A 70135-nucleotide genomic window follows, 5' to 3' on the forward strand; every position below is an offset into this window, starting at 1 on the left:
GGCAAAGGGAAGCAGGATGTGCCATGCACTCTGTGTCAACCTTGTGTCCATCATCTTGGCACCTGGGCACAAGCAGGGAGTGTAAATGGTGGTCCCCAGTAGAGGGCACAGCGATGCTCACCACATGCATCCCATCCCCAGTATTGCCCACCACATCCCAGGTCCAGCTGAGCCCCACACTAGCACAGTCACACTGGCACAGCCACTGTCCCCATGTGCCCCAGTCCCATGTGCCCCAGCCCCATGGGAAGATCCCAACACAAGGATGCCACACTCCAGATCTGCCAGCCTCCCAGCTCAGACTTGTTCTCTCCTCAGTGCCATTTCTGCATGGGGCTGGATCATGCCCACTCCAGCCCTTTTGTGCACGGCTCTCACTGCTGGGAACTGCATTCTTTGTCGGAAAGAAGGTCTTGGTTAAATTTTTTCAGCAGAGCCCAGCTTGTCTGTCATTTGTTTAGCACTGCATTCCCCTTGGAGTCTTACTCAAGTGTCTCTGAATTTTGCCCGGGAAGAGTCTTGGCTCTGGAATATTGCAGAGCAAAAAAAGAGATGAGTTAAAGGGACAGCATGATCCCGTCAGAGCAAACACAACACTCCAACCTCCATCCCAGTAACTGCAAAGGCCGTGCAGGTCCACCAGGGCCATCGCCTCCCACCCCAGCCCCTCGCTGGCTCAAGTGTCTGCCTGTGCTCCTGCCTGGTGGTGCCAGGAGGCCAAGTGCCAGCCCCAGCAGGCTGACTGACCTCCCACCAGATACTTCCCACATGGCCTCAGCGCTCCTCCATCCCCAGCCCATGCTGCCTTTATCTTCCCTGTCCATGAGGTCCCAGTGCCAGGGCTGCCAGTCCCTGCCTGTCGTGCTCACAGTGATCTTATTTCTACCCTGCTGATGCTCATGGTACCTTGGGGTCCCCTGTCTTCCATCTCCCTTCTCCTTTGCTGTCTCCATTCACTAACCTTGCCTTGGGCCCGCACCTCTGAGTCTGTCCCTGCCATCCCCTGCCAAGTCCATTCTGTCCCCAGGATCTTCATCTTCTGTTGTCCATGAACATGGTCTGTTTGTCCCTGCCATGGTCCCTGCCCCACAATCAGTACCCAGCACCCTCCCTGCCATGGTGCCTGCCCCTAATAAAACCCCTACAGAAGCACACTTGACAGCACTGGCAAGGGCTCCTCGAGATGTGTCTGCCCTGCCAGCAGCAGGGAGAAGGGAGCCCAGCTTCTCCCTGCCCTTCCTCCCCACGCAGAGCAGCTCCTCTCCTGCCCAGCCCAGGCTCTGTGGGCAAGTCCGAGCGTGAGACGAGTTTCCTGCTGTTGTGTCTCCCGTCCCCATGTAAGTCACACTGGGCAGGGCAGGTCTGAGCTGGCCTCCTTTCCCCCGGTTTCCTCCCTTAGACTGCAGGTAAAAGGCAGGATCCTGTGGGGAGAGTTCATGGCTGTCCTGAGAGCTGACAACTCCTGTTCTGAGGACACAGATACCTCCTTTCAATGGTGCCTGCTTGCGGAGACGGTCTCCAGGGCTGGACCATCTCTCAGCAGCGGCTGGAGGCTGGCTGGAGGTGCACTCACAAGCAGGAGACCACTGGACCCTAACAAAAGCAGGAAATGGGTGTAATTCTCCTTGCAGAGGAGGTATGAATAGCAGATCCCCTAGAGGAGGTGAGGCCAGCTTAGAAAGCAGCAGGGACATGGTACATTTGGCTGATTCCTTGCAAAGCTGTGCTTCCAGAGAACTTCCCTCTTCCTGCACCTCTCAAGCCTCTCCTTCCTCTGGGCCAGCTCTGCCAGACCCTCAGCAGCCCCTGCACTGGCAGGACATGAATCCACCTGTGTCCTGGCCAGGGCATGGCTAAAGGCCAGCGCAAGAGGTAAGAGAAACCTCAGGGGTGCCTGATCCTAGACCTGCACCCTGCCAGGTCCGGGAGTGTCGGGGCGGGGAGGCAGTGAATGGGGCCAGAGGACCCCCACAACTCGCGCATAGCATGGCTCACTCCTTCCTAGCCAGGAGCCCCTGTGCTGAGTCCCATGAACATTAATTTGAGTCTGTAGAGGAATAAACAGAGTGCCAGGAGCAGAGGACAGGCAGGAGGCCACCACAACCCAAGTCCCTGGAATGGGCATGGTGCTGGGAATAGCGGGAGCTGCCCCTTGGGGGTTGCTCACAGCCCTGGGGATGCTGAGCATCCCTGCAGGCTCTCGAGAGTCTGATAATCCCTGAGAAGCTCCTCTCAAGTCTGAATCCCAAGATCAGCTTGGGCTTTGAACACCAAGTTAGATTTGCCACACCAGCTGCCAGTAGAGTTTCATTTTTTTTGGTGCTCTGCTCTTTCTACTTGAAGAAATCTCCAGTGCTGCAGAGGATGGGTGGAGATTGGAGAAGCCTTCCTGTTCTCTGCAGAAGTCTGCCTGAACCCTCAAGCAAGAGATTGATTAATCATTGCTTGAATAATTGCAGGGCACTGCAGACAATCTGTTCCCAACGGCCTGTGAAGGGAAGGGATGAGGTGGACAATTGGGTCCCTGCGAAGCCAGGGGAGGTCACTCACCCCAGCCCATTCACACTTCGGCCTCAGAGTTGCTCCCAGAAACTGTGTTAAATAGTTTCTTTTTGAAGAAGAGATCTAATCTCTTCACAAAAGCTTGAGCAATGCTGTGAGCCCATCATCTCCCTGAGAAAAGCTCTTCCAGCCTTCAAATGCTTTCACCACTAGGACACTGGCTTTCAATTCAAGGCTGAATCTGCCTCTCTTTGGCTCCAGTCCTACTCTTTTTACACCTTTCTGGGGGATTTAGCAGTTCTCCACTATCTTTTCCACGTGGGAGGACATACGCCAGGTCCTCAGATCACCTGACAACATACTTTTTTCAATGAGCATCACATCATTAGGCCTGTGGTCAGGTCTGCGGTGCTCCTTCAAGCTCTCCTGCTATTTCCGTGCCTTGCCCCAAGTGTGGGTGCCAGACACAGCACCCAGCACTCAGCTATTTACTGCTGCCCTTCCAGACACCTGCAGCAGGGAGCACTGAGTTCATTTTGAGGTAACTGCTGACTCTGATCCCTAATTCCTCTTCTATGGTCAAATCTGCATGGCTGGATGAGGCAGACACTCCTGGGAGGGCGTCAAATGAGCTTTCTTGTTTGCTGGCTAGAAGCCAGCATTCATATCTGCACCCTGTATCAGCATGCCTAGAGTCATTGCTTTCCAAGATCTAGCCTGCAGGCTTAATATGCAAACTTCATTTCCAGGTATATTTCTGTGTTTATCTGCATTCAAGTGCACCCTGACCATTTAAACAGGTGATTCAGCATGAAACCATCCGCGTTCCTTTCTATCTCATCACTCTCGGTGTCATTTTCCAGCTTTACCAGCAAAGATTTCATATCTTCATCTACATCATTGATAAAAATGTTTAATAGCAGTGGACAAAGAACGAGTCCCTGAGGGGAGGTAGGTAGAAATAGCGCTACTTACCGTTATCCACCCATTAGCAACTACCTCTGAGATCTGCTGGGGAAGCAGTTTTAATCCATCTAATATGTGCCCTGTTAATTCCTTATAATGCAAGTTTTAATCAAAATGTCAGGTGGAAGTAAGTCAAATGCCTCGGAGAGATCTGAGTGTACTATATCAACACAATTGCCTTTCTCAACCAGACCGGTAATCCTGTCAGAAAAAGACAACAGGTTTGTGTGAGAAGCCCCGCCATCCATGCCACCATGCTGGCTGTGGCTCCTGGTTTTGGAGATCTCACGTCACCGTTTGTTTCTTGATGCCGGGATTCACATTTGGACTGAAAACCCACTAGACACCAGCAAAACCCCCTGAGCAATACCTTCACCCCCTTCTCCTTGCTCGTGCCCATGTTTCTTCCTCATTTGCAGTGATATTTTGGGGAAGGCCCTCTCTGAGGAAAGGGATGAGTTTTTGAGGCCAGATGAGGAGGTCTGTGGTCCCCAGTCCCAAGGGCCCAGCCCAGGAGGAGCTTCCAGTGTGGCACTTGGGGAGCCCATGCAGCCCAGAGATGCAAAGTGGGCTGAGTGCCGTGGGACGACGAGAGCTCAGGGGCTTTCCCGGCTTGCGGGATCTTTCATCCTCCATCACCATAAAGCCAGGCCAGGTCTGCATTTGCGGCAGCCCACAGAAGCTGCCTCTGTTGTCTTATTTTTGTTATTTTTGAGAGGATATTTTAGCGCTGAGCACATTCCCTCCTGTTGCCATGGCAGCCGTGACAGGGGTTATATACCGTGAGAAAAATACCAAAATTAATGAGTGAGTGAAAGTGCAGCCGAGAGAAAAACAAGGTTAAAAAAAGAGTTAAAACAGTAATAAAACCAATCCCCCAATAATTTGGCAGCAAGCATCCCACAGGCAAGACCGGCAACAACCATCGGAGCAGTTCAGCCCCTCCATCAATTCCGGCGTGGGGGTTGGCCACCTGCATCCCGTGGCCAGCGCGTCTCCCGGCTGCGCTCACCCGCGTGGCACAGTCCAAGGGATGCGCCTGTCCCGCAGCATCCCGCTCACGCTCTGGATCAGGCTGAAACCACCCAGCCCCTTCCCCCGCAAACCTGCAGCCCTTCATTACTCGGTAAGCATACGGAGGAGAAGTTCTTTAATGTGCTCATTTCCTTGCATTTAGGTTTTGAGGATCTTTTTGTTTTTAATTGTAGAAACAAGCGAATTGTCAGAACATCTGTGTTATTAGCATTTGCTGCCCAAATCCGTGCTGCTGCTTCTCCTGTGGAGCCCAGAGCTGATGAGAGAGAGAACAGAAGAGCCTTTGAACTCCTTGCAGCAGACGGCAGCCAGGTTGCTGCGTGTGTCTGTTGGGGAGGGGGTATTTATTCTCTTGTAAGGTTCATTTGCTCTCCGTGTTTTCCTTTCTTCTCACTTTCCCGGAGATTTAGCTGGATGCTCTTCCCTCACAGGCTTTGTTCTTCTGACAAGGCCCCACCGGCACCATGAAGCATCTGTCTCTGCATGACGCCAGAGCATCCCGGCACCGGGTACCCACTGCGTGGGGCGAGCCAGTACCTCCAGCAGCATCTCCGGGGCTGTGTCACTGCCAGAACCGGGGACAGGCAGGTGGGGAGGATCTGGAGGGTCTCATGAAATAACTCTGTGGCCAAAGCTGTGGTTTGATGGATTCCCATCGCTTAGACTGGCCCTGCCTTCGGGAAATTGAAAACACAAAGTAAGGACTGGTGACTTACAACACCCAAGCAAAGGAAGAACAGGGAATGGCAATGGCAGTGTCAGGCTGTCCGTGCTGTCAGAGGGAAAGGAGCAGTCCAGGAGAAGCCTGGCCACTTTCAAAGGAATCGGGCAGAGGAGGAAGGTACAGGCAGACAAATTACTCCTGGAGTTCCAGGCCACCACAGCCTCCTGCCAGCCATCAGGTGCTGCTGGCGCTGCAGAGGACTTTGCCAGGCTGGAGAGACGTGGCTCCTGAGGCTCTGTTCACACTGTATCCACAGTGTAAAACTTGACAAACCCTGCAACTCCTTCCCCTGCCCTTCCATGGTGGGCTTTGACCTTCCCTAGGCTCTCACTTCATATCTGCTAAAATGGCCTCATGAGAATTGACACCCAGGGAAACAAAATAAAATAAAATAAAATAAAATAAAATAAAATAAAATAAATAAAAAAATAAAATAAATAAAATAAAATAAAATAAAATAAAATAAAATAAAATAAACAAACAACATACAGATGTGGAAAAGCTGACATCTCTGCAGGAGCAGAAATGGCCCTTCTACAGCAATGTCTTGGAGGAGAGGAGGATTTTCCATGCAGAGGGGCTGACTCTCCAGCCCCTTTCTCCTGCCTAGGAGGAAGAAGCCCTGCCAGGGGATAAGCTTTCTTGTTACGAGGGAAAAACAGGGTGATTTGGGCTGAGCTGGAGCCAGGGCTCCTCCGAGCAGGCCAACACAGCCTCTAGATGGTGCAGTCATCGCAGCCGAGCTGAGCATGTGTGCAGCGCAGGGAGCTGCGCAACAGGTTGGCATAGCTCAGCGGGAAGCGATGCTCCCATCCTCACGCTGCGGCGAAGCAGAAAGGACTTCCCAGCATCCTGGCGAGAAATCTGCACTGCAACCGGCCGAGAAGGGCGGGTGCTGCTTTGTTGAAGGACCCTGCAGCCCTGTGGGGTGCGCGGTCCTTGCAGGGTGCTGAGAGCAACCCCAGCGTCTCCGTCTGAGAGCGCTGAGGCCTTTCGCAGGGCCAGGCTGCAGATCCAGGCGGCTGGCAGGGAGCACTGGCTTTTCTCACAGGAACACAGAGGGCAGTGGAGACACTGAGGGAAGGGGACCCCCTGGAGCATGCTGTCCCCAGACCCCCTGGGACTTTCGCTCGCTCATCCGAGGCCCCATGGGGGAACAGCAGGCAAATGAGGACCCAGCAGAGGTGACACAGCTTGTGATGGCACCGCAAGGGCAGCCGGGAGCTCACAGGTGCTCTCTGCTCCCACGTCCCGACACCCTGCAATGAAAAGCATGATTCACCAAGGTGTAATGGGAGGGGACAGTTGCTTTACCTCACCCAGGCAGGGCTGCAGGAGCCATTGCTTCCAGTCTGCCGGGAGTCCTGCTCGGCTGGGGGGATCGGAGGAGGGGCTGGCACAGCACCCTGGTGGGCTCGCTCCTATGGGGAGGGGTCCTTAGCAAAGCGGGGTGCCCTGCCAGCCGGCCCCCCTTTCCCCGTGTAGTGGGGCTGCAGGGATGTGAAGCGCCGGGTGGAAAAACAAATGAGTAAATAAATTCGAGCGCCGGGAGGGGAGCGAAAGGGAAGACCCGTCCCACGCGTGTGCGGGTGAGAAGTGGAGAGGTCCCCGGAGGGAGGAGGTCCCGGGGGGCTGCGAGGATCCCCCCCACCTTCTCCACCGCCACGGGGCTTAGCGCGGTGCCTGCAGCCCGGAGCCAGGCGGGCTCTGCCCGGCAGCCGATGCCCGCCGGTCCTGGCCCGGCTGGGCTCGAGATCTGATAAGGAGCCGGAGCTCCACCTCCCCGTGGTGGCGGCGAGAGGCGGAGGCAGCGGGGAGGTGGGGGGGGAAGGGGCCGTGCCTGCGCTGCGCTTCCCTTGCACATCCTCACACACACCGAGGGACGGAGGCGGGCACGGACGGAGCTGCCCACCGGGGCTGCCGCCAGCCCTGTCGCCGCCGCTCCGCCGGAGGAGCCGCAGCCCCGGCCCGGAGAAGGGGGGCGGTTCCCACGGGACATTTTTTTCCTTGTCTCCCATCCTTTTTTCTTTTTTTTTTCTTTTTTTTTTCTTTTCTTTTTTTTTTTTTTTTAAATTTGCTTTTCATCCGTGGATAACGATCGAGAGGAGCCGGGAGGGCGGGAGGAGCCCGGTCCCGGCGGGGAGGAGGCGATGCAGACGCCGCTGGATCAGCGCGCAGGGGGCCAGCACGGAGCGCAGCGCCGTCCGCATCCAAGTAAGAGCTGCGCTAGGACCGGGAGCCCCCGCACCGCGGCCGCACAGAGCTGCGGTGCGGTGCGGAGCGGGGCGGGATACCCCGGGCGGGAGCGCGGGGAATCCCGCTCCGCGCTTCTCCGTGCCGGGCTGCGCGGGGCTCCGTGGGCAGCGGCGGCGGGCGGCTCCCGGTTACCGGTCCCGCCGGCGCTGCCACTTGTTGTGCGCGGAGCGGGGCGAGCCCGGCGCGGGCAGGGTGGGTCGGTGGCGTGGGGTGGCTCTGGGTGTGTGACTGGGTCGGGGTGAGCCCGTTTGTTTTTTATTTTTTTGTCCCGTCGGGGGTGGCTCTGGGTGTGTGCGCCCGGGGTGTGAGCGCAGCTCGGGGTGCGCTGGTGCGTGGGAGCGAGAGAAGTTGCGGATGGGAACCGGCTGGGAGCCGGGGCGAGCGCTGGGTGCTGGAGCGGGGCTGTGCGGGTGTATGTGTGTGCGGGAGGAGCGGGGTGAAGGGGTCTAGCAGGTGACTCCGTGGCGAGGTGTCCCTGCGTGGGTGTGCGTGTGGCAGCGGGGTGTGGGTTCCAGGAGCGATGCGGGATGCGGGTGTGTGCGGGGAGCGGGGTATCTCTCGGTACGTGTATTACCGAGGGATGTGTGTGCTAGTGAGTGTGTCAGCGGGCTGTGCGTGCATCCACCTCAGAAAAATCCCTGTTTCCCCGCCTTTACGCCAAGCTGAGTGTGAAGCCGGTGCCGGGAGAGCGGCTCCGGTGATTTTTCCACGGGTGTCTGCGTGTCTGTGCATGTACGTCTGTGTGTGTGCGGGGCTGGCAGGACGCGCCCCGGTCATCTCCCGGGGCTCGCCGGAGAGCGGCGGAGCGGGGCGCTCCGTGCCCGGAGCTTCAGCCCGGGCAGCCGCGCCGGGGGCCGGGGAGCCGCGGCCGCAGCGGCCGGGGAAAGGAGCCCGGCTCCAGCCTCCCTCCAGCCGGCGGGGTCGGGGGGAAACGGGAGCCGCGGCTTTCCCCGGCACCCTGCGAGATAGAGGGTCCCCTATCCCCCTTCCTAAAGCCCCCCGGCCCCTCCAGGCTGCGGTCCTGGAGAAGAGCCGTTCCCGCTGCTGCTGGTTCCCTGCGGCCCTGCCGAGGTGTTTCAGGCCCGCGACATTTTTGCTTTCCCCCAGAACTCCCCTTCAGGCTGGGATGACGAGCAGGATGGTGGCCGTGGGGGGGGACAGGATCCCACTGGATCCCGGTGAGGCTGTGGGGGACCCCCGGGGTGGAAGGATCGGAGCTGCCGCCCTGGGAAGGCTCTGACAGGTCTCTGCCTCACTGGCTACTGGACTTGGAAAGGATGTGGAGAAGGAGGCAGGAGGAGGGGAGGGCCCGGGGATTCGCCCTCTTTTCATCACTATGCAGCTCCTAAGAGATGATTTTGGGGTAAAGCTGTTCACAAGTGAGTGGGGTTCCTCGTTGTGGGGTGCTCCGGCTCAGGGTGCTTGGGCCCAGCCTGGATAAATGCTGAGCAGCCGCAGCAGCAGCCAGAGCTGGAGAAACTGTGGGACGTGCCACTAAATGCCCAGGATTCAGCCCATCTGTACCTTCCGATGCAGGACTGAACATCAGTGGCCTTTTTTTGGACAATATGGTCCTTGATCTCAGCCCCTTTCGTGGAGCGGAGCCGTGATGAGCATTTGCTGCTTGCTCGGATGTTGCTCCAGCTCTGAGCGTCAGAGCAGAGCTTGGGGGGGTGGGGGGGTGGGAGATTAGTACTTGTGTGCTCAGTGCAGGCTTTGGATAGACTTGTAAGCATGGCTTGGAGCCACGCAATCAGCCGTTGGGAGCAATAAGAGGGTGGACTTTGGTGCCCGTTCCCGGAGCGGTGCTGCCTTCTGTGGAACGGGGCCAAGGGGCTGTGGGAATCACAGGGAACACAGGCTTGTTCAAGCAGTTGCTTAAATTCTCAGTGCTTTATAACCTCTCTCTCATTAGGGCTTGTTTTCTTTTCGGGAGGGATGGCTGAATTCTGTAGGATTTTGCATGCCACTGTCCTCTGAGAGCTTCCCAGTCATGCATTAAGCAGCGTGACTAACGCCTCTCTCATGTGGTTCAGTCTCTCTCACACTCTCCCCGTAGGGAGAATTGTGTGTGTGGAAGAATAGTTGTTTTGGGAGGGGTTTTTATTTTTAAGTACTCTGTGCTCTGCCAGCAGGTCGGAAAAAGGTGCCTGGCACCAGAGAAGAAAGTGTGGGATGGTCCTTAGATCCCATGGGAAAATAGCCTAATGCCTTGGACTGGCCCCTGGGAAGCCTCTGTCTCCTGCACAGACGTGCTTTTCCCCGGTTGTGGAGGCTTCTGCCTCCTCCTCTTCCTCACACCAAGCTTGGGGCCCTCACATCTGCGCTGTGTCATTCGCACCCTTAGGCACCAAGCAGGATTCCTTACCCCGGTGAACCCGGGGCCCCTCACACCCTCTGGCGGTCCCTTTTGGGGTGACGGTCCCATTCGGCCCCAGCCCCCCTCTTCCTTCAGCCTCCCTGCTTTGGAGGGTTCCTTCACCTGTGGGAACAGGGCTTGGGTTCAGGCTCCAACCTCTTTCTTGGAGTAGAAAGCATGGGTGCTGGGCACCCTTGGGTGACTCCCTTCCTCATTCAGGCTGGCAGAGAGCTCCTGGTGTTTCCAGCGCCTGGGTCCCTCCCTCCTGGCTCAGTCAGGGCTGCATGAGGCATCACCCTGTGTTGGGACTTTTACCTTTACCTGTGATCTTCCACCTCACCCCAAGGCTTAGTCAGGACGGTGCTACGTCATTGGCAGCTGGGGCCCAGCCTAGTGCAAACAGGCTTGTGCAAACAGCCCAGTGACGGATGCAGGTGCCTCTCCTGGATGGGGCATCCTCCGGGAGCACCTTCCCAGCGGCTGGGGCTGCCCATCTTCCCCTTCTCCCCCTTCTCGCTGCACAGCCATTTCCAAAGGGCACACAGGGCAACAGAGTGATGAAGCTCAGTGTGGGTTCAGATACCCCATGAAGGCAGATGGACGTGTTGGGGGGCCTGGGGCAAGCACACATGCGTGCTGTGGGCAGACACGCACGTGACCCAGCCAGGGTGTGCACACACACAAGTACCTCTGCATGGGGTGACATCATACGAATGCACAGCCGGTGACGACAGGGGCATGCACACATGCTCCCCCTGCGCAGGCACGCGCGTTGCTTGGTGCACGCACACATGCGCTCGGTGCAGGGATGCAAACTCGTGTCTGGTGCACAGGGTGTCCCAGGGCAGGCATGGATGTGCTCCTCACAGTGCGTGCATGCGTGTGGCACATCTGCACACCCTGCTAGTGCACAAGTGTGCATGTGCATGCTTTGTCCTACAGACACACAGATGTGCTCTGGGCAGGTGCACACACACACCCAAACACCCATAGTGCACAGACAGATACATGCATAGTCACTGCAGATGCATGCGTGTGTGTGTACACGCATTGCTGGATTTTGCCTGTATTGATGCAGAGACGTATTGTGTTTCTGCTCAGCTTCTTACCCTCTCCATCCTCAGCCCTGTGCAGGAGTCTTGTTTGCCTCCTCTTGTCCTCCCAGGTTCATACGTCTCAGAGGCATCCACACACAGCGCTGGTCTGGACAGTTATGGATGCCCTCAGCAAGGTGGCAATACCTCTTTTCTGCATGAAGAACGTCTGCAGGAGAAGGGAGCAGGGTCAGGCTAGGGCCTGCGTCAGGACCATGGTTTCATCTCCAGAAACAGATATTTTCACCTGTGGAGGGAGAGCTCCTCTCTTCCATGCCACGGATGAAGCAGTTGTTCATGGGGAAGCGGATGGGTGGAGGGACTGGAAGCTGCTGGCTTGTGGAAAGTATCTGAGTGGGCAGTGCAGGATGCTCCACTTGTTGAGGATCTGTACGATGCTGGGATCTGCACAGGGAATCAGGCAATTGCTATGTGTGACACCACAGTGGGGAGATGGTGGAGGAACGTTCACCCATCCCACAGGCCGGGTACAGACTATGGAGAGAGCAAATGATGGGAGTGGGGAGAGAGGGTTGCTGCTGTGGGGCTATGGCAGATTCTTGTGGCTGTTGATTTTAGGGCATCCAACCACCCAACTTGGCTTTCCGGGTGCCAGTGAGCTGGGCTGCACCCCTTCACGGCTCAGCAGAAGCTGTGTGGGTGTACCTGGACCATGGAGAAGGAAGGTGCGTTCCCAGAACGGAAAGCGGCGGACGAGAAGACTGGTGGCCAGGCACAGCACCAGGCAGAGGCTTGGTGACAGGGCATGTGGCTTTGTACAGAAGGGGACAGTCTCTCTGGGGCTGGCAATGCGCCTGGCACTGCCTCTGCAGTGTGTGCATACTGGGAGGAGGTTTCCAGTGGCTGGGTGCCTGTGGTGCAGCGTGTGCAGTGTGTGTCTCTGCAATGCAGGGGGGCAGCACTGCTGTCACTGCCTCTGCAGCGGGCGGAATGGACATTGGGACAGTGTGGGGCTGTCCCTGTGGTGCAGGGTGGGCACCCAGTGCAGGCGTGCAGTGTCCCAGTCTGGAGTGGGAGGGAACAGAAAGGAAGAGTGTGTCTGCAGTGAGGGAAGGGAACAGTATTTGCTGGCACAGGGTGTGGGGTTGCCTAGTGACTGTGCAGCAGAGGGGAGATGCTGTGCCTGCCATTGCAGTGTGCTGGGGCTGTGCAGTGCTACTGCTCCTCGGGGACACACGGGGTCTGCCTATGGGGTCTGTCTGCACAGCAGTGCAGGGTGGGCAGTGAGTCTGTGTCCTGCTTTTTCTGCCAGGGGTGCACGGGGATGCCAGTGCCCTGCATGCAGTGCAGGATGGATGATGCATGGGGCTCCTGCATCCCTGAAGTGCCGGGTGGGTGGTGTCTTTGTATCTGGCAGTGTGAGGCTGGCAGTGCCGCCTGTGTCGGCAGCGCAGGGAGGGCACTGCCCTGTGTCTCTGCAGTGATGGATTGGAGTTAGCTCTGTATCCTGGTAATGCCCCATGTCAGTGCAGTGCTGGATGGGTGGCAGCCCTGCATCCCTGCATCGCCCCGTGTCCCTGCAGTGCTGGATGGGTAGCAGCCCACCATCTCTGCAGAGCAGGCAGAGCCCCTGCCCCACTTTTGGTGCTCCTGGCTCTGGAGGGCTGATGGATGTGGGCAGTGCCGCTGTGTCCCCACCATGCGTGGCAGGCAGTGTCCCTGCAGTGCGTGGCGCACAATGCTCCTGTGTTTCTGTGGTGAGAAGCTGCCTCTGCGCCTGGCCGGCTCCCATCGGGTTGCTGGCAGCAGGCTGCGTGCAGTCTACCCTGTTAGTGTGCCTCGTTGGGTCTAATTACAGTTTGCGTGGTGACGAAGAGGGTGGACAGTGGCAGGAGTGGTAGTGCAAGTGACAGGAAGCCGGGACTGAGGTTTCAGTGACAGAGTTGCTCACTCAAGCAGGGCGTTGCAGGAACTTTGCAAGCCGGAACTGGCCCTCCCGGGCACTTGCTTGCCGAGGCTGCCAGGAGACTGTGGCAGGGGTCAGCTCTGGCCGGCAAGCCCCTGAACGCTCTTCCCTTTGGGGGGCTGCTTTAGGACCATGTGCAGTCCTGCATGGCACCCAAAGGGATACGCCAGGAAAGTGGGTTGGGGAGGAGAGGTCCTGGGGACTGGGGGCTGTCTGACCTCTCGTGTCTGTGTCTCCTTGCAGCTCCCCTGCAGCGCAGGATGAAACTGCTGGCATCCTGCCTGGGCCTGTGGCTCCTCTTCCAGCTCCCTGCCCTGGTCTCTGGGACACGTGTGGTCTACAAAGTGCAGGAGGAACAACCTCCCAACACCCTCATAGGGAGCCTGGCCTCTGACTATGGCTTCCCAGACGTGGGGCACCTCTACAAGCTAGAAGTGGGGGCCCCATACCTACGTGTGGATGGTAAGACTGGGGACATCTACACCACAGAGACCTCCATCGACCGGGAGAGCCTGCGTGAATGCCAGTACCTGCTGCCTGGAGAGCCCTGCTTTCTGGAGTTCGAAGTGTCCATCACTGACCTGATCTTGAACAGCAGCCCACGCCTGCTCGAGGGGCAGATAGAGGTGCTCGATATCAATGACAACACCCCCAACTTTGCCTCACCTGTTCTCACCCTCTCCATCCCTGAAAACACTAACATCGGGACGCTCTTCCCCATCCCCCTAGCCATGGACAGGGACTCAGGCCCCAACGGCGTTGCCTCATACGAGCTGACGGCTGGTCCGGAGGCGCAGGAACTCTTTGGGCTGCAGGTGGCAGAGGATCAGGATGAGAAGCAGCCACAGCTGATCGTCATGGGGAACCTGGACCGGGAGCAGTGGGACTCCTACGATCTGACCATTAAGGTGCAGGATGGAGGCAACCCCCCACGGGCGAGCAGCGCCCTGCTTCGCATCACCATCCTGGACATGAACGACAACGCGCCCAAGTTTGAGAAGGCCCTGTATGAGGCAGAGCTCTCTGAAAACAGCCCCGTGGGGCACTCTGTCCTCCAGGTGAGTGCAGGGGCTTTCTTCTCCTCCCCAACTCCCCTCCTGCCTGGCTGCAGCAGGGACAACCGGGGAAGCATTTATATGGCCGCTTGCTGCCATGGTTCCTCAAGGGATGAGGGAGCCTAGAAGGGCTACAAGCCAGAGGAACCCACAGTGTCACCTGGGGCCAATGGGCAGGCAGGTCCCTGGGATGTCACATCTGCTAAAATGAGGTTGAAAAGGATGTGCAGGGAGGTGCAGCCAGAGCGGGGGCTGCAGGACACAACAGGGGGGCAGCAGCAGGGCTGGGTGGGTAGGTGGGAGCAAGGCTGCAGGTTACAGGAGGGCTGGGATCCGAGGTCCACAGGGAGGCTGGCTTCATGCCAGAGCGGTCTCAATGCTGCCCGCAGACAAGACATAGACCCTTTCATAAGTTGCATTCCCTTGGCCGCTCTGTGGAAACTCAGGCTTGCACAGGAGATGGGGGGCAGGCAGCACCCCTGCTGCCCATCTCGGGGAACTCCCCATGACTCCGGGGGGCCCTCGCTGTCTGCAGGAGCCTGGGGCTCTGCTCTGTCTCAGGCAGCAGTGCAAACCAGCCCGGGGAGCCCGAGGGGTTGGATCTCGGTGGATTCGGCTTAGAGGGGGCATTGAGATGATAGTAGCCGACATCTGTTTATCTGCAGCTGCCATCTTAATAAGCGGAGCACGGCCAGCTCTCATCTGCTTGCTAATTCTGATGTGAATTTTTTTAAGAATTCATTTTTCACTGTTAAGAGAATGGAAGTTGGAAGCAGATAAGGGAGCCGCGCGGCCAGGAGGAGAATGGGCTGAGACGCCGCTGCTGCCATTGCTCAGCTTTTATCTTTCAGGGGGAAAATGACTTCCACCTTTTTTGTGAGTGGAGGTAAAAGGTGGAATTTACATTTAACAACTTTCGTTCTCCATCCAAATCTGCTGAGCAAGATAACAGCAGAGCAGCAAATGGTGCAGAGAAGAGGCTGCTCGGAGAGCCGATTAGGGAGGCAAATGTTAGACAAACCTCATCTTCTTTAGAAAGCAAATAATAGGTGTAGAGGCAGGTTTATGCGAATGCAGAGCTCCTGGCAGGCAGGCAGGGATGGCTGGTGCCATGCAAAGCTTGGGCAGCCCCGGTCCCCACTTGGCTGCATCCCTGAATGCTGGAATGGAGCTGCTGCAGCTCCGCACATCCTCACCTTCCTCCTCATCCTCACCTCAGCCTGGCAGTTGCTTGAGCCCCTCTTGGGGAGGGTTTTGCAGAGTGGGCATGGCCAGAGACGTCTCTCCCCGCAGCTGCCTGGGTTGCAGCGGCATGGATTCCCAGAGGATTCCCTACATGCCAGAGCTGGCCGGGAAGGGAGCACGGCCAACCAGCCCAGCCGGTTTTGCTGGAAGAACAAGGAAAAGCCTCCATGCCGGAGGGCCTCTTCCAGCTGCTCTGCCGGTCCCAGGCTCTTTGCCCCATAGTCGTTGGCCCCAGAAGAGGTAATCCTGGCTTTTCCCCCCAGAGGAGGCTGTGGTGGGCAGAGTGGCAGTTTGCAGAGAGGCTTATGCCGCCTTGCCCTCCTGCTCATCGTTTATACCTCCACCCTGCAGGTGAAAGCCAACGACTCGGACCAGGGCGCCAATGCCGAGATCGACTACTCCTTCCACCAAGCCTCAGACATGGTGCGTCGGCTGCTGCGCCTGGACCGTGCTACAGGGCTCATCACTGTGCAGGGCCCCATTGACCGCGAGGACGTCAACATCCTTAAGTTCTCTGTCATGGCCAAAGACAAGGGGGCCAACCCCAAAAGCGCCCGCACCCAGGTGGTGGTCACCATCAAGGACATGAATGACAATGCACCCTCCATAGAGATCCGAGGTATTGGGCTCGTCACCCACCAGGATGGCATGGCAAACATCTCGGAGGACGTACCAGTAGAGACAGCAGTGGCTTTGGTGCAGGTGTCTGACCGAGATGAGGGTGAAAATGCCGTGGTGACCTGTGTGGTGGCTGGTGACGTCCCGTTCCAGCTGCGGCAGGCTAGTGAAACAGGGAGTGACAGCAAGAAGAAATATTTCCTGCAGACCACCACGCCGCTGGACTATGAATCGGTGAAGGATTACACTATTGAGATTGTGGCGGTGGATTCAGGGAACCCACCCCTTTCCAGTACCAACTCTTTGAAGGTGCAGGTGATGGATGTGAATGACAACGCGCCTGTCTTTAGTCAGAGCTTCACCGAGGTGGCCTTCCCTGAGAACAATGAGCCAGACGACCTGGTGATGGAGGTGAGCGCCAGTGATGCTGACAGCGGCTCCAATGCCAAACTGGTTTACTCCCTAGTGACAGACCCCTCTTCCAAGGGCTCCTTCACCATTGACCCTGACTCCGGGGAGATCCGGGTGAAGGCGGTGCTGGACCGAGAGCAGCGGGAGCGCTATGAGTTCTTGGTGGTGGCAGCAGACAAGGGCAGCCCCAGCCTTAAGGGCACAGCATCTGTGGCCATCAATGTCATGGACAGGAATGACAACGACCCCAAGTTCATGCTGAGCGGCTACAACTTCTCAGTGATGGAGAACATGCCGCCCCTCAGCCCTGTGGGCATGGTGACAGTGATTGATGCTGACAAAGGAGAAAATGCCCGCATCCAGCTGTCGGTGGAGCAAGACAATGGGGATTTTGTCATCCAGAATGGCACTGGCACCATCCTCTCCAGCATCTCTTTTGACCGGGAGCAGCAGAGCACGTACACCTTCCGACTCAAGGCAGTGGACGGCGGGGATCCTCCCAGGTCTGCCTACGTGGGGGTGACCATCAATGTCTTGGATGAGAATGATAACGCACCCTTCATCACATCGCCCTCCAATGCCACCTACAAACACATCCTGCCCCACACCAGCCCTGGCCAGCAGGTGAGCAAAGTCAAGGCAGAGGACATTGACTCTGGCGTTAACGCGGAGTTGACCTACAGCATCACAGGAGGCAACCCCTTTGAGCTCTTCCAGATCTCCCCGCACAGTGGAGACATCACCCTGGAGAAGGAGATCCTGCGCAAGCACCATGGCCTGCACCGCTTGGTAGTGCGCGTCAACGATAAGGGCAAGCCCTCGCGGCACGGCACGGCGCTGGTCCACTTCTATGTCAATGAGACACTGGCCAACCGCACACTGCTGGACACACTGGTGGGGCACAGCCTGGACACACCACTCGACATAGACATCGCTGGAGACCCCGAATATGAGCGCAGCAAGCAACGAAGCAACATCCTCTTCGGGGTCATCGCCGGCATCGTGGCTGTCACCCTGGTCATTGTGCTGGTTGTCTTGGTGCGCTACTGCCGGCAGCGGGAGGCCAAGAGTGGCTACCAGGCAGGCAAGAAGGAGACCAAGGACCTGTACGCACCCAAGCAGGCCAGCAAGGGTAGCAAGAGCAAGAGCAAGGTGAAGAAGAGCAAGTCCCCGAAGCCTCCCAAGCCCACAGAGGATGAGGAGGAGACAGGGCTGCAGAAATCGCTCAAGTTCAACCTCATGAATGACTCTGTCAGTGACAGCCCCCGAATCCACCTGCCCCTCAACTACCCTCCAGGCAGCCCGGACCTGGGTCGCCACTACCGCTCCAACTCGCCACTGCCTTCTATCCAGCTGCAGCCTCAGTCACCCTCTGCCTCCAAGAAGCACCAAGTGGTGCAGGACCTGCCGGCCACCAACACCTTTGTTGGCACCGGGGACAACAACTCGACGGGCTCCGAGCAGTACTCGGACTACAGCTACCGCACCAATCCCCAGAAATACACCAACAAGCAGGTAGGAGAGCTCATCCTGAGGCCGGCAGCGGCCCCTCCCCTGAACCGGGGAGCCATCTGGACAGAGGTGTGGGAGTGAGCATGGACTGGCCCCCAGCCCTGCATGCACAGTCTTGGGGGATGGCGGAGAACTACCCCGGAGCCGAACCACGGAGCCTGGTTGTAGGGCAGGGAGGGGATGGGGATGGCGGGAGGGGGAGGCCAAAAACTGTCAGAACCCTTGTCAGACCACCCGGGGCTGGGTCCTGGCAGCACTGCCTGGGTGACGGTGACGTGAAGGGTGCTGCATGCGTGTGCCTCTGCATGTGGAGCTCCGAGGAGGGAATCCCACCCACCCCGGGCCCTCTATAGGGACCGGCTCTAAGAGCACCGAGGAGGGCAATGCCCATCCTCCCATCCATCCCTCTGCTTGGGCTGACTCGTGGGGAAGACAGACCGGTCCTGCTCCTGACACAGCTCTGGGCAGCCGGTTTCCAGCCCTGCCCCTCTCTGGGGAGCAGCAAGGAAGGCGCTAGCCTTGCTGTTGCCAGCCCGGCTCTGCTGGTGTGGCTGAACCTTTCACCATCCATACGCAAAGCCGCCCAAAAGGGAGTTTTGCACCAGCTGTGGCTGCCCGGGCAGGTGGGGCTGGGTGGAGGAACAAAGCTCTGCCTTTTTCCCAGGCTCAGGCTCTGGTTTCCCCCAGGCTTGGGCCCTCTGCCATAGCTGGCGCGGAGAAAACCAGGCTTCCCTTAGCGTGAGCATCAGGCCCGGAGCTACGGCTCTGCAGGAGCCGTGCTGCAGCCGTGCAGAGGGGCAGAGCGGATCCCGGGGGCTCGGGTCTGGCCGTGTGCTGGGTTTGGAGCTGGGTCTCATGCTCGGAGCTGGAGGTGCGGGACACCGGGGTCTCTGCTGTGTGCTGCGGTTGGGTCACTGCTCTTGGTCTAGCCAGTGGTTTCTGCTGCGTGCGGGGCAGGGCGGAGGTAGGTCTTGGCTGCGGATGGGGAAAGGCTGCTTGCTGGTATGCACTGGAGCTTAGAGCTGTCCCAGGAGGTCATGGGATGAGCCCAGAGCTTGCAGGACCTTTTTTCCTTGGGCTGTCTGGCCAGTTAGCTTGCATCACATTTCTGCTTTGGCGCCTGTCGCGTCTATCCTTAACTAGCTAGGGAGGGAGTAGGGGGATGAGTGCCTGTGGCTTTGCCTTCTTCCTGGGGCCCTGTGGGTGAGGACCACCCACTCCTCCACCATGCTGTACCCTCTGTGCCCTATGGAGATCCCTGCTCCCTTCTTTGTACCCCAGTGAGTGGCAGGCTGGGCTCCTGCCATGGGGCTGAGCTCAGCTGCCCTGTTGGATTTGACTTCAATAAAGTTTTCTATTTTTGACCGGTTGTGCTTTATTTTCCCTGCCGCCCCTGAAGATGGCCTTGCTCCCAGCAATTTCCCAGGCATATTTTCCATGTCCTCAGCCACTGGAGCACCCAGGCCCCGCAGCACCCAGTAGCAATGCTCACGTGGGCCAGCCATCTCCACAAGCCCTCCAACTGTGCCCCAGCATGGCCAGTCCAGAGGCCTCATGGTACTAACTCCCCCTCCCCAGACTGACATCTCCCATCTCCAGTCACTGCTAGGCCCTCTAAGGAGATGGCCTCCCCAAGGACACAGTTCGCAACACATGCATGTACATACACACGCATATGTACGTGTGGACTCCGAGGCAGTCTGAGCCATGGACCAGTCATCCCAGCTTTCTTCCACCCCAACGTCACCCTGCAGAGCTTCTCCTACTTCATCTCCATGTCCTTTTGAGACCCACCCATGTCCCAGAGCCAGCACATAGAGGAGCAGATCCCTGCCACGCGGTGTCTGGCTAGCATGACCCAAATCCTGCCGGCGAGGGCTGGAAGACACCTGCCTCTCAACTGCCACAGTGCTGGAATCAGGACACACGTGGTTGCAGATAGAACCTTGGTGCGTCAGCAGCGCCGGGGGGGAAGGAAGCACCCAAAGCAAGGTGCTCCCCCCACCCCGGGATGCAATGGGCATCCTTGCAGCGAAGGAGAGGTCCTCCCAGGCTGGTTTACTGGTAGTGGCGGGGCTGTGGGAGGGCGCTGGAGCCAGGCAGCCACGCTCCCCATAAAGATGGCTCTGCCCCTGCCGGCGGGCAGGTCTGGGGTGATGCTGCTGCCATGGGGCTTGCTCAAGGTCTTGTCTCCAGCAGGTTGGAGAGAAGATCGATCTGGTAGGCAGGTGCAGTGCAGCACTCCAACCATCCTACACCCTCCTCCCTCCAGCCAAGCATCACATCTTGGGGACCTCCTCTTTTTCAAATTGGGGCAGACATCCCTGCGCCCGTCACGCCAGCTTCGCCTCTTCCCTGGGGGCTCCAGCCAGCCACACCAGGCTGCTGGAGAAGAGGAGCTCTGGCGCTGGGAGAGATTAGATCATCCAGGGAAACCAGTGGTTCTGGCTTCGGTGGTTTCAGCCCTGTGCCAACCTTGGCTCTCACAGCCTCCTCGTTTGTTTTGCTAACAGCATAAGGTTTTATCTTGAACCATCCAGGAAGTGTCTGGGCCTCCTAGGCAGGCAGGGCTGGGACCTGCGGGGAGATGCGGTGGCTGCAAAGGAGGAAAGGAGACACCAGCAACCACCTCAATAACTAGTGCCTGCAGGGCTGGGCAGGGCAGTCTAGGGGCTTGGCTCAGTGTTGCTATCTGCTTCCCTTTGGGAAAGTTCAGAGAGGAGTTTCCCTTCCTTCCTTGTCCTCAGTAGCTCTTTGATGAACCTGGGGTGACAACACAACCTCTCAGATGCTGGCGTGGGCAGCATCTCTTTCTTCTGCCCGTCTCCCAGGCTCTATCCTTTGGGGCTTTTTTATACTGGGATGGGGGTTCTATGCTACATCCTTTCCTGGCTGCACAAACTCCAGACGGCCCTGAGTCCTTACAGCAACCCCCCCACCATCCGAGAAGCTGTCTGGAGTGGTGTTAACTCCAGCATGCCGCTGCGAGCTCAGCAAAGGTGCCTGCACCTGCCTGCAGGCTCAGGAGCATGGCACAGTATTAATTACTCTCTGCGGGGTGGGAATAAGAGGAATATTGTAGCTGTAAAGGGCAGAAATGAAGTTGTCGTCTTTTAGAATTTAGCTTAGAGTCTCCATAAATTGCAGGCTTAGGTGTTGGCAGATGTCTGGGAAAGTCTCCTACTGTCCTGGGTCAGTGGATTTTTCTCAAGGCCGTTCACATGGAATGAGCTGATAAATGGATCCAGCAACGAGTTGCAGATGGAGCTGAGGGTTCATGGCGGACCTGCCCTGTTTTTTCCCCAGTTTCGGAAAGACACTGAGCTCGGAGCAACTCCCAGGCACTGCAAATCAGCCCCTGCTTCTGGGATCAATTGCACTTGGTTCAGATTTGGCTCTGGCATGCAGAGACCAAATGAGAGAGCGTGTTGGTGAGGTCCTGGGGGCAGCAGTGAGGGGCCTGAACCCCAGCTGTGCTGGGAAGAGTGGCTGGGCTCTGCAAAACACCTATGAATGCACAGTGGCTTGTGAGCATCAATGTGGGGCTTGTAGGAGCTGGGGGAGTACAAGAGCAGGTGAGTGGGTTGTAAAACATGTTGGCTTCTGGGAAGCTGGTGAGGTTGCTAGAGCCCCACGAGCAAGGCAGGAATGTGCAGTGGCTCCGGGCAGGTATGTGCTGGGGGGACTTTGGTTTATGGCAGGGAGGGGTGCCTGTGCCTTGAGAGCACTGCGGGGCATTTGGGACCTCAAGATGAAGAGCTTCAGCCACGGGAGATGAACAATCCTGTTGGTACAGCCTGGCCTGTACAGCCAGAGATGTTGTGAGTGTGCGTGGGCTGTGCTGCAGAGGGAGGTGACAGCGGGGTGTACTCAGCCTGCGTGCCGTGCGTGGGAGGTGACAGTGGGGTGCTCACAGCCTGTACCCCATGCAGGGGTGGCGCAGAGGTGTGCATTGTCTCTGTGACACATGTACAGGCTGTGCGACAGGGCTAGGCAATGCGGGAGAAGGTGGCAAGGGGAGGGGTACAGCCCCTGTCCTTGGAGGAGGTGGCGCAGAGAGGGGTACAACCCCTGTCCTCGGAGGAGGTGGCAGCAGGATTGTGCAGACTGTGTTGCAGCGGGAGGAGGCAACAAAGGACTTACACAACTGGTACCACATGGAGAGGCGGCACAGGGTTATGTGCAAGCTGTACTGTGGAGTAGTGGCAGTGGATGCACACAACCTGTATGTGATGGGAGGGGACAGTGGGGTGTACATAGCGTGCAGCCTTGGCAGGTGATAACTCCTCTGTGAGCAGCATGTCTGCAAAGAGCAGCAACACTTGCTGTCCCTATCCCATTGAGAAGAGCATCGGGTCTCTCCTGCCTGACAGTCCTTGGCACCCCAGCACTTGGGAACTCATCCTTTGCCTCCTTGAAGGCTTGCCCAGCCTGTGCTACCTGCCTGGGGCTCCTCACATGGGGGGCGCTGCCTGGGTGGCTTGTAGGTCTGGCCAGTTCCTCTCTTCCCATCCTGCTGAGACAGATGCTGCTCATTCCTCCCTGCCCTCCTCTTCCTCTCGCTTCTCAGACCCCCAGGCCTGATGCCCATGGAGCCAATGTTGATCTGTGAACACGGGCTTCTCTAGCTTGGATCTGAGAGACTTCTCCTTTTTTTTCCCCTCGCTCTCCCCTCTTTCACAATTGTATCTGCTTGTCTCCATCCTTCTCTCCTGGTCTCTCCTGCTCTGCTCAGGCAGTGACCTCCCCCTTTTCTGTCACTTCCCCCTCCCCATCAGCCTCTCCGGACCGGCTGTCTGCTGGCCCCAGTACAGAGGGATGCTGAGCCCTCCGCAGCGCAGGGCTGATTCCCTGGCTGGCTCAGACAGCCGAGCTCTGGATCCCCTGTGCGATGAAAGCTCTGGCTGTGTGGGCAGCCGCCGGGTCCAAGCCATGCTGATTGATATTCCCAGCACTGCTCTGCCCGCTCGGCCGGGCTCTCAGCTGCAGTGCTGTTCCCTGCGCTCACAGACCAGCCTGGAGCGGGGCCCAGCCCTGCAGCCTGCTTCATCAGGCACCCAAATCCTGGGGTAGAACCCGATTCTGTGGTGGGGTGTGTACCCCAGGCACTTTGTGGTCCCTCCACCCCAAGAGCAGCCAGGAGGCTGTGGGTGGGGTGAAGGGCGGAGGGTGGGATGCAGCTGAAGGGAGTGGAGGGTGGGGTGCTGCTGGGTGAGGACAAAGCTGGGACGTTCTGGGACGGGATGGAGAGGAGGCTGGGGTAATGAGAGGGTGTGTGATGTAGGCCAGGGTGGGGTGTTGTGGGGGAGAGTGAGGGCTAAAGGATGTGTGGAGCAAAGGAACAGAGAGCGGCTCTGTCCCTGGGAACTGTGTCAGCTCAAGGTGGGGAGGGCAGCCCTGGGAGGGCAGCAGCGGAAAGGCGGATGCCGTGTGCTTGTGTCCCCGGAGCTGGTGTCTACCCAGGACCTCCAGTGTGAATTGTGTGCCAGAGCCGTGCAGCTGTGCATGGGCTGACTCATGTGGGGCTGTGCTGGGGAGGGTCGCAAAGACCAGGAGCTCCCCTGCGTGGTTTGTGGGGTCTTGGACAATCAGTCCCTGCAGTACCCTGCCAAACCTCTCTCTTGCAGGCATATTCTTTTGAACGCTGCCCCTGGAGCTGAGCCCTGTGCCAAGCCCAAAGCACCTTTCTCCTGCTCCACCCCCACACATACCTCTCATGTGAGAGCACCTGTCAGTGAAACCCCAGGTATGGCCCATCTCCATGGGAGAGCTGTGCTCCTACCTACTGCCCTGCAAGCCAGCCCAGCCACACTGCAGCTACACAACCCAGGCTCTGGCCTTGGGAGAAACCAAAACGGTCGATGGTTATCACTCCAAAAGGGACTCTTACCACAGTCCCCTGCTCCTTCCATGCCCGAGGAAGCATAGTCTGCTTGGCTGAGGCAGAGGATTGAACATGGGTGAGGAGGAGCCTGGGTGCAGCAGCACAGGCCACCTCTGGCACCTTGGTCTCCCTCTTCTTGTGACCTCTGACACTGGCTGCAGCATCCATTAATCCAACCTGGATGAAGCTCGGTCTCAGTGTCACTAGGAGCCAGGGTCACCTGTGACTCAGATGCACTCAGCCTCTCCCCAGTGGGTCTCCTGTTGACCTTGTCTTCTCTCTGACTTTCTGGACTTTTCTGGAGGTCTCAGTCTGCATGCTTGAGGACCTGCTTTCCATATCCCACCAATAGGATAGGCTTGTTTTCCTCGTGGGGTTCCCAATTCAACCCTGTGGTTGAGAGAACAAGAGGAAGAGGAGGTCAGACAAAGGAACAGAAAGAAAACAACTCCCTGAGATCCCTTAAAAATATCTCCTAGTTGTTTTGCATCAATGTCTTCACATGGTGTAAGTTGTTTACTGCCTCAGTCCTTCAGATGGTCAAAGGAAAGAGTGGGTGGAAGAGCAGGTTTGTGGCAATGACCTGCTAGGAGGGCAGGAGAACATTATCTCATCATTTCCATCCATTTTGGCATTCAGTCATGCCTTGTGGGTCCTGTCCAAAGATCCCTAATGATGCTCCTGCCCCAGAAGGTAAACATCCTTCTGAGTACCTCTTCATTTGCAAAATACCCACCTCCTAATCTACTATCTAAACACGGCAGGGCTGGGCAGCTGGCCGTCGTTTTGGGAGGGTAGCAATTTGCCACCTCTCACTTGGAACTGATCCTTCTCCCTAGCAAAGTTGTGGGGGCAGAGTGCCCTGATTCTGCTCCTCTGAGCCATCTCTAAAAGCCCAAGCGACCTGAAAGCCTGGAGCTATTTAGCTCTCATGTGGCCTGGTTTTCACATGCTCCAGAACTCCCCGACGCTCTTGAGCAGCTGCAAAGCTGCTGCCAGGGCGACTCTGACAGATCCTGTCCCTGCTGTGGGGGGAACTTCTTGTCTGAACTCGGGACTGAGATCGTGCTCTAAATGTCTTGCTAATGTAATGTCTGATGTTCCTCTTACGCTAATCTGTTAATCTTTCTGCTTCTTCATCAAAAGCACTCAAGCTCAGAAGAAAGCAAAATCAGTATTTCAGATGTTTGAAGAGCCCTTCGTTATTATTCAGGCTGGATGAGACCTTTCAGGGTGTTGTGATTCAAGGCCCTGAGAGTGCCTGGAGGAGTTTGGGCTGGCTTTTCTAAGGATTTTGAGTAGCTCACAATTTATTAGGGGCTATCAGGATGTCTTGCCCAGAGAAGAGAGCTCAGAAACCTTCTCTAATGTCCAGGAAATTTTGCTTGAGCCACAATCTGTCCTCAGCTTGTCCACACCACGGGTCCTGTGCCAGTAAGAGTGGTAATGCCAGACCAGTGCAGGTACAATAAGTGGCCTTAACAACCCTTACAAGATCACTTGTCTTTCCTGTTTGATCTCTCCAAATGAAGGCTTGTCTTACCCAGTATCATTATACCTCGTTAGGTGCAGGTTGCTCGCAGACCATTGAAGTGAGGGCTGCCGGTGTCTAGAGTGTGTTGGTGCACAGACTTACAGAATAGACACAGTCCCTTGACCAAGCAGGAAAGGCTTCTGCCCTTTGCCTATGGAAACAGAGGTGGTTAGAAAACAGGGATGCAATCAGGGGAAAATTTTCAACTTTTAAAAAAAAAATATCAGCCAGAATTGATTTTTTTTTTTTTCTCTTTTGGCTCAAGTCCATCAACGGACATAGGTGTATAAATATATATAGAGAGAGTAATAATTTCTAGAGTTGCATTTCTGACTGACCTTTTTGAATTCAGCTTCATAATTAATACTTGGCTTGAATTCTGAAGTGAAAGTTACGTTTGCAAGAGCATCATTTTTTCGTTTCTACGTGTCAGCAAGGATATCCCCCCTGCCCTAACGCTGAGATAAGAATCTCACTTGAAAAAGGATCTGATTTCAACAAATTGACATTTTCTCCATGCAAAGTGTTCTGTTGAAGCATTCCTGCTTATGTCTCTTTTTTTAGAGTCCTGAGTCTATGACTTGGGACCCCCTGCTCCCCCCAGAGCTTTCAATACTGTCTGTCAGCTCCACTGGGTGCAACTGGGAGTCAGATTAGCTCATTATTTTCCCAGCATTATTTTCCCACTCTACAGCTGTTGGATTCCTTGAGGGCTTTATTCAAGTGTTAGTCCCCGTCCTGGAACCTTTTTCTCCCTGGGATCTTCAGATGGTTTTAATGTGATTATGAGACCTCCTTCTGTGTCCTGAACAATTTCCGCTCCATACCAGCTATCTACAAAATGGCTCTATTATCAGCTTGAAGGTGATAGACATTTCAGGACACCACGGTCAGTCCAATTTAGACATTATTCCATGAAGATTATGACCCCTTTAGATTTTATGATTCACCCTTCAGATGATTTATTTCCATATTTTCCTTTCCAGTGTTCATTTCAACCAAAGAAAAGCCAAATTGCACACCCTTGATTGGCGCAGAGCTCTGATAGGCTGCAAGGTTAGGCAATCTCTGTCCTGAGGCTGTCTAAATGGGTTTCTAATTGCATTAGATCTCGCTATGAGTTAGATAAATTCGATCTGACCAGGCAGGTTGGCACCGAGCTTTGGCGGCTTCTTTGAGCATCATGCAAATTTCAGGAGGCTTCAGGGCACCTGTGTGGAGTCAGCCCACATTTTACCCAGATTTATTCATTAAATAGTGCCTCGGGATCTGATGTCCATTTTAGGATGGCTGTTCTGCTATCATTATTTCAGCGGAACTTATAGCACCTCTTTTCTGACTGCAAGGTCAGCACTTGCTAGTTATCAGCCACAGAAGCCATGTGAAGAGCCACTTAGAAGAGTGAGCAGTTGCTTTTCAGCTAATACCTGGTGTTGGGAGGTGTGATTCACATGGATTCCTGTATGTCTTTCCTCCAATTATGGATTCCTTCTGTAGCTTCATTTGTCAACAGTGAAAGACCTAAAGGGTTGTTGGGAACAACCCTCATTCCAGACACTGGCATGGGGATGGACACAGGGATTTGTGGGCAGAGCACAGCCGTCAAACAAGACCTCATGAGCCAGATGGACCAGAACTGTCAGCCCTGTTGCTGATGTGTCTTGTGCAACCACAGTAGCTGTGACAGGGGTGACCCCAGGAAGCTGTCAGACTGGTAGATCAGAAAATTGGACCTTTAAGTCTGTTAGTAGTCCTGTCCAGAATTGTCAGTGCTGACTGGGAGACATCATCTTCAATGACAAAATTTTGGGAAGGCCCGAACTTTTTTTTTGAATGCAGGGGGTGTCTTACAGGTGTGCATAGACCACAGCTTTGCTTAGAGCTGTGTCCATCTGTCTCCCTCCCTTGTTTGTGCTGGCTGGAGCTCCAGTCAGGCAGTTGTCCTGCCTGGTTGCTCCATCCTTTCTTGTCCAAAGCAGACAGACACTAAGGCACCTGTTCTCTTGCTCTGCACCAGCTCTTTCCTCAATTCCTTTACATTGTGCTAAAAGGGAGCAATCCAGTGCTGCTGGGAACCGCAGCTCTGGTGTGGTTTGGTTCACTTTACAAAGTGATAGTTAGGCCTTGTGGCTCTGAAACTCTGGACCTGGAGATGCTGTGACAGGGCAGGGAGGAACTTGTGGGGCAGACAGGATCCCCAGACCATTAAGGGGACCAGAGGGGCACGGGAGGGAGAAGCGCAGTCCTTGAGGAGCAGAAGGTTACCAGAGGTGGCAGGAGGTTGACACAAAGCCAGGGCAGCACCTGCCTTTGCTGCTTATATGCAGACACTCTCCCTCATCATGCTGCTCTGCCTGCTGCCATGTAGCATTGTGAGCTCTTCACATCACATGCAGGTATGGCAGCCCTGGGTGTGAGCGGGAGTGTAGCAGTAGTGGGGGATGCTCTTGGGGGATTTCTTCTCCAAAATTCAATGCAGCAGCTGGACAGTGTGCTGCTGGGATAGCACAGGAAAGGATGGGAAGGGCTATCTGCTCTGACTCCATCCTCACTCTGAAACACTAGCAGAAGCACACGCTGTTGCTCAGACAAGCTGTAAAATGGTTGACTGTTCATGGCCACGAGCTGAGCTTGTGTCCTGTTTCCTAGAGCTCTAGTGTTGCCCGGGATGGTTCTTGATATTTCAGGTCCAGCTTTCCTCGAGGTTTGCCCTGGTTTCCATGGGCATAATATTGCCCTCAGTCTCCTGCTCTGAAGCCTGTGTTGCATTGCGCTGGAACTGTGCTCCTCTCCAGACGTGACACTAGCAAATAAAATAATTCCCACATGTAGCAAAGCCTCCATACACGAAAAGCTGGATCTGTGTAGTTTGGGGCATGGTTCCTCGGCTTATTGGGTTTTTTTAGTAACCAGGGATGTTGCATAGCTCCAGGTTGGTTTGTAAACGAGAGGGGTTCATGAATTAATCTGAAGTTGACTAACTCATGTGCTACAATGGCTCCCTTGTCACTTATTTTTATATTCTGGGCATTGGGTCTGACATTGCCTTTCACTTGCAGCCCTGTGAGTTGCTGCATTGTGGTGGCTGTTGGGGAAGCAAGCTCCTTTGGCAGCTGGCTGAAAGGCCGTTGAGGTTCCTGGCATGTGGGGAGGAGCAGGAGCAACCGGAGGCTGCCGGAGGAGCCCATTAGCCACAGGTCCTGCTTTCGGATCAGCAGCAAGGTAGTTAAAAATTTTGATATTTCCAACATTCCAGCATTAACCGGCACTTGCAGGGGGAGCACAGCAGCTCACCTCTGCAGGAGCTGTTGCACCACACCATTCCTGTTGGCAGGAAAAGGGTGCCCAGGGCAAATTTTAAGATTACCTTTGTGGATCAGCACAATTCCTGGTCTGTCAGATAGGACTGCATCTCCTGCTGCTTGGTCCATGCTGTCTGCGCAGGAGGTGATGCTGTGCATTTAGGGGGAGCCAGTGCGACACCCCACAGCCCTGTTCCCTCGTAGCACTGCTCTCATTTTGGCTGAGTTTGTTTTCCCTGGGTTTAGCAAGGAGAATCAGCTTGGTGCAGGTTCCAATGAGAGCTGGGGATGTTTGTAATGAAGGGAAGAGGCAGGAGGGAGCAGAGTGGGGCTGAGGAGGGACGGGGTTCCCTTAGTCCCCCTCCAGCATCCATGGGTGGGGACCCTCATGGTAGAGGGCATCAGGACAGAGGAGCCCCTTGGCAGGGACTGGTGTTGGGGGGTTTTGGGGTGTGCAGGCAGGACCAGGCAGGCTGGGAAAGGCTGTCAGGGGGAACCCAAGAAAATTTCTTATAAAAATAAGTCCCAGCTACTGTCAGATAAGCCCAAAAACTGGAATCATTGGTGTGACCCTGGCTTCCTTGTTGCAGATAGGCTGTGGCAGAGCTGGAACCAGCTTAGAGAAGGTCAGCATAGCTGGCCCGACCTGCCTGGCATCTGCAGGAGGATGGGATGCACAGACCCGCCTGCTGCAGCTCGCAGAGGACACAGCGGAGCAAGATGCAGTACAGATCTGTGAAATTGGAAAGGGGTAGAGCAAGGAGCAATTACTCATGTTTTCTCATAACCCTGCAGGTAGGAGAAGTTCAAGGAAAAATTACCAGGCAGCAGATGTAAAACCAAAGGGAAGTGCTTTCCACACAGCACATGGGCAGAGAGTTCGTTGCTGCAGGATGCCATGGAGGCCAAAAGCAAGTGTGGACTCAAAAAGGCATGAGAGCACTTCACAGAGGATGGAGGTCATTAAACCTATGAGCTGCAAATGATTCCTTGATCAGGAAAAAAATCCTGAGCTGCAGCACAACAGAAACCCGCAGGATTTACCAGGGGATGAATATCATCATCAGAGCATCCGCTGATGCCAGAGGCAGCCATCGGTGCTGGTGCTTCCTGCGGAAACTGGGGGACGAGGGCTCGTTTTGCTCCTCAGATGTACAGGCAGGCACAGGCAGCTCTGCCCATCAGGAATATAAGAGCGAGCACTGGGGAGCCCTTGAAAGGAGTTTTTTCAAAGAGCCACAATTCCTCAGCTAACAAAATAGATGGCTTTGCCTCAAATCCCTTTCTATCACAGTGGCAAAGTGGAGACAGCAGTTAGAAACCGAAAAACAATAAATACTGGGGGGAAAAAATGGGAAAAGGGAGGGAGTATATAGCAATTAGTAGAAATGAGTAGTTACAGAATGTAGAAAATTGACAAGGAAAGCAAAAAACATTTGGGGAAAATCGATTTTGACAAGTTAAACACAATAAGGAGTACTTTAAAAAATGTGCTAGGAAGAGGTGGAATCCAGTAATTGTCATTTCCAAATGGAGATTGCAAAATTGTTAATTATGTAGAAAAATGCAGAAGTATTCAATGAATAGTTGTAGTAATTTGGACTGAGACGTAACAATGTAAGATGCAGTACCTGCCAATGCATCGGTAACCAGCAAAGATGTTAAAAATACCGTCTCCTTGAAATAGTGATATTTGAAATAATCAAACAAAATAATTTGCGACGAAGAGTCTTCAAAGTCTGGAGGAGGAAGTCTCTGATCCGGGTGTGCTAGTGGAGCTGGGGACCCCAGGGTGGGCCAGGAGGAGTGGGAGGGCAGTGACACCATGAGCTAGCTGCAATAATGATGGGGCTGCTATGTGCAGCACGCACTGTCCTCGCTAGCCCCGGGGAACAACTGGATTAATAGCTGAGGCAGGAAACTCGATGATGGAAATAGCACTGACGTCAGTCAACGCAGTTTGATGGGGAGGGATACTGGGCAGTGTCATTACATGACAGGTTCAGCTCTTAAACCTTTCCTAAGGCATCTGCTCTTGGCCACTGTGAGGAGCAGGATCTGCTCGAGTCTGAAGCAGCAGAACTGGTTTTGTGTTTGGTGTGAGATTACAATGTGCAGCTGATTGACTTGGAGTTTGATCAAGACACCGAGTTGGTAATGCGTTATGTTATGAGTATTATTATTTTGAATTAACACTACTCATTATAAGTAAAGCATTGTTAGATAGAGGAAGATCTGGTTTATCAACAGCTTAGAGAAGAAAAGCAGTCATTGGTCGGGAGTCCTCGTGGAACGAGGTTCTCCTGGAGGAGCTCTTCGGCAGCAGTACTGTGCCCGCTGCCATTCAGTGTTGTAATCAATGATCTGGAAGTAAATATAAAATCACCACTGATAAAATTTGCAGCTGACAAGGAGATTGGTGGAGTGGGAGATCATGATGAGGATAGAGCAGTCATGCAGAGCAATCTAGATTGCTTGGTAAACTGGGCCCATTTAAACAAAGTACATTTTAACACAGTCAAATGCAAAGCTGTACATTGAGAAGTAGAAAAGGCTGGTTTATATCCTGGAAAGCACTGGCTTTAAAATGGATTTAGAGGTCACACTGCATGAATAACTCAGCATGAGCACTCAGGGCGCTCCTGCCAAAGGGCTAATACAGTCCTCAGGTGGAAAAACCTGAGACGCAGGAGGAGAAGCGAGGTTCTGCAGAAAGCCCTGGTGAGCTGGCACCAGCAGTCCTGGGGGGATCGGCTCTCATGAGGAACGGGGAAAAACTGGGGCAAGTAAAGATGAGGGCCACAAGACTGATTTTCTAGGTTGCAGTTTGAGACCTAAGGAACCTGGTTTGTTTAACTTCTCAAAAAGAAGATTGAGGGGTGCCTTGATTGCACTGTACAAGCAATTTCTTGTGTGGAAAACACTGTGTGCTGAAAGGCTCTTTAACCTAGCAGAGGAAGGTCAAACAAAACCCAATTTCTGTAAGTCAGGGCCAGACAAATGGATTCAATGTCTTTCCATGACTCCAGAACAAGACTTCTCCTTGGAAGTGGAGAGCGTCAGCCAGACACAAGCTACTATGATTTTTGAAGTGCATTGATCACAGCATGGTGGGGACTGTGTGGAACACAAAAGGGGCACCAACCCCTGTCGGTGCCATGCTGCCGTGCATGGGGGAGTAGGGTTGAGTGTAGATTTTCTTTGCCCTGCAGTGAGAAGAAGAGCCCTTTCAAAGGGCTGCCAGGCAGGATCTGACATTTAAAGGAGGTGTTTTTTAGGTAAAAGTGATGTTATTTGGAAGGAGACCCCTCAGGGGAGGGATAATAGCTGTCACAGGCTGGGTTTCTGAGGCTGTTTGTTTGTATTATTGCAGGCACCCCAAGATGCCCTAGTTGTTTGTCTGGGGTTTTACAAGCACAGAGCAAAAGCAGAAGCTTCGAGCTGGGGATGAGACACAGTGATGGAGGAAAGCAGCATCAGACAAGCAGTTGGGTGCAGGACGAGGCTGTGGGATGGCATTGCCTGGCACGGTGGGCAGTAACAGCTCTGGAGTGAAGGCTTTCGCAGGCTTGACACAGCTGCACAGCCTACCAAGTGGGCTGGGAGATGACCTCTGGGGGCCTGCTCACAATTCTGCTGCAGGCAGGACTGCCTTGACCTCAGCTCCTCCAGAGCTGGACACATAGACCTACTGAGCTTGCCTGTCCTTTCATGACGAGGATTGCACCGTCTGCTTGGGCAATCTATCACACTTGGCTACACCTACCATTGTGGTTTTTTCCAAGTGGTGAACCTCAGTCTTCCTTGCTGAAGGTGAAGGCTATTCCTTCTTGTTTGTCCGTGGCCAAAAGCAGCAGCTTTGTCTTTTCAGAAGGCTTTTATGAGCTTGGTGACTGCTGCCTCCCCAAACCAGTTTCCTCAGTCTTCTCATTGTTTGTAATGGTTTCTAACAGCTCCCTGTTTCTGTTCTTCTCTGCTTAAGTGGTGCTTAACTGGTGCTTAACTGGTGCACACGTTCTTGAAAGTGGTGCCTGGACTGGACACAGGTCTGTTGCTGAAGTCCTACTTGAGCCCAACAGATCAGGCAGATCCCTGTGTGACTCTAAGACAACGTGCCTGCTTACGCATCCCAATATAGATGCATTTTTTGTTGAGAGATTGACGCCGTTGACAGATAGTCGAGCCATGATCTGTTGTAACCCCCAATCCTTCAGCCAGCCTGCTGCTTGCGTGGTGATTATTTTTTCCAAGTGTGCAAATGTGACAGATATATTCCACATCTGTCATCTAAGCAGTTAATGAAAATACAGGCTAGCAACAGGCTCAGGACACAACCCGAAGAATTTCATTTGATACATCATCCCAGCTGAAAGGCCTGTCTTCAGTAATTACTTTCTGAATACAACTTTCTAAATGCTTTGCATCCGCCCTGCAGTGAATTGCACTATATTACCTAAGCATAGAAGTACTATGCTGTACCTACAGTGTTTTCCTGCATTACTTATGAGAATATTGTCTAAAATAGTGTCAAAAAACTTCCTGAAGTCAAAATATAACATTTGCTGCTCCTCCTCCATCCACAAGGCTTGATGTCTTTTCAAAGGAAGAAGTTCAATGGCTTGACATGTTTGTTTGTGACAAACCTACAGTGGCTGTTACTCATTTTCTTGTTATCTTGTAGGTACTTACAAAGAGTTCTTTTATCTGTTTCAGTATTTTTCCAGGAACTGAAATTAAGCTAACTGTTTTATAATTCTCCAGCTCTTCTTTTTTCTCATCTTTAAAGACAGACGCTATTTTAGCTCACTTCTAGTCTTCTGGAAGCTCCCTGATTCTCTACAAATTCTTAAAAAAAAAAAAAAAAAATCCCTAACAGCTCTGAAGTTACTTAAATCAGGTCTCTAAGCACCTGGGGTGAATTTAATCAGGTCCAACCAACCTAAAAGCAGCTGGCTCATCTAAATGCTCCCTGTGTGTTCCTTCCATCAGTTAGTCTCAATTCCTTCCCCTTCCTCATTGGTGCTAGCTGTGTGGGACGCCTGATTGCCACTCAGTTGTAGTAAAGACATCAGCAAAAATATATTCAGCCTAAATGGTGTGTTGGTGCCTCTCTGATTGCCTTCAGATCCCCATCAAATAGCTCCTTTCTTGGGCTCCTACCTACATGTATGGGTGATTTTGTGCCTTTTTCTTTCTTCTGGTGTTTGGGTTTCATTCTCTGTGCTCATCATCCTGCTCTTGCCCTATGAACTTGTGCTACCCTTTCCACTCCCCGATAATCTCAACAAAGAAGGATTTTATGGAAGGATTTGGGGGAGGATAATGATGTAGCTTAATGGCTGTTTGCTGGGAGTTCATCCCAAGCATGAGGCAAAGCTGGGGAGAAAAATTGTGAAGTAGGGTCTTTGAAATGTTTAACAAGCAGACGAAAGAAGCAATGGTGACCCTTGATGGAGAACATCATAGGATGAAAGATGGTGTCAGGCCAGGGGCTGGAACGTGAGGGATGATGTCACCGTAGCTCTGTGCTGGGCAGTGATCCCATTAGTGAGGCTCTCAGGAGAGGTGGGCTGGGCCAGGTGGATCTCTGAGAGCACCAAGGGTTCATGCAGAATCTGAGTGTATAGTGGACACCCCAAAGGAAGGGTTGGGGACCAATCATTCAGGATGCTGTGCTAACAGGCGACCTTTCTGGAGTCTGCCAGTCATGGGAGAGGGCATCTGCTTGAGGTCGCTTCTGGGTGGAAGAGGAGACTGGGGCACATGCTGTGGTGAGAGCTGCTGGGTCAGGGGAGTGCAGGGACCGTGCAAAGTGTGCTCCCTGCATGGGGTGGTGTCTGTTGGCACGTTGTTGGCTGGGGTGGAGCCTGGGGCCATGTCTGTCGGGCCGGCTGTGGTGGGCTGATGATGGTCCCTGCTGCTGCGCTCTGCCTGTGTTTAAGGGTCAGGCTTGTTGACATCCCCTTTGCCTTCATCTGCTGAGTGGGTGATGCAACAGCTTTTCTCTTCTCTCCCAGTTACCTCATCGCCGAGTGACATTCTCTGCAGCCAGCCAGGCTCAGGACCTGCAGGATCCCTCCCAGCACAGCTACTATGACAGCGGGCTGGAAGAGTCAGAAACCCCAAGCAGCAAATCATCGTCGGGGCCCCGCATTGGGCCACTAGCCCTGCCTGAGGATCACTATGAACGCACCACGCCCGACGGCAGCATCGGGGAGATGGAGCACCCTGAGAATGGTAGGTGCTCGTGACACGTGTGCTTGCCCCCTCCTTGGGGACCCTGTGCCTGAAGCTCTTCATCCTCAGTGCTGCACCTTCCCTTGGTGTGGGTGAGATGGGGTGAGGAGCTTGGTTGGGACAGGCTTGCCATGCTCAAATTTGGTGGGGCTGGGAGGCTGGAGAAGAGAGCAGCAAGGACCCAGTGGGGAGGGGAGAGGTGGATGAGAGTGAAGAGGTCTGGGGGAGGCTGGGAGACGAGGGAGTGGGAAGAGCTGAGGAAACAGAGGGCTTGGCGGGGGGGAAAATGGGTTTGGTATGATGTAGACAGGGATCCCAACAGGATAGTCTGAGATGGCAGCACAGGTGGCATGTGGAGGGAGTTGTAACCCAGACGATGGTGAGCTTGTGTGCTGCAGTAAGGTGGTCCTGTGGGTGCCTGTCCCTGTGGCAGGGCAGGGGTGTATGGGTGGTCGGGTGTGATGCAGCTCTCTGTGCGGTGGTGGGTGTCGAGACAGGGTAGTTTCCCGGGGAGCAAAGGGGGAGAGCAGGTTTAGTGGCACAGATTGGGGTGAGGAGGTACGTGGAGTGGAGGATCAGAGAGTGTGGTGGTGGCAAACCTGAGAGCGACGTGTCCTGCCTTCATTGGGCCCTTCAGGTCACCTCCTGCTCAGGTCCACCTTTATCTGAGAAACCCACGGAGGTGTTTGCAATCTCACCACAGGAGAGCTGGCTTTCCCCTGCCCTGGCACAGCTTCAACCCCAGTTCTGCTCCTTGTGCTGCCTCTGTGCTGCCTGCCTACCCTCAACCAACCCAATCCCCAAGACATCTTCTCTGGTCATCTTAAGTTGCTTCCTTGGACTTGGCTCTGGCTGTGCACATAACATCTACTTTCTTATACCTGCTGCCTTTTGTGCTCTTGTATTGAGGGGAGGTTGCAGTGGAGATGATAAGTTCAAAGAAACTGCTGGGAGGGAAAATGAGGAGGTGCAAAGGGTTCTCCTGAAGTCTCCTTCTACTTCTGGGAGCAACCTTGACTTTGAGACAGGTCTGGATGTGCTGTGAAAATGGCTAAGAGTGTGTTCAGCTAGTCTAAGGAGCTTCAAACCCGCTGGGTCCCTCATGAAGGAACACAAGGGGGCGAGGGTAATTTTTGGTCTTGAAGGTCTAGTGGAACGTCTGCCTTCTTCGCAGGTTAGTTCCTGGAGTAACTCTGGAGTTCACTACACTGCGACCATCAAAGCAAGGCATGGTGATGCCAGGTCTGGCAGGGTTTCCCAAAGCATTTGTTGCTCTTGCAATATGAGGCACCCTCCCATCTAGGAGTGTCATGCAGATAATTTTCTTCCCAAAAGTACCAGCCAGTCAACTGGGAAGAGCAGTGTGGAGAGGTTCCAGAAGTCCGTGTTGCAGGATGACGGTAGTAGATTTCCCAAGTGCCTTTGAATACCAGTCAGGTGCCTGCAAGAGAGGCTTGATGGGCTTGTGGGCAAGGAGATGCCACTTGGCTGTGTTGAAGGCTATACCATGTCTGTGGTGTTGATGGGGCTGGAAAAGGAAAGTTTGAGCCCCTGAAGGTGTCAGGCAACCCAGAGACCCTGAGGAAGGAACAGGGCTAAGACTAGAAAGAGGAGAAAGAGAGGAGGACCTGGAAGTTCTGCAGCAGGAGATGGAGGGCAGAGAGGGCTGCCTGAAATCCACGGGATGTCCATTGTCTGCCTGTTATGGGTATGAGCAGACCCGAGGAAAGCTAGGAGACACTGCCTGGGGCAGTGGCTGTCACAGAGAGAGCACCTGGGCGTGGCTCCCTGCCCACAGCATCACAAAACCCAAGCTCTCCTATAAATTAGGCAGCTCCGTTCCTTTGCACAAGAGACCCTGTGTATGTTCACAGCCCAGGAGGACAGAAATCACCAGACACCTATCCACGAACAAATCCATGTGTGATATGATGTGCAAATGCTCCCAGGGGAGAACTGTAACCCCATTCTGCTTGCTGTTCCCCAGCGATGTCCTAGCTTGGATCGCTTCATGTGGCAATGATTGGGAACCAGGCTCTGGTGCCTCCAGCAGCTGTCCTGACCTGGATAAACCCAGTTCAGTGCAGAGGCCGTGGCAGGCCAGGGCTCTGGAGAATCCAACGGCATTAACTCTAGTCGGTCCTGGTGCTCTGCAGATAATCTGGCAATGGCAGCTCAATCAACTTGAAGGGCTGGGGTCAGGGTCATGATCTGTTAAGCAGACCATTAGGGGACCCTGGCACCAGGCCATGTGATTCAAAGATGACGAGTTGCTGGTCATATTAGATCAGTTCATCAGAGTTGTGTTTCGCATGGTCTGCATGCCCAAGATGAGGCACATCAGACCTTCCTGTGGTGCAAACAAGAACTCTGTCATCTTTGTCCAGAGAAGGGTCATGTTTTGCTTCCTGCAAAGAGTGTCCAGTGATGTTGGGACCTTCATGACCTTTTGGGCTGCTGTCTCACCATGCCTTTGTCTATGCTTCTGGAGGTGCTCAAGCAGCACCAGCCCCTCAAAAATATCAGATTTTTTTTTTTTCATGAGGCTGGGAAGACTAAGCCATTCTTGACCTTGTATTAAACTGAAGAGACTAATTGGATCCCATACACTTTATCTTGCGGCACGAGCGCAAGACTGACACAACTGTGCATTTTCTAGGCTTTCATCTAGTTATAAATATCCAACATAACAGGGCTTCCATTGCTTTCTCCAGGAGATTATCCCTGCAGCCGAACCAATCTGATAAGCAAGTATGCAAAGCTATTTATAGCTTTTCAACTGGAAGACAGATCCATGCCTTTTCTTTGTAGATGGTTCTTCACTTGATTAACATACATATCAGTGTCCTCCTTTTTTTGGACACCTTTTACTGTGCAGACTGCAGTAAAATGCTGTATTGCAGGGGCTGAGCCAGGTCCTTTGCATGAGGAATTACAATATTTCTGATTAAGACTCCTCCAGTACTTTGGCACTGATGTGCCAGCTCCTCAGTCATCCCAGGCATTTGTCATCCATGTTATTTTACCTAGCTGCCCACTGTTTCCTCCCCAACATTTTACCATGCTGTTATCCACTTCTGTGGGGTACACTGAGCTGGGAGCTGAGCTGAGTCTCCCACCCGTTGCTTTCACTAAAGACATCTGCTCCCCCTGTATCACAGATTTGCTTTAGTTGGAATGAACCTGGGAGTGATTCTGCTCTGCAGAGGATCTGTCCTGCCATAATGCACGCAGAGCTTGGATTATGAAAGTGCCAGTCTCATTGATGATGGAGAGAATTTAGTAAGATTACAGGACCAAATATGTGCAATTTAGGAAATGTTACATGATGGCTGTTTCACTCTGTCCCTGTGTGGTACATGGGTACCTGAGATGACATATTGGATGAAGCATTTCTGAATTTTGTTCTTCAGCCCACAGAACAGGGACAAATGTTTAAACTGTTTTATCCCCATTATTTAAAGTGGGGACCCCATACCATTTTTAATGCATGCCATTACAACACCGCACTAAACTTGTAATTAACAATCATCTCATGAGCTTTCGCAATGCACTTAGTGCAGTAGTATCTGTACTTCACAGATGTTAATGAGTTTATCCTCACAGCTCCCCTTCCAGGGAAGAAAATCCACCATAGGCGGGGAATGAAACAGAAAATGATAATCTGCATTTCTGAGATGTCTGCTAGTTTTGGGTGACCCCCTGGATGAGCTGGCAGCTCCTCGGTTTGCTCTTTTCAGAAGGCGAGAGCTGCCCTAGGATGCCAGTGCTCCTAAGCCACGAGGCAGGTCTCCAGCTGCTCTTGGACAGCGAAGCCGAGGCTGCATCGACCGCCTCTGGGCAGCTGCTGACGCCCAAGGTGTAAGTAGCACAGCTTTGGGACTTTGTGGCAGAGCTAGATGCAAAACCCTCTCGCCTGATTTGTAGCCATAGGCTTTTCTGGCAAGTCCAGCCTTTTTCTCATGGTATCCTACCTCCTCTGTACGTCTCAGCACAGCTTGACCAAATGAATTGAGATACCATATCCAGGCTTTGACTACTGGACTTAATAAAACCCTTTCAGTCCAGATTTTTCTTTGCTTTGAGAAAGAGTGGTAGATTGGTGCATTGTAAAGCCAGAGGCAGCAGCTTGTCTAATCCCTGTGTGACACAGGCCATAGAATTTCACCCTGTGGTTTTTGCATCTCACCATGGTTGAGCAGGAGAGCTCCCTTTGGAAAGATCTCATTTTGATAGCAGATTGCAAATGGTGCTAAGTGTGCAAGACCCCTGGTGAGCCTTTCCAGTGGTAGGTTCTCTCTGCCCTCAGTTTCACAAGCCTCTACTTATATTCTACTTGAGCTGCTCTAGCTCCCATTTCTTTCCATCGAATCTTACAATATGGGAAGACACTTCACTTCATGTGTACTTGTAGATCACATGTAAGCAAGTCAACATTTAAAGTTCTCTTTGATGCATTCAAAAACTGAGTCAAGTCCTTTCCTGTGAGCAGAGCCAAGGCAAGACATTTTGGCAGCTGTGTCTCTCTTCCTTTCCTCCCACCCTTTCTTGGGCTTCTCCCAGCCTTTGCCATCTGCTCACAGACCTGCAGCCCCATTCCTGGGCAGCAGCAACATCTGGCACATCTTGGATGGATGTGCTGCTTTTTGGCAACCCTTGCAAAGGCAGCCTGGGGAGATTTTTTCCTCCTGCTCCCCTTTGCTACACTTCTGATTATAGTTCAAGTCTTCCGTTCCTTCATATAATTTTTTCTCTGCATGGTCGCCAATTTGCCAACAACATTTTAGCGGTCTGGATGTGTCCAGATGATAGCCTGCAGCTCTCCAGCAGCACTAGGTGGCATCCATAGCAGCACCAGGCACAGAGATAATGTCACTGCTAGTGTGTGTCTTCATAGTCTCACGACAGGCACGTGTGTCCATCGCACGCAAACAGCTGCTTCTGGCTAACACTGGGCTGTGTGTGCACCCTGCAATGTCACTGCACCTTGAGAAGGTGGGTGGCTCAGCAGAGGACTTCCAAGCCAACGCTCCGTTTTTGCTGCTCAGGGTAATGATATGGATTTGCAGCACTGGGCGGCTACTACCTCCTGTCTTCTGCTTAGTCTCGGTCTGGTCACCAGCTTCTTTTTAAGGTTCTCACTGCGATTGTTGTTCAGTTCCTTCCAGCTAGCAGATGGGACAAAACAAATTACTTTCTGTCTCCTCCTCTGTCAGGGTGAAGTCTCTAGATCTTAAAACCTATTCTTCTGTTTTTGTATTATCTTTAAATGTCCCTTTTGTCTTGCAGAAAGTCAGTCTGCGGGATTTTTTTTCAAACATGCCCTGCAGCATTTTTGCTTTGTTGCAGAGTGCTGAGGAATGCTTTTGACTGGGCTCCCATCTGGGATGTGGGATTTCAGCTAGCTCTGTGTAGTTCCTGGTCAAACACTGGTGAGCCCAGATTGGACGTCTGGTACACAGCCCTCGCACTTGCTGAAAGATCTCACACCTTGTGGGAGAAAACGGAGGGTATGGTGTAGGATAGGATAAATGCTGCTGTCCATGGAATAAATAAAGATGTTCTCTGGCTGTGACCGTGCACCGGTCTCCCCTTTGCTGACTGAGAACCAGCAGGTCACACATCTGACCAGCTGAGGACTGTTGGCTTGTGTTTGCCTGGTGCTTAGACTCCTCTCTAGCTGAGATATTGTGGGATTTTTTAAAAGTGATTTGCAGCCATTTCCTTTTTAACACCGACTATTGACATCAGGGCTGGAATTTCTTACTGTAGATGTTTTGTCATTACTAGTAGTTTCCAAGTCCTGCTCTTGTTTAGGGTATGCGTATGCTCTGTGACCATCTGCTGCATCTCATCTGCTTCAACAAATTATGTCTGGGTTTCTCAGTGATCCTCATCTCTACAGGCATCTGCATTTCTTCATAAGAAATCATGAGCTTCTCTACTTTCTTCACTTAATATTGGTTCATCCCCAAAGGCAGCTTCTGATTTTCCTAATCGCTACTGAAGAGAGATGTGGGAAAAGATTCTTATCACGAGAGACAACATCTGACAGATTGCAAATGGTCATGGATTATACCATCTTGGTTTCAACATGCCATTTCTGTCTCAGCTGTAATTGCAAACTTGTTCTCACCCTATTTCTTCTTTTTCATATTTTCCAGCACCCGTGTTTGGGTAAACTCTCTTACGAAAGAGCTGTTCAGAGCAATTGTGGCATGTCATGTCAACCACGTCACATTCCTAATTGTACCAAGGATCCCAGGGTAAACAGGGTACAACTGTTTTTTCTTCTCCAGACTGAGTAACAAGTACATCCCTACTAGCTACAGAGAATGCCTTTAATCCTCTCAAGACCTTCTAAGAAGGATGCTACTTACTTCAGAGGTTGTCCAAAATAACTTTAATAATTTATTTGACAGTGTTTTTCTTGTCTCACAGGATTATGTGGTAGTGCACACGTAAGATTGTCCTCAAGTTCTCCAAAGATCCTTGGCAGATCCTGGACGTCTCTAGAGGAGTTATTTGAAGGAAGCAAATTTCCCTATTGTATTCTGATAGCTTTTTTCACCCTTTCTGTCCCTGAACTGTGGTTACTTTATGTGATTATGAAAAATCTAGGCAGGACAGTCATTCTGAGTCAATGCCCAAGAGACAAAAAGCTTCATATTTCAGTAGGAAGGTGCCTTCTCTTGTAGAAATATAGGTCCCTGTGGCTTTATGTGTGCCTCCTGCATTCAGGATTGGATTTTTCGAGTTTTCTGCTGTTCCTTGTGATCCTGGGCTGGGCCGTGACATCCTCCATTCCCTCTTGCTGTCTGTGGCAAGATGACTGAAATTAGTGAATGTCATCTCTCTTCTTTTACATCCTTCACATTCTTCCTGCTCTGAATGTACTGATAGGAGAAAATCCCGTTATTTTTCTCAATCTTTATTCTTTCTTCCATTTGGAAACCTTAGCCAACATGATCCTCCTCTGCACTGTCATGAGGCCACATCTCAGGGATGAGACCCTGCTCTAAATTTGCTGATGTACCAGGCAATACTGCAGAGACCACAGGCCTGGAGAACATGCTGATAGGTAGCCTAAAACTCAACTTGCTTTTTGGAACCACTCTTCCTTGTTCGCTAGGCTTGGTTGGCTCCACAGCAAACTTTGAAACTTTTCTTATAGGAACAAACTGCAAACAGGTGGGAGTATATAATTTTTATCAAAGAACTATAAATGAGCTTATGCAAGGAAGATGATTTATACTGTCTCAGGGAAAAGAGGATTTCCTGGTCTTCTAGACCAGGGAGACCAAGCAATGTCATGTACCTCCTCCAGTCTAGGGCAGGAACACTTTCCACCAGAATTTCATCTCTGCAGGCCTGGGTCTGGGTTGTAGCTCTCACCTGGCAGGACTTCCACTCCTGCAGCTCTAGTGACATTAAAATGGGGAACTCTTCACCTTCACCAGGTGGCTGCAAGGTGAGATACAGATTACTGCCAATCAGTCCACACGGGAATTAGGATTTTTGCTTTTGCCTGACAATGGTTGCAAATGCCCATGCAAATGGTCGTGCACAGCTCTTCTTATCTGGACCAAATCTGAACACTTCTTCTTTGGTATAAAGTCTGTTTTCCAAAGAGTAGTTTATGTCATCCTCAAGCTATTCCTGGGTGCAACTCAGGTTTGCCGAACTGTGTTACAGGAAGAAGCTTTCAGAATTGGATCTGCCGTAAGAACAAGAGAGTGGGTCCCATCTTCATTTGTACCAACGTTGCTCTCCAGAGACGACATTTCCTCAGAATTAGGGGTTGGATGAAGCTCCTTCAGAATCTTCTTTTGTATTTTCTATAACATTTTAAAATATGCATTCGAACAGGGCTTGAGACCCAGTGTCCTGCCTTTGGACAGGTGCTCTGGAGCAATTGCAGATGGTCCAAGTGACATCCATGGGCTGAGCCAGCAGCTGAGTTACGAGTATTTCTGTTGATGAACCTATTAACCACAGCCAGCATCCCGAGTGTTTTGTTAGCAAGAGTGCCAAAATAGGCAGTTTCCCTCCTCTCTGTCTTGGTTTTCTCATCCATGTCCCTGTGCTCTGTTGTGCCAACTTAGTTTGTCTGGCTTCATGGCAAACTGGACTGGGGAGCTGATCAGGCTGAAGTTTTGCTGGATCAATTTTTTTTTTGCCGTATTACTCTTCAGTCAGAACAATTTTCCTAACCTGACTGCTCCATGGCTCTGCAAAGAGCTGAACTTGCAGAAAGCTGGGATCTTGCAGAGGGGTGGTGAGCAGCCAGATGAGGTCGGCGTTCATGTTTAGAATATGTCTAAACCAGACAAAGCGACCTAATGTAAAAGCAACAGACAACTAGGATCCCTCAGCAGTCCCAGACTATTTGTTGTTTTCAAAGACCTGCTTCCTTAGAAAGCTCCTTTTGAAGTAATTTGACATGCCATTTCCAGATCCTGTGTGATCTAACTCAGATATTTCCCCTTTATCTGCCTCCGAATGTTCTGAATGTCTCTATAAACCTTCCTGCTTGGCAGTACCTCTTCCCATGTAAAGGGACCTGCATTAGTGTGGGATTTAAACTTAATGCTAGAGAAGCTTATGAAGTCTCCCATTTGAGCTTCTTGAGGACTTCACACTGCATTTTCTTTCTCATAAAAATAGCATGTGCCCAAGATTGAAGGATCGGTCAGGTGTAGATCCCTCAGGTGGAAAATCCCTCTCGCAGGCATGAGACAGAGGATAAGGGATTCATTCCTGTCCCCAGTGAAATCAATGTGAGCTTTGCTATTGAAACAGGTCAAATGTCAGTCTCAGTTGTTCGCTTTTCCCCAGGATTTTGTGCTTTGTACTCTCACTATCAATGAATCTTTCTTCCTGTCTCCTTCTCACTAGCTCTCATCCATCCTGATTTGAAGTCACCTCCATTAAGTGGTTGTAACGCTAGCTCTTTGCTTTACTTGCAGAGAGGACACTCCATAAATCTAACATTAGTCATGGCATCTGGTGAGAGATACCAAGGATAGGCTGCTTTGACTCAGAGGTTATCTGACCATATCAGCCCCCACGTTTGCCTTTTCTTTCAGGGAGATGAGGTTCCCCTGCAGGAACCAGGGCTCATTTCATGTGAGCTGATGCAACCATGCAGTCTGCTTGGGGCCAGAGCCAACACAACAGAGGTGCGGAGAAGCCACATGGTGGCCAGCTCCTTCATCCCTGTGCAATGTGGTTGGACCTGGGCTTTCTTTCAAACACCTCAGCCCTCCCTCTGGTCTGAGCAGGACAAGAAGCTTTCCACAAGCAGAAATGGGAGACGCTGATGTGCTTCATGGCTGGCAGGCTTCATTTTCCCAGGCAGGCACATCTAGACAGGTCTTAGTGGCTTGCAGTGACAAGTTGTCCCTGTTTGTGGTTACTGGAGGCCGCAGCGGGATGGAGAAGGGGCTGTGCCTTTGCAGTGGGTAAAAGACTTCCCAGATAATCTCTGTGACAGTCTTCAGCCTCACTCCTCATTGGAAAGGACTGCAGCTCACTGATGGAAGAACAGGACTGCCTAGGGTCTGATGGACACTGAATCCTACATGAGTGCTCCTTCCACTGCTGTATTGCTAAAAACAAAGAGACAGACCTTGTTCTTGGGCTTTGAGGCCAACTGGACCAGCATAGCTCATGTCTACTAGGCTGAACTCTTTCAGCCAGCGTTGCTTCATCCATCCTGTCCATTGGGAAAAGGGTTCCTCGACAGTGCTCGTCCCCAAACTGCGCCAGGGCTCTCATCTGGCAGAGGGCTGCTCTGAACCAGACAAAAGCAGACTAACCTTAGAATGAACCAGATGATGAGGACAGTGCTAGTGGTGGGTCTTGGAGGTGCTTAGATCTACATTCAGGACTCTTACTCCGGTGTAAGGCTGGCATAATTTGGTTTAACTTATTTCGCTTTTAAAATCATTTAGGATAAACCGGCAAAAATGCTGTGAGTCACGAATAAAACAGCTCAGATGGCTCATGTGTGAGAGGACATGTGCCTCTGGTTTAGTCTATCTGTGTTCATGTACTTATTCAGATATAAAAGGTAAAACATTCTTACACAGATGGCCGTAAACCCTCTGTAAAAGAAACACTGGGGGAGGCTGGGGAAGGGATCCGGCAGAGAAGAACAGGATGCTGGAGTACAGGGCCACAAGTTCCCAATCAGTTATATGACTGTGCCTGTTTCAAAACGACCTTGCTTGGAACTGAAAAAAACAAGGAGTTAACGAGAGAAAGGAGGAGAGGGTTAGGATATGATCTTTGTTCAGGGATGTGTCAGAACAGCATGTTGTGTTGTTTTATAGCTGCTGAGGAAAATGATGGAGTAGGGAATGTAAAATGACAGAGAGTGAGTAAATGTGATATTTGCCTGATGTATTTTGCTGGTAATTAGTATAATGCCAATTAGACATAAGTAATCTTTTTTTTCTTCTTCAGCTGTATAAGTTATTGCTTGAAAATATGCCAACTAAACCCAAGATATTAAACTTTCAGGGATATGGAGATCTCTGTTCCTTGAGGATCTCTAGATGAAATTACCCAGACAACAGGGATTTTGACAAAAGCAAGATTTATTATATCTAGAAAGAAAATGAATAAAAGCAAAAGAAATTGTGTATTCCATGCCTAGCGTCTTGCTGCTTATTAGCCGCACAGGAAGGGGCACCCACAGAGATGCAGATAAATCAGTGAGAGGAGGCAAATGCCTTGCCTTTCCTGAAAACAATGCTGCTTCGAGGGTACTGTTTTCCCTATCGGTTTCCCTCAGCAGCCAGATCCTGAACCTTTCCCGTGTTTTCAGGCAGTTCCCCGCTGCAGGTAAACCCTGCTGCCCACACACATTTTGTTTTTCATTCCCCAAGCCTCTTTGCTAACCCACATCATAAGATGCAGGACTCACGTTGTTTTGCCTCTTGGTCCCTCAGGACATAAACCTCCTTAATGATGATTAATGGCTTCCTTCGAAGGGTCAATTGCTGATCCTAGACCTCTCAAATCACGGTGCATTTTGAGCTCTCTACCTGTCCAGGTTTTGCCTGCTCTTTCATATAGGTACACCGCTGCTTTGTTCAATGCTACACACATATTTTTTATTGCTACAGACTGTGCATAAGGAGCAGACCTGCTATTACCATCTTCTCCCTTTTGAAAAATAATCTGTAAAAATTATGCCCTTGGACTGATTCTGGAAGTTTTCATACATCTCTGTTGGACCGTGAAATCAAAATCTTCTCGTGATCATCCTGCTGTTCCCTTGTGCTGTGCTTTGGGGGTGACAGAGCTGGCAAATTCCCTTTGCCAATTTGCCTCTAATGCAGGGCAAAGATGTATCCCCGTTTTCCTGCCAGGATGTTAGGCAGCAGGTTTAATCCTTGCTCGTTCTTTAAAGTGTGGTTTATTCATCCTGTGCCTTTAGGACTGCCTCTGGCAGGTCTCCCTCGAGTGGTGCAAACTTTATTGCATCTAACCTCCAGCAGACTGTAAACTGCAGCACCCAAGGGTAGCTGGAGGTTGATATTCCCTATCAGAAGCGATTATCCTTCTTTTTCCCCACTCTCCCACAAGAGCGCCTTCCTGCCATCCTAAGAACAAACATAAGGCAGAGCGGTATTCATCAGGATGTGGGATTTTTTCATGGTTCTTCCCAAACAAGCCATAACCTGTTTCTAAACCTCCTCATTTGCATCAGCACACTGATATCCTCCTGTTTTCTCAGAGCTGCACCTTTAGCAAGCTGCATTGGCATTGATACCTCCTACTTTTACATGACAAGGCAACTTCTCCCCAGCTGCAGCCATCAGCACTGCAAATCCTTCCAGTGCCTCAGTGGGGAATCATGCCAGCAAGATGGCAAGTGGTTCAATTCAGAAATGTTAACCACCTGGGCTGATTTCTTGGCATGTATTTTGGCTGCACCACAGAAGGATTTGACCAGTGCATATGCTGCTACTGCTATGTGCCAGCCACAAAATCTCTCCCCATTTAGCTTCCACTGCAGATTTTCAGCCTTCCGAGTCTGTGGGTGTTTATGGCATCAATAATGTGTGTTTTCAGCTGGGCTGATGGCATGTGTCTTCACTGCAGAGAAATGGGCTGGTTAGTTCAGAGGTTCAGGCTCTCCTTTGTGGGCTGCTCTTGGATCTTTGAGCAATCAGCAGTCAGACAGCCTCATTTGGTGCCAGATCATCCCTCCAAATTTTCATGACCACACCCCTGGTCTAATGCTCACAACACAGCTGTATGTTGGATTTCACGTGCATTTGGTTCTCTGTGGCTGGGTGTGGTATCCGGGTCTGTGTGTGCATCCTCCATCAGCAGCCAGACATTTCCTCCTCCGGGCAGCCCAGGAGCATCAGCCCTGGATCTAGGGCCATCGCCTGAACCTTCAGCTCTCCACCACAAATTCTGGCAAGGATCTGGCCTCTTCCTCCTCGATGTCTGCATTATGGTTCAGGCAACCAGCACATTTCTACAGTCAGAACAGACTGTTAAAAAGCTGAAATGACAAGTGACTGTGCTCACTTTACTCTTAAGCAGCCCAGGAAAAATCTGTGGAAAGAAAACAAAGCGTATGCATGCAAATTGGTACTGTCATTTCCAGTTTCCTTGGGGTTTGGCTTGACTCTCTTCCAAGGGCTCTTCCTTCTCCCCTGCTCTGCTCCTTTCCAAGTGGTCTTGGTTTTCTTTGTCTCCAGATCCCCTTGTTGAGGCAAGCCCTTTTCATAAAGTTGTGATTTCTTTTGTCAGTTATACACCTATGTGACTTCAAAGGCCTTGAACGGCACTTTGCTGTGTGGCTATCGGCCCCCCTGCAAGAATAATTTCCCCCGATTCATTGTCCTGCTAGTGAAAGATTATTAAATTGTTGATGGAGCTTAACAATGGTTTTGTTCAAAGGCAGACACGCGTATGCCAGTTCTTTTCTCCTTGACACAAGAGCTTTAATACAAGGGTACAATGAATGGCAGCCGCCAAGGAGCAAACACAAAGAATGCTCATAAAACCAGGCCAGTATTCCTAGGTCCCTGTGCACGTGAACTGGTGCACCTCGCAGTGCGCTCCTGGGCTGTACATGAGGCCACACGCTTGCCTGTAGGCAAAGTGAGAAAGCTGGTCTTGCTGAAAATTAATTTTTAAAAAAATCAAATATCATGTTTTAATTCTTGCTTATACGATTATGACACTAGGAGGACTGATGAACTAGCAGGTGAGCAATGGTGGGAGAAGACCACCCTTTTCAGGAGCAGTGGAAGGACTGTACAGTGTCGGCATAAAGCTGAAACAATTGCTCTGTTCCTCCTGCTTGGAGCACACCAAACACATGCATCCATCTCCCAACCAGTCTGCGCCTTCAGAGCAGCTTTTGGAACCTGCAATGAGGATCATTATATAGACTGTGCAGCCTCGGGCTGCTTGACATTTTGTACTGTACAGACTTATTTTCGATTGCTTATCACTTCAGCAGATTTCCAGCACTAAAGCTTAAATTTTCCATGCTGGGTTTCCCTCAGGTTGATTTCTTTTTCTTGTTTTTTTTTTTCTTAAGTTTTAGGAGAGGTGTTCCAGCTGTTTTTTGAGAACAAGACATGCTGTCTCAGCCCTGCTAACAAACTGGTTATAAGAATTTCTTTTCAAGACGCATTAGCTTAACCATGCTTTGGAAGAGAGTTGTGGAATTTGGCATGGAAACTGTCAGCATCGGTTGGGGGTTGTTTACCCCAAAATGGCTGAGTCTCTCATTGAATGTATGCCAGCACACATCCCTGTGTAGCTGTGCCCACACAACATTTTGTGGCCTTCAAATAACAGCATTTCTCAGGACTTATGCATCCTTGCCCTCCCTTGGAAACCTGGTGCAGGAGCTTGTTGCTTGATGGACATCCCTCCTGTTGCTTGATGGCATCCTCCCTGGACATGCTCCTTCCCCGGAATTCTGGAGGTCCCCAGAATTCTGGGGGTTCCCAGTTTTCTTGGGGATGCTGGGTGTTGCATGGTCTGGGTTGATCCTTGCTCATGGGAGGATTGAGTGTGGCTTGCTCTGCTGCCGGCGCATGTGGCACCCACAGGCTCTGGTGTCAGGGTGCATCTGTGTGTGCCTTGCTTGGAGAGCTGTTTTGGGGCAGGGTGGGGGGTCCAGGGTCCTGTTACTGCTGGGAGATGGAGCCAGCCTGTAGTGCCGCCAAGCCTGCTTGGGGCAGAGGCAGCTTTCTTGGCTCACTCCTGGGCTGACATCGCAGAGGTCCCTCCAGAGCTGAGAGGACCCTGAGCCCCTCCACACACAGCACCATGGCTTGCAGATGGGCACTGGGGCTCAGCCCCTCACTGCCCTCTCAGTCCCCAGCTGCCAGCACAAAGGGACTCTTTCTTTATCTTCTTCTCCCTTTTATTATCCTTCCTGGGGCATGTTTCCCGCCCTTCTCCAGCTTCTTCCCTGGCTGACTGGCAAAGGCTGCCTCAAGCTCCAGTGCCCTCTCTGATTAGCTGCTGCCAGGAAGGGAAGCACGACTGCAGCTTTAATTAAATGATAAGGGCAGAGCCCCGGAAGTGGGGAGATAAGTGCATCGGTGTCTGCCACCACACTTGCCCAGGCTCTTTCTAATTAGCTTTGAGAAGCTCTAGAGAGGAAGATTAACCCTTGGAGAGGGGCTGGCTGGAGTGGCAGGCTGCAGCAGATGGAGGGTGCCGAGGCCAGCCCCACGGATGGAGGGGCTGCAATTCACCTGGAAGCATGTGTGGGCTAGAGGGGACCCCTCTGTGCGGTCTCCCCAAGCCCTGCGCCTGAGCAGAGGGGCTGGGTCAGAAAGAATTATACCTCTGCCTTTCACAGACTCAGGCAACAGGGTAAAGCTCAAGGATTAGGTGCTCAGGTTCCTTCTGTAAGGGGCGTTTGCTGCCTCCTATGCCTGGCAGCTGTGGGGTGGCCTGAGGCATAAGGTTTGCTGCCTTTGTCCACAAGACTTGCAGTGCAAGTGGAGTGTCCCCAGCCTCTGGACCAGTGGCAGGAGTGCAGAGCACAATCCTCCTGCAGGAGCCATGGGACAGGTCTCTAGTGCCCTCTGAAAGCCATGATGTAGATGCATAGATATGGTGCTTAGGGACATGGTTTAGTGGCAGACTTGGCAGTGTTGTGTTAATGGCTGGAACTGAAGATCTTGAAGTTCTTTTCCAACTCTACATGATTCTATGGGTCTACGTGTCTCAGTGATGCTTTGAGAGGGCAGGAGGGAGATGAGGTGAGAGGACCACTGTATGTCAGCAACCCGTGATAATATGGACCAGGAGCTCCCCAGGACCTGCTGCCACAAGGGCCACTACCTCAGCTCTCCTGCTGTCACCCATGAGCAGCAGACCCCAGCTGGAGACTGTATTGCTCTGGAGGGCTGGGCAAGGACACCTCAGCTGTAGGCACCCTGTAGCCAGGTTGGTGGGTAGCCAGAGTGTCACTGGCACAGATGGCACTGCCCCTGGCCCTGGTGGCCTGGCCCCTTCTGGTCACTGCCCTCCCATCAGCTGGCAGCACACTGGTACCTGGGGCATGCCAGTAAGCTCTGGGCAATACATCCATGTGTCCCCAGGGAGCCCCTGGCTCCACAAGGGGATGGATCAGCCCCATAGACCCAGGCTGGGACCCCCACCGGGAGGGTCTGTGAGGAATCTGATAATCTGATGCACAGGAGGCATCAGCAAAGGCAAGGTGGGAATGTGGAAGGAGCAATTGTGTAGGTATTTGGGTAACAGGAATGCGCATACAAGGCATGCATGAGCTGGCAGCCCCCGGGGACAGCAGGCGGTGTTCCGCTGCCTATTTACACAACCCTCATTAGCCCCGTGCAAGGGACTCAAAAACCAGAAGAGCCCTGGGCTCCCACCTGCTCCTCTTCCTGGGGTTGGGGGGCGGGGAAGAAGGGAGGCTTCTCTGCTGCCCACAACTTCTTGTCAAGATCTCTGTGTGCTCCTGAAAGTACTACAGGAGCTGTTACTCACCTGGGCTGGATATTGCAGGAGCAAATAATGAGACTGGGAAGATGGTTTAGTTATTGCATGGTTTGGTTATTGCGTGACTCCTCAACATTTCTGGTGGTTATTTGTTGAATGTCTGTTGTCTGTAGGTGTCGTGAGAAGCTCTTTATTGGCCAGAGGACAGTGTTTGGATATTATAGGAACCAGGATTTCATTTTGGAGCTATGTGTTATATTGCACGGGTGAAGAGGATTGACCAATAATGGTCATTATCTGACTTTGTTTTCAGTTGCTTGACATTTTGGCAAACTTTAACTGCAAGGACACAATTTTTTGTAGTGGATGTATGCCACTTACCAAAAATTTTGAAAAGTGGCAATGAAATCTGCTTGCATTTTCACTTCTAAAAGGAGGTAGGAGAACAAATTGCTGGTTTTTCTCAGTAGTAAAGGAATCCCCCTGTCCTTCAGCCCCTAATTTTGGAGATGTAATTTTCTGTGATCGCTTGACCCTTTCATTCTATCTTCTCCAATTTCTGCAGCCTGTGGGACAGAGTCTCACTGGCAAAGTCTCTTTCACTCAAAAAGCCTGGTACATCTCCCAGGAGGTTCTGTCCTCTTCCCCAGAGACACAAAGGACCCCAGGGGAAATATTTTCCACCAGAGCATAATTCTGGTCTGCATCATGAAGCAGACTTTCATGAAGTGAATTAAGACTGCATGGACAATCCTAATTTTGGCATTTCCTAACCTTTGAACCCTGTAATCCTATTAAGATAGCTCTTAACATAATTATTCAGTAATTTAATGTAATAGTCTTGCTTTTTATAGTCCAGTGGAGGTTGAAGCCCCACCGTGCCAGGGTACAAGATCGTGTCGGTGGCACCACAAGCACAAAATCTCTTTAAAGGGATTGAATTTGTTTCACTGGGTATCATGAGGATGGTAGTGAAGCCAGAGGGGCAGATCATGCTTTTGGGAGTCCCACAGGTGCCATAGTCTGTCGCTGAACCCTGTGAGCCCTGCCTGGTCCCTGCAGGAACACAGTCAGTGTCCAAAGCCACCTGTCTGGGTGTTGCTGCCGCTGGCACTGGGTTCGGGTCACATCCTGTTGCTGTGGCAATGTGGCCATGGGATGCCTGTGCGTCCCAGCTAGACTGCCACTGTCACATAGCTGCCTGTGGTTTGCAGGCATAATGACAGCAGTGAGATGGTCCCTCAAGCTCCAGCTACAGCGAGTGAGGGAAGAACATGTCCTCTGGGAGCCTGGGCTCAGGCCCTCGCTCCCGACAAAGTAGTTTAGCACTGTGCTACCTGTGCTGGTGAGGCTGAGGCCGGTGGGTGCATCTGTCCACATTAATTATGTGCCAGTTCTGCTGTGATACCCTTGGCAGGAGCTGGGAAGTCATTTGCTTCGGTGCTACAGTTAGTGTGTGCTGTTGTAATATACTCCAGAGGCCATGGTCTGATCTGTGTGTGTGCATCTGGGGGCTGACAGGCCATTAACTTTAGAGCAAGATGTCTCTACTGGTGTTTAGATACTATTGTTTAGCATGAGGGCAGAGATGCTCAGTGCTGTAGGGCCTGTGGAAGATGGCTGTGCACGTTATATCTCTTTACTTTGGTGCCTAGGACAAATCCATCTGTGCGCTGGCATTGATCTCAGCATCTTTCTCAGTATTTATTGTAAGAGCGGGTGTTACTCGTTATTGCCCTGAGAGCTGTAGGTGTGGCATTGAACTGCAGTAACCACCTTTATGGGCAGTGGCGGGTCGGTCTCAGATACCAGCGGCCATCTGTCTGCGTGCTATAGTGACTGTGTTAAGTTTGGAAAGCCATCTGTCTGGGTGTTGTAGTGCTAGAATTGGTCCCCAAAGCCGTCTGTCTGGGTGTTGTAGTGCTAGGAATGGCCCTGCAAACCGTCTGCCTGGGTGTTGTAGGGATGATGTCAGCTCAGTCTAGGAAAAATAGGGGCTGACGTGGACTTCAGGGAGCTCTTCGCTTGTGCTTTCAGCTTCCGATATTTCTGTAATCATTGATCTCTGGAGCATCGCTGTGGAAGTGGGCAGCAGTCCAGCAGCCTTCCCCAAGGCCTGGAAAGTGAAATTGGTGTTGCGCCTGTGCTGCTCTGGAGGTAGAGGGCTCTGGTCATGTCCCTGTGTCATGTGGGAAACGGGCCAGAAAGGAGATAGACAGGGGAGCTGCAGAAGGTGAGCTTGCTGCTCTGGTTCCCTGTGTCACAGGGTGGGCATTCCCTGGAGGAAAAATGCACTGTCCATGCCCTCCTCATCTGGGGACATTGAAGAGGGACCTTGTGTCAGGGCTTTGCAAAGGAGGTCACAGCTCCACAGCTACCTACAGCACAGCTCCTCTCTCCCAAAAGCCCTTGCAAAGGGAAGACGTGTTGGGAAGGAGCCACCGAGCTCCTGTACACCAAAGGAAGCCCAGGCTGAGCTGACCAAGCGGGGACAGGCTGTTGAGCATCTCTTACTGCTGGTGTGGGGGGGATTCCTCCAGGCTGCTGGGCTGGGGATGCTCCTGTGGGGGAAATGCATGCAGAAGGGTAAGTCGAGGGGTGGGACAGTGCAAGGCACTCATCTCAATCATGCTGGGGTGCAAAGACGTGAAGGACAGTGCAGAACAGAAAGAATGGAATGGAATGGAATGGAATGGAATGGAATGGAATGGAATAGAATGGAATAGAATAGAATAGAATAGAATAGAATAGAATAGAATAGAATAGAATCGAATCGAATCTGCTGGTAAAAGAAAGTGGGATGTTGGGGAATACTATCCAAATAGCTGTACTGTGAAGAAGGAACAGACCGTGAAGCAGTGGTGCCTGGAGGAAGCAGCACCACAGGGGAGTGGTATCTGGAGGGAACAGCGCTGTAAAACATGGTACCTGGAGGAAGTGGCACCATTAAAGCAGCAGTGCCTGAAGGGAAGAGAGCAGTGGGGGGAGGAAATACCTGGGGCTAGCAGCGGCACAGAACATGGCACCTGGAGGACATGGCACCATGGGGGGTCAGTACCTGTAGGCATCAGCGCCATGGGGAACGGTGCTTCCCGGGAATGGCGCTGCGGGGGAATGGCACCTGGAGAGAGCAATGCCGTGGGAGAGTGGTACCTTGGGTAACTGCGCCGTGGGGGATAGTACCTGTAGGGAAGAGCGCTGTAGGGGAACGATACCTGTAGGTAGTTGCGCTGTAGGGGAGTGGTACCTATAGAGAACAATGACAAGGGAGAACGGTACCTGTCAGCAGTAGGTAGGGGTAGGGGATGATGCTGGTAGGGAACAGAGCTGCAAGCAATGGTACCTGTAGGTGTGAGCACTCCAGGGAGAGGTACCTGGAGCCAGCAGTGGGTGGTGCAGGAGAACGGCATCAGTAAGCTATGGTGGAGTAGGGGAATGGTGCCTACTCCCAGGAGCTGTGCTGTAGGTTGTTGGAAAGAGCAGCACCAGGGAGGCTGTTCTCATCACATAGATGCTGTAGGGGCAGGCAGGGAGGACAGTGCTGCTGGGATATGATGTCATGGGAGGTCATCACTGTAAGGGATATTCCCAGGAGTGGTCTGCAGAGCCTTGAGCGCTTGGTGTGGGAGAAGGGGTGCTTCCAGGTGTCCAACACCACAGCAATAGAGGTGGTAAAGCTGCCTGTACTGGAAACACTGCACCTTTCCCTGGCTGAAAGACAGACATTTTGAAAGCAATACCTTGGACTCCAGCCCTCAGTTTGCAGCATGGGGCATGCTCCACCTCTCTATCCTTTGACTGAGGCTAGAAGAGGTACAGTGCTCTGGGGCTTTGAACAGGGGTAGCTGGTTGAAATTAGTGGCTGATGTCCTTCATGCCACCAGGTAGAGACAGATGAGACTTTCTGATCTAATGCTTAAGGAAAGCATCCTGCTTTGCTTCCAAGCTTCTCTCCCCACACTGTTGTGTTCCCCATTTCGCTGGACCACTGACCCTCTTCGGTCCCTCCTTGCATGCTGCACTTCCCTTCTGGGCTTCTCTGCATCCTCTGCCGTGCTTTGCTGTGTCACATCTCCACAGTCCCACTGTCTTCTCTCCCAGAGCTGCTCCACTACATCCCCTCACCCACAAGATCTGGCCTCCTGTGCTGCATCATCCCTGCTCCCTCAGCACTGCACACCCTGCATGTGGTGCTGATGTCTGACATGAATGGAAGACAGGGAGAACCAAAACAGACTGCGGATGTTGCAGATGGTGGCAAAAAAAAAAAGTTGTTGAGGCTAGTGCTCAGCCTCTACTTGAAGCTACCTGGCTTGTGGTGGGTGAGTGAACCTCTGCACATCTACCACAGGAGATGAAAGTGCCTGCTGAACAAGGCTGCCTGCCTTTGTCTCCTGCCTGACACTGCTCAAATGCACTGTTGAAATTCCGCACTAAGAGCAATAATACTATTAGAGGAGCCCTTGCAAATGGCTGCAACAGGATGTGTTCCTGCCCTGCATGGGGATATATAGAGAGAAATAATTAGCAGTGGCATCAATATGTGCCTCTTCCCGGAGGAGACAGCCTGGCACAGTCTCCTTCACAAAGAGCAGAGGTGCCCTGGTTGTCAGGAGATGGGAACAGCCACACCAGCACTGAGAACAGAGCCACAGCTCAAGAAAGTTTCCCCTCCTCCAGCCAGAACGAGGGCCCAGGGTGCACCTCTGAGTGCATCACTGAATGTAAAGCCCTAAACATGCCCCCTTTTCATTTGAAAAGTTCAAAGGGATGCGACTTTTACTACCCCAGGTACATTACTCTGCAATGTGCCGAGGCAGCTAACAAGAAGATGCCAGAGAAATGCAAAGCTGTAGAAAGTGGGGAGCCAGAAGCCTGTGAGGGCTGTGAGTGCCCAAACAACCACACAACCCTCCTGGCTGTGAAGTGCAGCCTTCTGGCATGGAAATGCCAATAACAGGATGGGCCAGCCCTCCAGAGAGCACAACAAGAGGGCAAAGCTCAGGAAAACAGACATAGCTTTTACTTTGCAGGGTCAGGATGCAATGGAGGAACGAGATGCTGTAGAGGGCATGACCATCCTCTTCATCACTTGGGAACTTTGTCTGATTTTAAGGGTTCAGAGTCACAAAACTGCATTTCTGGGGTGGAGGAGGGATCCAAAATCCTGAGTACAGTTCATAAGGTGAAGTGGACACCTCAACCCCAAGGTGAGTTTTGGGCTCTGCCTCCTCACCATACCGCAGAGCATCCACAATCAGCACTTTGTAGGGCAAAATTTCCACCAGCATTTACCCCAAAGAAAGATTTCTACTTGTTTGCAGTGACACATCAAAATCTCTGAACCACTGGGATGTGCTGAGAATTAGGCTGTAGAGTTGTGTTTTCTCTAAAGCATAGCTATTCAGGAATTACACCCTGCCCCGTTCCCGGGCTCTTAAAGCGGAAAGAATTGTGCTCATAGCACATAATACGCTCCTTTAGCAGCAGAGCTCCAATGCCAGCATCTCACTGCAAACAAATGGACAACACTGGAAAAAGAATTTAGTGCCAGAAACAGACAACGGGAAAACCAGAATAAAAGACCCTGAACACAGCGTTCCTGCTTGATCCTGTGATTCTAAGCTGCCATTGGCACAAGGAAATCACCATAGCTTTGTTCACTGGAGAGGTAGCTTTTATTTCAGTCCTGCCAGTGCCCTCCATAGACTCAGCAAAGCACCTTCTGCCAGAGCAAGAAGTGATGGCACTCATCCATTCCCCATTTGGGGAGCACCCAGCACCAAGGCATCTCTGGAAGTGCAAATTATGATGAGTTGTCCCATTTGTCCAGTAGGAAAGTAGATGAGAGAGAGACAGCAATATTGCCTCTTGAATAGAAGTGAAAGACACTGGAACATGACCTCAAACTGATGAAACCAGTGGCCACCGGGACATCCTGTTGTCCTGAGAGGAAGACCCGGTGCATCATCTAGGACACAGACTCCAGTCTTTGCTTTGACTTGCACAGAGTAGAGATGAAAACGGAGCTGACTTGGCTCTGGTCTCTTATCTTGCTTTTTATCTGTAGCCAGGAGAAAGAAAGGAGACAACTTTCCACATGCTTAGGAAATAGGACAGTTGGTCTGTGGCCAGCCCTGAGAATGACCCCAAGAAATGCCCTGGCAAGCTAAGCTCTCACGCTGGCCTGTGTGGCCATCTTATCCCCTGCGATGCTTTGGGCTCCTGCTTTTGCACCCTGCAGTGTGAGCATGGCTGTCTCCCGCAAACCAGTTGGGTTGAGCGTGCCCATTTGTGGTGCATGAGCATGTCGGCGCACATCCAGCCAGGCTGTACCCGTGTGTAAGTGGACATCACCGTGGGATGCACAGCCACAGTCCCTCTGCACATAGGGGCTCGGGGTGCCGCAAACCAGGTGCCTTCAAGCTTTGTGTCAGGTTCCCATGCAAGTCCTGCAAGGGCCAGTGGGCTCCAGAGAGGCTGGGATAAGGCTGGAGAAACAAGTAAGAGATCAGCAGTGCTGGCCAAGCAGCCTCAAGGAGGCTGGAGCAGGGCCAGGACAGGCCAAGGGACTCCTGAAGGCAGTGGGTACCAGAGGGATGCTGTGGGGCTCGGTGTGATGTGGTGGGGAGGGCTGGCAGAGGCTGAAGGGTCCAGGAGGATCCTAAGGGTGGGTATGGAGGCTGGGGGCTGTGCAATGATGTGACCCTCTCGTCCTTTTTCTGCTCCTCATTAGAGTCCCCTGAGCGGAGCAGGCTGTGAAGGGGGTCTGCGCTGAGGTATGTCCTTATGGCTTCTGCCAGGATATCACAGCTTACGTGTGCGCCAGGGGATGGGACGCAGGAGGCAGCTCCCAGCACAGGGAGCAGTGCGGGTGCCAGAGCCTCCACAGGAACCAGGGGGAAAAACTGGGTTGCCTCAGCCACCAGAGGAGCTGAGGATTTGGGATACAGTCACTGGGGGTTGTTTTAGGGCAAGATATTCTCACGCACTGGTTCATGGCTAACTTTGCCCCTTCTTCCATGCCCATCTCTTTAGCTCTCACTTACGACCCTTGTCAACAGTTCCCAGCATTGTATGGACCTTTCTCCTGCAGAGACCTTCCTCACATCCCGGGGTTGCCTGTGTCTGAAAGCTGTGCCAGCATAACTTGTGGACACTTGTGTCCAAGAGCCCTGACCTGGTGGCAGGAGGCGTGTGCTGAGGAGGGCAGAGCTCCCAGGATTTTGCGAATGGCTCTGGTTTGCTTCTTCACAGGACTGAGGAGGGCCAGTGGGTCTGTCCTTTTTTGGGAGGAGGGGATTATGTGAACCCAGTGTGTATCTGGTGGGAAGGGGCATGCCCTGAGCTGGTGAAAGCCCCATATGTCTCAGGTCTCCAGAGCTCCTTAGTATCTCCCTCTGTCAGTCTGCAGGACTGTTCGTCAGCAATGCAGTGGAGTGAGCTCCTGGATGGAGAGACGGAAGGGACTTCCATGAACCAGAAGGGATGTCTGCAAGTCAGAGCAGTGTCAAGGTCATGAGCAGCTCTCCCTTTCATCCCAGCATCAGCAGCAGGCTTGATCTGCCAGCAGGTGCTTGTGGAAGTGGGCAGGGATGTGTCCCAGGCAGCGGAAGCGGGCTATGTTGTGCCCCACATTGGGGTAGATGGCAAGGAATGGCTTGTGTCTGGGATGGCTCTTGGAGGGATACTCACCTCTGCATGGAAATGCCAAGTTTTGGCCTCTGAAGACTTGTGACAGATACTCCCTGTGTTAAGGACACATGACCAAGGTTCAAGAAGACCTTGTAATGTCTGGCATAGAGAGTGGCTGGGATGTGAGGACACCAAACCATGAACTGCTGTAGCTGGTGGTCAGAGTTTCCCGGCTATGCCAGGAGCAAGGATCTATTGATGCCCTCAGATACCCAGCTCTCTCAGGGGCTGGTGTTTGGTGCACAGAGAGGCTTGTGCACTCCTGGGGCAGGGACTCAGGAGTATCAGATGTGTCAGCCTCTCTGGGGGTAGACATGGGTTGGACCATGTGTGCTTCATCATGCTGGGGGATTTCAGGCTCTGCAGGAGACCAGCTGATTCTTGAGGACTTTTGGCTGGGCTTGGGGGTCCTGCTGAAGGGAGCTGGAGGAGGCTTGCAGGTGGCCTGGCATGCCTGATGGTGAGCAGGGCAGGGCTGCCCAAGCACAGTGCTCAGGAAATATGGTTGTGCCTCAGAGCAGTGAAGAGCTTGACTGTGTTTAAGGCAGTTCCCTGTCTCTGCACAGTGAAGCTGTCAGCGGTGCCCAAAGGTGCTGGATCAAGGGAGTTCCTGGAGCCCAGCAGTGTCCAGGTGGTGCCCACAGCTGTGGGGTGATGAGTCCAATGGCAACCTGTCTCTTGCTGTTCAAATCCAGTCTGTGGAGCTCCTCCTGTCCAATGTTCATCTCCAAAAGGGGTGGGGTCAGTGTGCTTTGGCCCCGTGCTCTGCTTCCCATTTCTTTGCACACACCTGCTGCAGGGTGGATGCTTGTCCAGGGGGAGCTGGGGCTGTGAGCTTGGACAGGGGGCATCAGCTGCCAGGAGCCTTGGGTTCTCCTCCCAGCTCTGCCTTTGCTCCCTGGGTGGCCATGGGTCCTGCTGTACCCTTCCACCGTGGGTAGGATGGAGACATCCAGGCTCTGCTGCTCGTCCCTGTGCTCCATCCTCACATCCTGAGCCAGTGGTACCCAGGTGTATGTAACGATGCTCTCACTTGCCTCTCCGCAGATCTCCGGCCTCTGCCCGATGTAGCCATGACTGGGACCTGTACCCGGGAGTGCACAGAGTTCGGCCATTCCGATACCTGCTGGATGCCTGGTCAGTCCTCCCCCAGCCGCAGGCCCAAGAACGCCCTCAAACTCTCCACTTTTGTGCCTTACCAAGACAGAGGGAGTCAAGAGCAAGTCGGGAATGGCAGCCCCAGACTCTCAGAAGAGCGCAGCACCAAAATGGCCAACCTCCGCCTGCTCCCCACGTACAGTGCCTTCTCCAATAGTAGCCATGAGCCCTGCAAGGACTCTCCCATGGAGGAAATTCCTCTCACCCAGACCTCGGACTTCCAGCCAGCCACCACCCCTTCGTCCCAGACCACCAAGAGGGAGATATACCTGTGAGGCTGGGCCTGAGGAGCAGGGAGCAGATGCGCTTCTGAGGCCAGTATCCAGAGGAACATTTTAAACTTCAATGCTTTATCGCTCCAGCGGCCAGTTCTCCAGGCAGTGGGCTCGGCGGACAGCAGGGCAGGGCAAGGCAGGGATGCGAGGAGCGCCTTTTTAACCCATTTTTCCTGGGGCCAGGGGTGGGTGGGAAGGATTAAAACATCCGAAACCCAATTTCTGAGCACTTGCGGGTGCGTGTCTCCGAACTGCTGTGTCACCGGGGAGGGCTGGGCAGGCTCCTGGTGCAGAGGGCATGGCTGGGGAGAAGGGCTTATGTACCAAAGGTCCACACAGAGCTGGTGGAGTTCCTGGGGCATAGGACGAGGGGGTGTCCCTGCACACAGGGAGCGAGCTGCCTGTCTCTTTGCTGTAGACTCCTGTAAATATGAATCTTAGGAATGACATTCAAGTCCTGCCTGATTGAAACTTTTTATTGTCCTTGAAACAAAAGACGTTTAAACAAAAAACAAACAAACAAACAAAAAAGGAAAAACAAACAAAAAAAACCAGAAACAAACCACAGGGAGCAAGTTCCAGCTTTTAATGGTTTGCTGCGTGGAAGAGCCCACGGGAGCGCAGCGTCTGGCCCACGCTCATGTTCTATATTGTAAATAGAGACGTGACCAGTCCCTGAAACAGCAGCTGGGGAGCTGGAGGAGAGGGGCAGCGTCCTAGCTGGACTGTAGGGACTTTGCTGTTTTTCAGCCTGGATCTCTTTCTGAACGTTGTCACTGTGCCCACAAGCTGCAGGGTCGCTAGGGACTGCCCAGTGCCATAGGCGGGGTCTGCATTGTGGGGGTTCCTTGGTGGTGGCCATGCACCCGGCAGCTGGAGGAGGGATGGGGAAGCCCCCAGTAAAGGGACCGGCTGGGTCCGGAGAAGCCCTCAGTCCAACTCTGCTGGCAGGGAGGTCGACATTGGCTGTGGCGTCTCAGCCCATCGCCTCGTGCCTCCTCCGGGGCAGGGGATGCCCATGAGGCCGGCTGTGCCATGCCTTTGACCTCCGTCCCATCTGCCTGTAAGCCACCATTGCCTTTGTGAGGAGGAGCTTTGTCTCAGGGTCACACCAGGGGCCGCTGAGCCCCTGCCCGCTGGAATCCTGCTGTCCTTAGGCCACAGGGCCACTCTCACAGGATCCAGCTTTCTCTTCCATTGTCAAAGGTTGACAGGTCTCCCCGGTGGGTCCCTGCTGCCCTGCATTCTCAGCTCCCTTGCAGAGTACCCAAGCAGGGTGATGCTGTGCATGCGGAGGGGACAGGACCACCTCGCTCCACAAGAGACTCCCCAGACAGGGATGCCTGGTTTCTTTACTGAACCTCTCTGCTCCCCTGAGAGCTGGGGCACAGTCCTGTTTTGGGGAGCTCCGCATGCACCCCTGGCAGGAGGGGTCCGGGAGACTCACACCTTATCCCTGGGTTGCCCTTCCCGGTCCCCCCCCACCAGGACGCGGGGAGGGGCTGTGCTGCACCGTTGTTCTTCCCGTACTCACGCATGCGTCAGTTGTCTTCATCTCTGGGATCTTCCTTAGGCAGCAAGGCCAGTGGTAGCTGCAGGATGGTTCCCTCAACTGTTTATCTTTGGTCCACGCAGCCCACCACCGTGGGGCTCGTGGATGGCTCTGCCGGGCTGAACTGGCACAGGGACACCACAGGGACGGGGCACTCCAGCCGCTACAGGGCAGAGACTGCCCTGCCATAGCTGTAGTGCCTGTTGGGGTGCAGCACTCTGGGGGGCCCTGTGCCCAGCCTCCTGCCCCTCTCCAGCATCCCCTCTCTGAGCAGCTCCTCTCCCTTTGCTTCGGCGGCCGTGGCAAGATGCGGCCAGCTCCCCGGCACAGCTTTGGTTGACCTGAGGGGACGTGGTGCAAGCTGAGCCTGGGTGACAAGGGAAGCAGAAGGCACCTGGTCGCACCCGCTCCCTTGTGCCCTAGTCCTGCTCCTCGCCTTCCCCAGGCAGCACCATGCCACACTGCATCGCCCACGGCCCCGGCACCTCGGAGTGCCACCCGGAGGAGGCAGGACCCTCCTCCCGGCCTCCTGCTGCTGCTCCCCACCGACTGGCCAGGGGTCCCTCGAGGCGGGTGCGATGCTCCCCGTGGATGTCCACCTACCTGTCCGGACATCCCTGCTCTACCCTTGCCCGTGGTGGCTGCCCAGCAGGGCCCACTTTTCCCTGGCCTGGCTGCCTGAGCAGGTCATGCTCCTGAACTTCTTTTTATTGTAGCTCTGTAGTTTCAGGGCCAAACTGGGCAGAATGTGCAATTTGGCCACGCTGGCCAAGATCTCTGACTCCACTGCCAACTCGACTGCTCACGCCTCCCCTCGGCTCAGGCAGCGGCAGTGTCCAGTGCCCCTCTTGGGGACTCCCCAGGAGAGCAATGTAGCCACATCTGAGGGGTGCTTGTCCAAGACCAGCTTCCCCCAGCCCCTCACCTGTGGGTGGGCTCCTTACCTTCTGCTGGGGGTCATCAGAGGTACCCTGAAGCTCAAAGCCCTGTGGCTGGGGTTGCTGTCTTGTCTGCTGGAGCACCTGGTGATGTTCTCAGTGCGAGCGTGGTGCAAGGGGGGCGGTGAGTGCAGAGGGGATCCCCGAGGGGTGGGAGGGATGGGTGCAGGGGATACCATGGGGAAGGGAGGGAGGGATGAGTCTCATGGGGGATGGTGGGGTTGGGTCTTTTTTAGGGAGCACAATGTGGGGAGGGCATGTGTATCTGGGGGGTGAAGAGGGGATGAATGACCAGGGGGAGCATGGCGGGGGGGGAAAGGTGAGTTTGTGGGGAGGAATAGAGGGGACACTGGGAATGGGAACAGAGTGGGTCCTTGGTGGGGTGCCAAGGGGCGGGAGGCTATGTGGGGTGCAGGAGGATGTGTCCCTGGGGAGAAGGTACTGGACATCAGTCCTGGGAGAGGGGGCACTGGGGATTTGTCCCGGGGTGAAGCTGACAGTGTCACTGGGGATCAGTCCTGGGGGAGGGCGAAGAAGAGGTACTGTTGGAAAGAAGCTCATTTGCACAATTATAAGCCAGAAGGATAAAGCCTCCGTGCACGTGGGGAGGGGGAAGCTCCCCACGGGCTCCAGTCTAGGCAAGCACAGAGAAGAGGAGGGGAGTTCAACACCCCTGTGGAGGGGTTCACTGTATCTCACACTGCACTAGGACAAGCCAGGGGTAAAACCAAAGGTGGGAGCCAGGGAGCAGGCGGGCTGCGTGGGAAGGATCTAAGCGACCCCTTTGTAGCTCTTCAGTGTTGGTTCTATTTATACGAGATTTCATTTCCTTGCTTGTGATGCCTTGTTTTTTGTACAGTTTTATGTACATGCAGGTGTAGCTTTTCTAAAGGAGAAATCCTATGGCAGAGTAAAGTACCCAACTATTTTTCAGATGGTGACCTACGTCTAAGGCAATGCCTCTTGCTAAGGTTGTATTGCTCTCAATGTGTAATGCATTTCCCTGTGCGGGGAAGGCTTTGGGCCTTGGGCTTGGTTTTCCCCGGGCGCTGTGAGCACAATTGATTCCCTTGTAATTCTTTCTGTTCAGAGCAGTGAGCATGACACCGTCGTGATCCCCTTTCCGTTCTCTCCTGTTCTGTTTGTTTGCTGAGCTGTCAGATGACCAACTCCATTGTAATTAGCCCTTCCTAAAGCTTTACAATAAAAGTGTGAAAACCTGGGTACCTGTGCCTGATGGATTCTTCCCACATGTCACATCCTTGGGGGTGGCCCAGGGCATCTTCAGGGAAGAAAGCACATGGAGGCGATGAAGAATCTTGGTGGCTGTGGGAGATACCTGCTCCTGCTGCTCTCCTCCAGCTGCAAGGATCCCTGGCATGGCCAGTCTTGCCTTTCTTCTCCTATAAATAAAATTATAGACAAGGAAGTTGGGGGTCTGGCAGTATTTTGTTGCAAATAATTTGCCATCTGGCATCGGGTGGGAGAAGGCGATTTCGTTGGTGCTCAGGTAGCAGCCATACATGAAGGTGCATGCTTATGCATGCTTCTGCACATGTACGAGTAAGATAACCCTGCAAAACAGTTTGCCACAGACCAGCCTCCTTTATTTAAATCCAAAATGTTACAGCAAAAAGACATCTTCAGCCCCAAGACTACCTGCACTTGTGTCTGTCACCAGCTGAGGTGGGAACCAGGGAAAGTCCCGCCAACCAGCTCCAGGCTCCCTCCCACCTCCATCGCTGCTCCTTGGAGACCTCATGCCATTTCCCACCATCATCTTCTTTACCAAGCACAGTTGATTTTTTTTAGGTTGTTTAGACCCTTTTGAAACAGCTGGGCCGCTTCAAACCAGGGCACGTTTGCAGCTCTTTCCTACTGCAGCTTCAAGGAGCTTGCTCAGCTGTGGCTCTTCTGTTTTTCTGCTTGCACAGGTCTGTGTTAGGTGAGATCAAAAGCTGTGCAAGGTAGTTTCTTAGCTCAGAGTAGAGATGCTTCCCTCATTAGCTAGGTTACATGTGGGTGCAACATATATTGGCTCTCACATAGCATCGCACCTTTATCTTTGCTGAGCTGCAGTCACTGGGTTTCTCATGGTCAGCATCAGGCAAAGGCAGGACCCACCCCCAGCTTGGGAGCCACTGGCAAGTGTCCCTGGGAAGCAAGAGTTTCCAAATGAAGATGGAGACCATCGTCCCCTCTGTGGCGCTTTGTAGAAAGCCCTTTTCTACCATACCCTTCTCCCTGGGGTCTCCTCTGGACCGTGCAGAGAGGAACAGACACTCCCACTCCTGAGGGATAATGGCCGAGCTGCTCTGAGTAAGTGGCACAGAGCTCAAGGGTGAGGGATCTCAGTTGCCCCTCCATGCAGTCACACGTGAGCTGGGCGGCAGGGATGTGCCTCCTGGGGAACCAAGTGGTCTGGTTGCCTCCTCATACCCCAACCCAGGGAAAGAGGATCCAGATGTTGAGGATGGTGCCAGACTCTCACAGCTGGCACAGGGGAACAGGTAGCACCCAGGCAGAGCTGTCAGCATCCACCCACCCTAGGACAACCAGGATCACCAAAGATTGTCTTCTTAAGCAGAGACACAGTCCCAGGACCTCTCTGTTCCTCCTGAACATGCCTGGCCTTGTGCTGTGCCCTACTCTTGCTCCTCAGGCTGCCTCGTCCTCCCCACTCAGCCCAGGCTGTGCAGAACCCCTGCAACCCCTGTTCCTGCCCTCTTTCCTGCCTTGCTCCAGCCTTCTCTGCCCCCCCCAGTACGCCCACTTCCTCACCTCCTCTGTGCCCTCCTTGTCTCTCCTTCTCCACTCCACTGTGTCCTCCCGCAGCAGCCCCTGCCCTCTGCTCGCCCCACCCTGGTGCAGCAAGCCTTCCTGGTCCTCCGGCACAGCCCTGAGCATGGAAGCCAGACAGATATGTGCTGGTCTGGAAACCGTTTGGTTTCCATGGCAACACACATTGATTACCGGGACAGGAAAGGGCCTCACAGATGCTGCTGGTGAGGATCTGGCCTGGCACAGCTTGTGGTTTGGACACAAGGCTCCCTGGTCGGTGCTGCTCTTGGGATGGGTTTTGGTGCCCAGTGAGCCCCACAGGTGAACACAAAAGGACTGTCCTTCAGCTCAGGATTGTCCCACAGGGCTAGACCTCACAAGTAACAGAAACAGAGTTGAGTGACATGGCCTCGGTGTCCCTGCCAAGTCCGCCTTGGAGGTTTGCACAGCCTGGGCCTCTACAAGCACTATTCCTAGACTAAGGTGGAGGAGATGGGAAGCTGCTCCTCCTGCCCACTCCTTGGCAGCCTCCCATGGGGTGGTGGCATCTGCAGAGAGGGGCCATGGATGGTCTGACTGGCTGCCAGGTGGGGACAGCGTGTGAAGGTAGATGGGCTGGGCAAGGAACCACTTGCTGTACAAGCTTTGTTCTGACCTGAGTTCTTCAAATACATCTGGTTTAATAGGGTCTTCGGCTTACAGCAGGAACTGGGAATGTGCCAGGCCAGGGACATCCATTTCGATGGAAAACATAATTCTCACATCTCCTGGGGGTCCGACCTTGCAGCTTCAGCTGTCCAGCTGTCTGCACAGATCTGGCAGATTCATTTTCAGTGTTTTCATGGTAAAGTGGATGAGGTTTGGGCTCTCTGGCTCTAACCAGGCGTGACCAGGTGCAGAGGCACCATCTTCCTCATGGAGGCTGCCTCTCCAGAGGCTGTTTTCAAGCATGGCTTTGCTCAGTAAAAAGCATGGTTATGTTTAAAGCAGTGTTGTCAGTAACTAGAGAAGATCTGTGTTTACTTTCCTTGCTTGTAGAGCAATGGGCATTTCTGCAAGCTGGAAACAGGGAACTGGGTGGAAATCTCAGAACTGCCTGATCTATTTTCACTGAATCTTTAAAGAAATAAAATGATCCTGAGATGGTTCCTGGGTCAGGCAGATCTGGTGGGAGGACAAAGGGAGCCAGTAGAGCTCTACGCAGAGCTGGCTGAAGTGACCAGACAATGAGTTCCCACCATGGTGGCTTCCTGGCTTGGGCGAGTGATGGGACAGCACAGACTCTACTGCCTGCTGTGCTGGGATGGTGGCTACAGATGCATTCCTGGCATGTGAGCAGGATGCTGGGCCCCTGCTGTGCCAATGTCATGCTCAGGGTAGAGGTTCAAAAAGAGCTGGAAGCAGTTTAAGAGCTGACACCATCTCTTCTGGCAAGGGATGTCTTTATGCCACGATGCCCATAGGCAGTTTTGGACAGATGTAGGGCCACAAGAGCAGGGCTGGCTGTGGAGAGGGCAGTGATGGGCTTCAACAACCATACCCCACAGTGAGGTCCTGTGAGGAACAGAGGCCCCTGTGCAGCAGGAGCAGGACTGTGGTACAGGGAAGCTGCAAAGCCCTCCTGCTCTGGCTGGCTCTGGGTGCGGGGAGGTCGCCCCTGCCCTGCTCATCCCTTTCATATTCTGCTGTTAATAGGATGAGCTGGGCTGCCTCTGCTTGCGGTGGCCTTGGAGCCCAGCCCTGCATATGTTTGTGGTGGCCTCTGAGGGAGACTGGATATTGTGCTACAGGAGAAGGCACTGTAATCGCCCACAGGATAATTGGGATTTGGAAGCAGCTCAGGGGACGCGGGGGGGCTCAGCCCCAGGCAGTTTGCTGCATTGTCTGGGGTTGTCTGGTGGTATGATGAAGGGGATTAGGAGATTTAGAACATGCCCAGCCCCCTCTCCAGGGGGGTCTCCAACTGAAGCCCCAGCAGAATACGTATCTCAGTTTATTCCCATAGGCAGATTGATAGAGAGGAGGCTGGGGTGCAGCTAACTGCAAGCATCTAATCTAAGAGCAGGAGCTTTTTCCCCTTTGCTAGCATGGAACTGGCATCATCCGAGACAGGGAGAGTCTATCATTCCTCCGCGGCCAGATGGAGGAATTCTTTCACTCCATATCGCTGTTTCCATCCCTTTCTTGAGCTGATCCCAGCCCCTCTGCAATGCTGCAACCACCCTTTAGCCTGGCATGAACCTCTGATTTCGCATACCAGGATGGTCTGGAACCATGCTTTAATCACACAAGGAGGCACAGTTGGTTGGACCATGCTCTTCTTTCCCATTTGCTCATGGTGGCTGTAGAGCAGAGCCTGTCCCACACAAAGGCAGAAACCCTCTCGACAAGGGAGAGCTCGCAGGGGCTTAGTGCAAACAGACCTAATGGGATTAGTGCGAATGGGAGCCACACTCTGTTCCAGTGGAGAGGGAAGTGTGCCTGCCCTCCCTCCTCAAGCTCGCCTTTCCCTCCTTGCCTGTCCATCAGCTCTGAGTGGGCGCCAATCACCAGGTATCTCAGCACCCATATTCCTCAGAAAAGGCAGCTTTCTAAAACTCGTTGTCCTGAGCTCGTCCAAATTAACGGATGTGATGCATCAGATATCTCAGCTTCCTGAGCCTATCTTTCCACCCTGATCTCATTATGGACAGCCAGCTTCAGTTGCAGAAACTGGTTGAGTCCCACTTTCACTTGTCAAACAGCCCCAAATTGCAATGTCACTAGATTTGCCTCTAAATACTTTTTTCGAAAGGCTTTAAAAATGAAGGTTTGCAATGTCAGGATGGACACCAAACTTCCTCAGTTCTCTCTTTGCAGCAACCTTGTCACAGCTCCAGTGCTGCAGGGAACCAGAGCACTCCAGAGCCTTGTAATGCTCTGCTTCTCTTTCTCGGCAGGGTGGGAAGTCTCTGGAGGACCATCAGCACCTACCGTTGATTAATTAGTGTTGCAATAACACCAATAACACCAAGGCTTCCACCATAAACCACTGCAGTGTTACGTTCTGAATCATTCAAACACAGACCAGAGTTGTTTACTTCTCTGGCATTGCCACACTGATGTGATTTATAACATATTTATGCTGGGATGTGGGCATACTACCAACCCACGCAACCACAACCTCAAGCAGACACCTTCCCCACCAGCTGCCCCACCTGGGATGCTCAGCTGTCTGCAAGTGGGCACGTGTAGACTGAACCTAGGCATCAGGGGTTGTAACTCCACAGCTGAGATGAGCCCTTGGAGATGTCATGAAAATGGGTGTCAGCTGGAGTGGGGCTGTAATGAGGCAAAGTTCATAGTGGCTGTCACACAAGTCCATCACAGGCAGGGTGATGTCCTGGCAGTGTGGTCCAGCCACTCTTTCCTGGCTGCTGCAGCTTGGAAAGGACAGAGAGATGCTGCTGCAGAAACTGCTCCTGGGTCTCCCACTGCACAGGAGAAGGTGTCTGTGGGCAGCTGCATGGCAAGATCAGGGAGGTGAGCTGCAGCAGCATCCCCACACCCATCAGACAACAGCTTTGAGCCTCTTCGCAGTCAGCAGGAGAAATCCATGGGTGTTTTGCTGCTCTGTCTCCCAGCCTTGTTCTTTGCTGCTTTTCACTTCTCCTCCTGCCCTATGAAATAATTTCAGATCTGAGGAAAGGGCTGCACAGGCTGCTTTCCAGACTCAGAAAAGTAGCAGGGAGTGAATTAAATGTCTTTTCCAAAGACTGCACAGACCTGGGATAGTCTTTCAATGCTGGTCCTGGGCTCTCCCAGGACTTTGTGTGGTCTTTGGGCAACATCTCTGGAGTCAGCTGGAGCGGGTCAGGCCTCAGTTTCCCTGTGAATCTATGGTTCTGATCTGGAGAACCCCTTGGGCAGGCTGTTCTGCCCACTCACGATTTGTTGCCTGCATGGTGATATCAAATCCTTCACTGAGGCAGACTCAAACATAAACCACTCACAAAGCTGGAGAAACCCCCAAAGCTCAGTACTTTCTACCGAAGCACACTGGAGGTTTGCAAATGGAGGTTGTCCATCATTAAGAAATGGAAAATACAGGTCATCTTGCCTTGCCCACACACTAAACACATCACCCTGACGGTGCATCCTGTGTGCTCCACCCCAAGCAACCACTTGCACTTGCCCCTGCATGCATATTGCCTTGAAGAAACAAAAACCGAAGCCAGCAGGAAAACCTTGAAGGAAGCAAATATATGTGTCAGCAGCGCTCAGCTGTGTCTGCACCCACCCTGGCCAGCATGATGGGGACAGAGCTGGGCATGACTGGATGTGCAAAGCACTGGGGCTGGACTTGTGTACTGAGGAGGGATGACCAGAGGAAGCAACAAGGCAGGAGCGAGATGCAGAGCAGTGAGGAGAGTGGGAAGGTGTCAGGAAGGATGGAGCCTTCTTTCCCAGACTTATCTTAACCAAACTAAATCTTTCCTCCATGGTCTCCATCTTGTCCCACTCGCTGCTCTGCTCCTGGTCCCAGATGGTGCTTCTGCTGTCCCAGTTTCACAGGGGACCTCCTCTGGCCCGGGCAGGTCAGGCTCCTCCATACACACTCGGCGAACAGATTGAGCAGCTCCCACGCACCGTGCTTGCTCACTGCAAGCAGACCCATCATTTCCATGTGGGAGGCCCAGTGGCACCACACCTCCTGTCTTATTTGTGTCACAGCCCAGCAGCCACCTCCAAGCCTGACTGCAGGGGTGCAGCATTCCTTTCCTGGGATAAGCTGTGCTCATCCCAGCCCTTTCCAACCTTGCTAGAAAGGATGGTGTCTTTCCCAGGGCCTCTCTGGCTGCCAAGGTAGGTCTGCCATGCTGTAGCTCCCTCACCATGTAGACAAGCTCATCTGAAATGCTGCTGACATCACCTACACCCCAAAATGCTTTGCTAGGGGTAAGGCGAGTGGGGAAGGACTGGCCGTTTCCAAAGAGCAGAAAGCAAAGGAGAGACTGTTTTACCCTGGCTTGCGTAGCTCTCTGTAGCCTGAAACCTGCTGAATTATGCTCGTGGCTCAAATTTACAGGAGATGAAGAGATGATAAAATCCTACTTGCTGTTGCAG

At 52.9% G+C, this 70135-nt stretch overlaps 1 protein-coding gene across 2 annotated transcripts; it reads left to right on the plus strand.

Moving 5' to 3' along the window:
- The first annotated feature begins 7113 nt into the window (after positions 1 to 7113).
- PCDH1 (protocadherin 1) lies at positions 7114 to 59894 on the plus strand. 2 transcript variants are annotated; one of them, XM_065644418.1, is made up of 6 exons: positions 7114 to 7441; positions 13107 to 13921; positions 15515 to 17707; positions 34442 to 34661; positions 57367 to 57409; positions 59373 to 59438. In XM_065644418.1, exons 1-5 carry the CDS (start codon positions 7378 to 7380, stop codon positions 57390 to 57392), a joined length of 3318 nt encoding a protein of 1105 aa, XP_065500490.1. In that variant the 5' UTR covers positions 7114 to 7377; the 3' UTR covers positions 57393 to 57409; positions 59373 to 59438. The 2 variants fall into 2 exon arrangements, with proteins under 2 accessions (XP_065500490.1, XP_065500489.1); XM_065644417.1 differs by lacking the exon at positions 57367 to 57409 and having other exon boundaries at positions 59373 to 59894.
- Positions 59895 to 70135: the final 10241 nt, after the last annotated feature.

The sequence above is a fragment of the Caloenas nicobarica genome, chromosome 13 (assembly GCF_036013445.1).
Source record: "Caloenas nicobarica isolate bCalNic1 chromosome 13, bCalNic1.hap1, whole genome shotgun sequence".
NCBI classification, from domain to species: domain Eukaryota; kingdom Metazoa; phylum Chordata; class Aves; order Columbiformes; family Columbidae; genus Caloenas; species Caloenas nicobarica.

Excerpts from the sequence above, each read along its gene's own strand:
- PCDH1 (XM_065644417.1), top strand. The coding sequence starts at position 7,378 with ATGCAGACGCCGCTGGATCAGCGCGCAGGGGGCCAGCACGGAGCGCAG. Across the intron at positions 17,708-34,441 it reads AGAAATACACCAACAAGCAG|TTACCTCATCGCCGAGTGAC; the intron begins GTAGGAGAGCTC and ends CTTCTCTCCCAG. Across the intron at positions 34,662-59,372 it reads GATGGAGCACCCTGAGAATG|ATCTCCGGCCTCTGCCCGAT; the intron begins GTAGGTGCTCGT and ends GCCTCTCCGCAG.